General features: G+C 38.5%; 2 protein-coding genes, 3 non-coding genes and 1 pseudogene across 5 annotated transcripts in view; 3 read left to right on the top strand and 3 right to left on the bottom strand.

The window, feature by feature from the left end:
* The first annotated feature begins 4361 nt into the window (after positions 1–4361).
* LOC122429567 (placental prolactin-related protein 3-like) lies at positions 4362–16912 on the top strand. Its single transcript, XM_043449996.1, has 5 exons — positions 4362–4416; positions 11414–11595; positions 13913–14020; positions 15931–16110; positions 16721–16912. Exons 1-5 carry the CDS (start codon positions 4362–4364, stop codon positions 16910–16912), a joined length of 717 nt encoding a protein of 238 aa, XP_043305931.1.
* Positions 9313–9421, bottom strand: LOC122430176. The gene has a single exon (XR_006266256.1). It is a non-coding gene; the product is annotated as a U6 spliceosomal RNA (small nuclear RNA).
* Positions 16913–38526: 21614 nt separating the features above from the next.
* On the top strand, positions 38527–50794 carry LOC122429729 (annotated as a pseudogene).
* LOC122430181 lies at positions 43482–43592 on the bottom strand. The gene has a single exon (XR_006266261.1). It is a non-coding gene; the product is annotated as a U6 spliceosomal RNA (small nuclear RNA).
* A 14191-nt stretch (positions 50795–64985) lies between the features above and the next one.
* The window catches only part of LOC122429670 (placental prolactin-related protein 3-like), a 12186-nt gene continuing 5082 nt past the window's right edge, over positions 64986–72089 (top strand). Inside the window, exons 1-2 of the mRNA XM_043450206.1 lie at positions 64986–65040; positions 72015–72089. The exon at positions 72015–72089 is cut by the window's right edge and continues 107 nt beyond it. Coding sequence (XP_043306141.1) covers positions 64986–65040; positions 72015–72089 — 130 coding nt within the window. The remainder of the gene's footprint in view (positions 65041–72014) is intronic.
* Positions 69922–70030, bottom strand: LOC122430179. Its single transcript, XR_006266259.1, has one exon. It is a non-coding gene; the product is annotated as a U6 spliceosomal RNA (small nuclear RNA).

The raw sequence follows: 72089 nt of genomic DNA on the forward strand, positions 1-72089 counted from the left end.
TTTTTTTTTTTTTTTTGCATTATCTTCATTAATTCTTATGCAACTCCATGAGGTAGATACTAGTTTGAATGGCATTATGGAGAGAAGTAAAATAAGGCTTGCCTAAAGATTCATGGCTAGTGAGTGATGGAGTGAAGTATGTACAAGGGCTATAGGACTCCAAGGTTCATACTTAAAACCAATATGGTGGAAAGATACCAATAATTCTTTTTTTTAGCCGTTTTATTTTTTTGGTTGCGAGGCTGTGGGGCTATTCATCCACTGATAATTACTTAATTGTTAATCCTTTTGCTTACGTGATATTTAAGCATCAAAAAAGTCTCCATTTTTCCTTTCTCAGTAGATACTGCAGAGTTTTTTTTTTTCCTATGTAGATGAAACATATATGAATCAAATGTCATGAATAGTGACTAGCAAGCAGAGTATTGTTTGAGACAGAATTGGCAAATAAAACTGTAAGATGTTTAAAGTATATAACATGAGAATTCAACATATGCATATATTATTTTTTAAATTTATTTTTAATTGAAATATAATTTCTTTAAAATGTGTTGTACAATGATGTGAGTCAGCCATAAGTGTACATATACCCCCTTCCCCTTGAGTCCCCCACCTGCACCCCGTCCCGCTTCTCCAGGTGGTCACACAGACGGGGTGAGCTTCCTGTGTCATACAGACACTGCCCACTAGCCTATCTATTATTATTTTTCATTTGGTAATGTACTGTGTTTCAATGTTACTCTCAATTCAACTTGTATCACCTCCCTTGTTGTTTCAACAAACATGTTCTCTGTCTGTGCCTCTGTTCCTGCCCTGAAAATAGGTTAACCAGTGCCATTTTTCTAGATTCCATATATACATTAACAAACAATATTTGGTTTTCTCTTTGTGACTTACTTCATTCTACATAACAGGCTGTAGGTTCATCCACCTCAGCTCAAGTGACCCAAATTCGCTTCTTTTTAAGGTTAACTAAAATTCCCTTGTATAGATGTACCACAACTTCTTTATCCGCTCCTATGTCAGTGCACATCTAGATTGCTTCCATGCCCTGGCTACTGTAAACACTGTTGCAATGAATTTTGGGGTACACATGTCTTTTTGAATTATGGTTTTCTCAGGGTATATGCCCAATAGTAGAATTTCTAGGACATATGGTAGTTTTGTTAGGATTTCCCTGATGGCTCAGCACCTAAGGAATCTGCCTGCAATGCAGGAGACACAGGCGATGGTTCAATTCCTGGGTCGGGAAGCTTCTCTGGAGGAGGAAATGGCGACCCACTCCAGTACACTTGCCATTTCCACCTACCCCTCTGCCATAGTGCTGACCCTCACTTACATATGTATTAGAAAAGAGATTCCCTTTCTATTAACTTAAGTAACATACCTATCATCTGACATGTTTACCTTTTATTTTTTGAAGAGAACACACGTAAGTTCTACTCTCTTAGACATCACCAATTAAACAACACAATTTTATCAGTTATAGTCATCATGCTACACATTAGATCCTCAGACCTTATAATTTTCATATGTTAAAATGTATAACCTTTTACAATCCGTTCCTATTTCCTCCACTCTCCAAGCCCTGGCAATCACTTTCCTATGCTGTTTTTCTGTTCTACTTTTTATTTTTATTTTTTTAGATTTCTTATAATTAAGATCATATAGTATCTGTCTTTCTCTAACTTATTTCACTTAGCATAAGGCCCTCCAATTTTATCGATGCTGCCACAAATGGAAGAATTTATTTTTTAATGGCTAAATAAAATTCATATATAATATCACATCGCATTGTTTTAATCTCTTCACATGCTGACAGATACTTAGATTGTTCCTATAATAGGCTGTTTCTAGGCTACTGTGATGGAGAAGGAAATGGCAACCCACTCCAGTACTCTTACCTGGAAAATCCCATGGATGGAGGAGCCTGGTAGGCTGCAGTCCATGGGGTCGTTAAAAGTTGGACACAACTTTACTTTCGCTTTTCACTTTCATGCATCAGATAAGGAAATGGCAACCCACTCTAGTGTTCTTGCCTGGAGAATTCCAGGGAAGGGGGAGCCTGGTGGGCTGCCGTCTATGGGATCGCACAGAGTCAAACACGACTGAAGAGACTTAGCAGCAACAGCAGCAGGAGGCTACTGTCAATACTGATGCAGTGAATATGAGAGTACACATTTCTCTTTGAGATAATTCTTTCATTTCCTTTGAATATATATTCAGAAATGAATATATATCCAGAAGTGTGAAATTTCCTGAGAAACTTCTCGAAGGTATTCCATGGGAGTTGCACCAATATACATTCCTACCAATAATCCATTAAGACCTCCATTTTCTACACATCCTCAATCACACTGATTTCTTACATTTTGGTAAAAGCCATTTAAACAGGATTGTGGTGGTATGTGTTGTACTTTTGATTTGCACTTCCCTGATAGTGATGTTGAGCATCTTGTCATAAACTTCTTGGGCATTCTGTATGTCTTATTTGGGGGGAAAATTGTCTATTCTGTAAAAAATAGCATGCATTTTGTATATTGTATTTGAATATATAAAACTCAGGTACCTATCCATACACCTAAAAAATTACATAAATATAAATAATTCCATTTATAATTGAATCAAAAATATACTTAGCAATAAATTTAAGCAAGGTGTTGAAAGATCTATATGAAAATATTCAAGTCATTCATGAAAGAAATGTTTAAAAGACACAAAAGGAAACATGCTTCATATTTATTGACTGGTCGAAAACAGAATCAAAGATCAACAGAAGAGAACAACAAAGCCAGAAAGAAACACACACCCATATATTGTCAGTTAGCTTATGAAAAAGGAGGCAAGAATATCCAGTGGGGAAAGGACAAGCTTTTCAAAAATGGCACTGGGAAAACTGGATAGTCCTATGAAAAAATGAAACTGTGCCCCTGTTTTTTTACCATACACAGAAATCAACCAAAAAGGGAAAAAAAAGTTGAACCTAAGACCTAAGTGATTAAACCCCTAGAAGAAAATATTGAGGTAATCTTCTTGCCATCAGCCTTTGCAATGAGTTTTGGGGTTTCACACTAAAAGAAAAGCAACAACTGCAGAAACAAACATGTGGGACCACAACAAACTCCAAAAAAGGAACATCGACAAAATCAAATGGCAATTTACACATTGCCAGAAGATATTTCCAAATCATATATTTCATAAGGGCTTAATATCCAAAAATGCATGAAACATACACCAAGGCAAAACACCAAAGGGCAAAAAACACCAAATAATCCAAATTTCTAATGGAGCATAAGAAAAGTAAGAGTGTCAATAAATCTGAAGATTAGACTGTAGATGAGAGACACAGCAAGGTTTTCCTTCTAGAATAACAAAAGCCTGTGCCTTCCTGGCATTACTTTCCTCATCTCCACTCAATTGTTTGAACATTACAGTTCACAGTGTACATTATTCAGTCAATAGAAATAACCCCACAGTGAACTATAATATATACTAAGAACAGCCACACTGGAGGAAAAAAACAAACAAAAAATACCCCAAAACTAATATTTGCACACTTACTACTGAGGCATATCAAAAGGAAGGTAATTTCCAGAGTTTACCACTCCATTGTTTTCTATATTTCATTTCAAATTTGTGCCAACTAGTAGGGGAAATGAGTTAAGAGACCTCACTAATACATCGATAGAAAATCAGTTTCAAATGGGAGCATTAATGGATTATAATTTGGGGGTAATATGCTACTAGTGTTGAACCTGTAGTCCTTTTGATTCTCTACCTCATCGGGCTAATAATTTATTATAAATATTAAAAGCAACATAGGCACACCTACTACCAAAGTGATAGTGAATAGAGAAAGACATAGAATATCTAGGCAAAAAGTGAAAGAATGGGATATCAGCAATGGTAGTAAAGGGCAGTATAGCCTTGAGAGGAAGGAGGGTTCTCAAAGTTTCTTGAAATACCAAGAGCGAGCCAGATGTGAGGAATTTACTTAATTTATAAACCAGAAAATCTACCAGAAGAAATTTAAGTTCATAAAAAAATTGCAATTCTAAAAACCACAATTTAGACAGATAATAGGGTAGGGTATGGTATATAGACATTCAAAATTCTCCATTGCTTAGTGCATCAGGCACTCAAGGACCACCCTCACTGAAGTCTTCTCTATTGCTCAACCTACAGGTACCACCATGGAGAAAGAGATAGCTCTACCCCACAGGCAGTTGAACCCTACTTTTATGGCCTTGTGGCTTTCCTTAAGAAGCATTTGATGCAGCAGATTTCCTCCATCCCATCCCATCCGGCTGACTTCCCAAGGTCAACAGGAGTCCTCACCCTGGGATCATTCTGCAATCCCCATGGCCTCAGCTCCCAGCTTCCGTGGACACCAGTGGACTTACAACCCTGCCCGAGGTATGAAAGGCTGCAGCATGTCTTGTCTATGTGGTTCTCACTCCGTTCAGACGGTCACAGGTTAGTTGGTTCACTCCCCAACAGCTTCAAATGACTCCCCCATTCCAGTGGACGGCCATGGATGCGGGGATCTCTCCCCTGCGCTTCAGCTCCCTCAGCCCCAGGTGCAGGTTGGTCCCACGTGCTCTCCTCCTTCTTTCCCCTTCGTCCTCATCCCTTCTTTCCTTTGTGCTACCGAGTTCTGTGTGGATCCGGATATTCCTTCTCAGTATTCAGGGCATCCTGCCAGTATTCAACTGGTCTTCAGTGATAATTGCTGCGTCTAGACTTTCTTGATGCATCGTGGAGAGAGGTGTACCCCACTTCCACCTACCCCTCCATCATCTTGTCCACCCCCATTTGTGCATGTATTAGAAACGAGTTTCCCTTTCTATTAAGTAATATTGCCATCATCGCACCTGTTTAACTTTTGCTTCTTGAGGAGAACACAGGTAAGATCCATTCTCTTCAACTGAGTCAGTCATTCAGTCGTGTCCGAATCTTTGTGACCCCATGGACTGCGGCATGCCAGGCATCCCTGTCCATCCCTGACATCCAGAGCTTACTGAAAGTCATGTGCGTTAAGGCACTATGCCACTCGATGATGTCCACTCTCACAGAGATTATTGTTTTTTGAGATTCCTTATAATTGAGATCGTGTTGCATTTTTCTTAGTCTGACTTAGTTTATCTAGTATAATGCCTTCCAATTTCATCCATGTTGCCATAAATGGAAGGATTTCTTTCTTTTTCTAATGGCTAAATAATATTTACCTATATGTGTCACATCACATTTTTTTAATCCACTCACCTGTTGAAAGATAATTAGCTTGTTCCCATACCAAATACTGTGAATAATGCTGCAATGAACATGGGAATACAGATCTCTCTTTGAGACAATAATTTCATTTCCTTTGACTCTATATCCAGAAGTGGGATAATGGATCACATAATAGTTCTCTTTTAAATTTCTGGAGGAACCTCCACAGTATTTTTCCATGGGAGTTGCACCGGTATGCATCCCTACCAACAGTGCATAAGCACTCCTTTTTCTTCACATCCTAAACAGGATTTGCCAATTCTTACATTTTTGGTACTAGCCATTCAAACAGGTAAGAGGTGATATCTCTTGTGCTTTTGATCTGCATTTCCTTTGATTATTAGCAAAGCTGAACATCTTGTCATATATCTCTTGACCATCTATATGTCTTATTTGTGGGAAAATGTCTATTCTTTAAAGATGTAGCATACATTGTGTTTACTATATTCCAATATACAAAACTCTGTTGCCTACATATATATCAATAACGAACTATCAGAAATTGAATAAAGAAAACAAGCCCATTTACTACTGCATCAATAAAAGATAAAACACTTAGAAATAAACTTAAGCAAGGTGTTGAAAGATTTTATACAAAACCTTTAAGACATTGATAAGAGAAATTTTAAAAGAGTTAAAGATATGTAAATTTAGGTTGTCTATTCAATGTGTTTCTTGAGGTAGGATTTGTATTACTATAAACTTCCCTTTTAGAACTGCTCTTGTTGCATCCTATAGGTTTTAAATCATCATGTTTTCATTTTTCTTTGTTTCTAAGAATGTTTTGATTTCCCTTATTATTTCAGTAACCTGTTTATTATTTAGAAATGTGTTGTTGAATCTCCATCTGTTTGTTTTCTTTAAAGTTTCTTTTTACTGTAATCTATGTTTAGTCTCATAGTGTTGTTGTCAGAGAAAATGCTTGATATAATTTTAATTTCCTTAAATTTACTGAGGTTTGATATGTGACCCAAGATGAGGAAAATATTCCATGTGCACTTGAGAAGAAAGTGTATTCTGTATTTGGATGGAATGTGCTGAAGATATCAATTAGGTCTGTTTGCTTTAATATTTCCTTTTAAACTTATGTTTTCTTATTAATTTTCTGTTTTGCTGATTTGCTCATTGGTATAGGTGCAGTGTTAACATGCCCTGCTATTACTGTGTTACTGTCAATTTCCCCTTTTGTGTCAGTTAGTGTTTACCTCATGTATTGAGGTGCTCCTATGTTGGCTACATAAATATTTAAAATTGTTTTGTGCTTTTCTTGGACTGACCCTTGATCATTTGGTAGTGTCCTTCTTTATCTCTTATAATAGTTTTATTTAAGGTCTATTTTTTCTGATATGAGAATTGCCAATCCAGTTTTCTTTTGATTTCCATTTGCATGGAATATCTTTGTCCATCCTCTCACTTCCAGTCTGTTTGATCTCTAGGACTGAAGTGGGTCTCTTGTAGACTGCATATATATGGGTCTTATTTTTGTATCCGTTCATCCAGTCTGTGTCTTTTGGTAAGAATGGGAGATGATAATAGCAAATAAAACAACTGATAAAGGATCGCTTTCCAAAATACAAGCAGCTCAAACATGTCAGTCATCAAAAGCAATGGCAAGAGCTGGAAAAATAAAATAGTGAGACAACATCAAACTCAAATCCTTCTGCACAGTAAAAGAAGCCATAAATGAAATTAAATGGCGACGTATGGAATGAGGAAAAATATATTTGCACATCACATATTTGGTAAGTGCTTCATATCAAGTTTATATAAGAGATTCATGCAACTCAGTAGGAAAAAAAAATCAAACAACTCAAATATTTAAATGAGCAAAGGAAGAGTAAGTGTTTTGAAAAATATGAAGATCAGACTGTAGATGAGAGACACTTTAAGTTTTACCTTCCAAAACAGAAGCCTGTGTCTTCCTGGCATTCCTTTTTTTATTTCCAATCACCTGTTTGGTGATTGAAGTTCACAGTATATATCCTTCACTCAATAGCAATCACACTACATTGAGCTATGTGTGCTCAGAATAGCCCTGCTAACAATAAAAACCTAATCATTACATACTTAATCTTGAGGCATCTAAAATCCAAGGTGATTTTCAGAATTTTCCACTCCATTGTTTTCTACATTCTATTTCAAAATTGAAATGCCTAGAAGGAGTGATTAGGGGACCTCAATAATACATGGGTAGAAAGTCATTTAAAACTGGGAGCATTACTGGATTATAACTTGGGAGACTATATTATTACTAGTACTGTTGTAATTTTATTCCGCTTAAATCCCTGGTATACTAGGTTGATATTTATTTAAAATAGTAATACAGCTATGATGGAGAATAGGGTGGAGATTCCTTAAAACACTGGAAATAGAACTGCCATATGACTGAGCAATCCCAATGCTGGGCATACACACCAAGGAAACCAGAATTGAAAGAGACATATGTACCCCAATATTCATTGCAACACTGTTTATAATAGCCAGGACATGGAAACAACCTAGATGCCCATCAGAAGACGAATGGATGAGAAAAATGTGGTACATATATACAATGGAATATTACTCAGCCAGTAAAAAGAATGCCTTTGAATCAGTTCTAATGAGGTGGATGAAACTGGAGCCTATTATACAGAGTGAAGTAAGCCAGAAAGGAAAACACCAATACAGCATACTAACATATATATATGGACTTTTTAGAAAGATGTTAAGGATAACCCTGTATGTGAGACAGCAAAAGACACACAGATGTATAGAAGTCTTTTGGATTCTGTGGGAAAGGGTGAGGGCGGGCTGACTTGGGAGAATGACATTGAAACATGTATATTATCACATGTGACACGAATCACCAGTCCAGGTTCGATGAATGATCCAGGGTGCTCAGTGCTGGTGCAATGGGATGACCCAGAAGGATGGGATGGGGAGGGAGATGGGAAGGGGGTTCAGGATGGGGAACACATGTACACCCATTGCGAATTCCTGTCAATATATTGCAAAACCAATACAATATTATAAAGTAATTAGCCTCCAATTAAAATTAACAGAATAAAATAAAATAGTAATATCAACATAGAGACACATAGCACTCAAGTTACAGTAGATTGAGAAAGACAAAGCTTATGAAGCAAGAACTGAAATCACTGAAAATTAGCAATGGTATCAAATGAAGGGACAGTATTGCCTAGAAAGAAAGCATAGTTTTTTGGAGACAACACGAACAAGCCAGATGGGAGCCAACCAGCTTAAGCTATATATCAGAAATTTCACCATAAGAAAATAAAGTTAATAAAAAATATGCTGATGCTGAATGCCAAAATGCAGACAGTAAGCGAATAGGGTAGAGTATATGTAGATACTGAGAACTACTTAGAGAGGTAGACATGGAAGCAAATACACTAATGAGCATCAGAAAAATGAAAGCACACAAGGGTCTGAAAGTAAATCATAAAGAGACTTGGTAGTCTGATCAAAAGAATAAGAGAATCAAATTAGACGCCAAAATAGAAAGACTTGTGCACATGATAGAAACAGAGAAAGCTCAGGAGAGAAAGTTTCGGACCTAGTGGACCAGCGAACAGAAGCCTCCAGCATCAGGAACAGAAACTCTGGGCAGGACTCATGACTGTGCGCTCTGGGAATGGCCTCAGTTTCAGAGTTGGGGCGCTATACCGCCTAAAGGCGAACACAGACAAGGACTATAGCTTGCTGTGACACTGAGTCACAGACGATAGTGTTTGTTAGCTTACTTTTCTCATTCAACTATAAAGTTAATGAATCACTAACCAATGATAATTGACACCATCAGTTTCCAGTCATATCTTCTTTAGTCATACAATGAATATCTGAACCTGTTATATGATCCCCAATAACAGTTTTAATAATTAAATTTATTGATCTTTAATTGAAGGGTAATTGCTTTACAATACTCTACTACTTTTGGCCAAACATCAACATGAATCAGCCATAGGGATACCTATGTCCACTCGTTCTTGAATCTCTTTCCCACCTTCCTTCCCATTGTACCCCTCAAAGTTGTTAGAGAAAAAATATGAAGTCTTCACAAATTTGTGTGTCTTCCTTGGGCAGGGACCATGCTAATCTTCTCAGTATTATTCCAGTTTTTTAACATATGTGCTACCAAAGGAAACACACAAATAACACTTCAACAGAAAAAAAAAATCATATATTTTGTCATCTACCAACAAATGATCAATTACATTAGGAATTAGGGTATTCTTTTATATTTACTGCCTCTTATAAAATTGAATTTTATAAGGTCCAAAGTTCCATGTAGGAATTAAACATATATTTATTCGTAACACATGTATACATGCATAGAAATATATGCAGACAAATACTTCTATATTATAGAAGCTATTATTCTCCTTGCCTGTCACAAAAGTCTCTATAGTTGGTGAGAGAGATAATCCTAAATTTCTCCAACTTATATGTCTTCTTTTTAAGAACCAGTTCTTTGATTTTTACCACCTAATTTTAAATAACCATTTTATTCTTAGGTACCATGCCCCTTTAAACTAACTAAGAGCAGAGAAAACCTAGTAAATGCTGATATCTTATCCTTCATTAAATTATCACTCTTCTGGTAAATTGGAGAAAGATTCATTTTCAGATCTCATTCAGGAGGAAAATGTCTGTTTTATCAATTCTCTTGTCCAGACACAATTCTTGCTCACTCCGTCTTAAATTCTGCTTACTGACAAAGGACAGACAGGAAAGGTAATATTAAAATCATGCTTGCAAGTGTCTATGATTTTACGCTTTTGTTGGCCAAAGGTAGGGCAAGGAATAATTTCTGAAATATTACAGTGAATCATTGAAGCATGAAGTTCTAGTTCTCCTATCAAAGAGGAGATGTTTGGAGATGGTTTGAAAACTCAGCCCCATGGTTGTCAGGATGTGCTCCCGAGACAGATGGGTTTTCTCCCTGAAACCTCACAGTCAGGAAAGGCCAGGCGTGTCCGCAGAGCCAGTGACAGGGTCCTGGGTGCTGAGAGGCAAGATTCTTGGATGACCATCTGGAGATTTACCTGCCATTGTCTCGAAGAAACAAACGTAATGAGAAGATTAAGGATGCATAAAAGTAGAAGAGCTGTCACGTTGCCTAAAAGAAAGTCTAGCCAGGAGAACCAGGCCCCCACACTGATAATTGTCAAAGACTTTAACAGTGAGTGTTTTGTAGACAGAGCATAACTAGTGGATGAAACCAATGTTCTAGGGTCACTTTTGTTCGGCAGTAAAAGACAAGATATTTTTCGCTTTAAGCAGAGAGTCATCACAGCTCCTGATGTGGTCCTGGGTACACACACGCAGACCGAGAGCCCACAGGCATGTGTGATGTGACATCAGGAAGTGAACAGATGACTGCATTGGTGCCCAGTCACCTCCATCTACTAATAATGTGACCTGGGGAAAATTATTTGCCCTCTCCAAGGCATTGCATCTTCTTTAACATAATTTGATGAACACAGTGAAGATGAACGCTATCTCACAGAGTTACTGTGAAACACAAATTTTAAGATGTTTTAAAGCTTTTGGGAAAATATCAAAGACATGCATGTGGTTAGGAAGATGAGTTAGCAGATCCAAGGTACAGTATCCTTTTTCTCTTAGTATTCTCTCTGTACTCAATAGTAGCGATCAGTCAGTCATGTATTTACTCTTACACCAGCGTGATGGTAAACCACACAGATCAACTGCACACTTCTTGTCATTTCAGTGTCTAAAATTCAAGCACTAGTCAATGTAGAGTGAAAAAATAACACACTCCTGGAGGGCCTTGCTGCTCAGAGTCTGCAGAGTCCCAACAATAAAGTGTCTTAAAATAATGGCCTAAAGACTCCTGCTCAGAATTAAGTTCCAAATGTTTGCAGAGCACAGAAGTACTTCAGGGAGCAATACAAAAATGCAGGGAGTAACCTACTTCTCCAACTATCTATCTGTGCAAATGTCATCATCCATCTAAATTCACACAGAAGGCGCTCCTTCTTCCCCACCCCAGCTACTACAGCACCAATTCCTGCTCAGAGCAACAGCGAAAGAGAAGGCTTCCCTCCACAGGATGGATTTGATAACCTCAGGTGACTAGATCATCTCAGAATGGCTCATGTTTTTATTTTAGCAGTGTCCTGCTTGCTCCTGCTGCTGGTCATGTCAAATGTGCTCCTGTGCCAAGGCAACGTATGCCCGTCCTGCGGTCCTGACGTGTTTGGTGTCCCCTTGAAGTTCCTTAGAAAAACCTTTAGTCGTGCCTCCATCCTGTCCCACGACATGCATAACCTTTCCACAATAATGTTCAATGAGTTTGTAAGTACTGTGGTGGTGGTGGCTTAGTTGCCAAGTCATGTCCGACACTTGCGACCCCATGGATTGTTGACTACCAGGCTCCCAGAAGGACCTTTGCGTAAGTGACTGGGCCATACTGTCCTTTCAACAAGAGGGCTGCATCAGCCAAACTTCAAATAAAACATTCTCTACGTTAAAGACGCAGTCAGCTCATAAGATGTGGAAATCGAAGAAAGGACCAGTTTTGTGAAATCTCAAAGTTTCCAAAGTAGTGCAACAACTGTGTCAATTTCCTTTCATTCATTTTCTTTCTTTAAATTTCCAAAGTAAATGATTTTGTATTTGTCAGCTAGGAATGCCATAAAAGAATACAATAGACTCAGTGGAATAAACACCAGAAATTTATTTCCTCACAGTTCTGGGGGCTAGAAGTCCCAGATCAGGGCACCAGCAAGGTGAGGTTCTGGTAAGAACTCTTTCTTCCCAGGATGGCTTCTCCGTGAGTCCTCACACCGGGTGGGGGTGGGGAAGAGAGACAGAGGAAAGGACACACAGACACAGAGACAGAAGAGAAAATTCTCTGGTGTTTCGCTTCATGGAGACACTAAACCTATTGGATGAGTGTTGCACCCTAAGAGCTCATTTAACCTTAATGGGCTTTGCTGGTGGCTCAGATGGTAAAGAATCTGCCCACAATGGGAGAGACCTGGGTTCTATCCCTGGGTCTGTAAGATTCCCTGGAGGAGGGAACGGCAAGCCACTCCAGTATTCTTGCCTGAGAAATCCATGGACAGAGGAGTCTGGTGGGCTATAGACCATGGCGTGCCAAAAAGTCAGAACCCTTTTCAAAACACAGTACTTTGGCAGTTCGGGCTCTAACACATGAATTTGAAGAACACACATTCAGTCCATAATACTACCTGACAGAAAGCACTTTTATTTTGAATTGGGGAAAAGGAAGCATGGTGATTTTCTGGTCCTTCAGGGTGTCTCTGGGCTTTCTTCTCCAGGCTCAGAGTAAATAGCCAATAAATGAGAACTGCTCTGCAGTGAACTGGGTGGATGGAAAATGTTAAACAAAGCTGAATCCTGGTCACAAAAACGAATACTGGTAGCTTTTTTAATGCTACAAATTATTGTTTTAAGATATGTAGTGAATAGGTTTTGAGCTACAATAGAAGGGGAGTTTACAATTGGAAACAACTATTCTCTTTCTGATGAAGGTATATGAAAGTTGTATGTTAATTCTTTTATATGAATCAAGGAGCACAGAATAGAGCAGACAGCTAATAAAAGGCAGTGCTAAAGGTTTCTATCAAATTCAAGTAGTTTTTTGTAAACGCTAGTTATTGTTTCATCCTCCATTTTTTTTTCCAAAGTATTTCCATTTTTATTTTTATATTTTTTAATTTTTTAATTTTTTCCATTTATTTTTATTAGTTGGAGGCTAATTACTTTACAATATTGTAGTGGTCTTCCACCATTTTTGACTGTCCATTTTTGTCCAAATCTTCCCAGTAATGTATTCAAATGTTCATAAATTGTGCTAAAGATTAGTTTTTCTCTATCAAAGTGTTAGTTAGATTTTTCTACTCTTATTATTCTCAGTCCATTGCTTAGTATTTCCTATAACTTTATGCCTTGTTTTTCTGACGTATCATTTTGTCACCATAAACAACATTGTATTCTGAACCTGGGATGAACACTAAGCTTTTTAGTGAGTGGGTTCAGAGATAAGTCAGAGTCATTACTGTTATTATTCCTTATAAGGTAATATATTGGCTCTGACCACAGTACACAAGAGATTAAATGGTTAAATATAGGTGCATGCATGCATTCTAAGTCACATCAGTTGTGTCCAACTCTTTGCAACCCTACTGACTGTAGCCCAACAGGCTCCTCTGTCCATATTATTCGCCAGGCAAGAGTCCAGGAGTGTGCTGCTGTACCCTCTCGCAAGGGATGCCTCTCACCAGGTATCAAACCTAAGGCTTCTTTTATCTCCTGAGTTGGCAGATATGCTCTTTACCACTACCATCACCTCGGAGGCACCAAGTATTGGTACAAAAGTACTATATTTGTTTCAAATACTAAAAAATAAAAAAAAAATAGTGGTAAAATAGAGAAGGGAAAAGTTTGAACTTAGAAAAGTTAGATGTAAAATCATTTTTATAGAGAGAATATATAGAAAAAGTAGGAAAAGAGTGACTTTCAAATTTTGTGATGCCTTCTCCCCCCAGTTAAAAAATTTCATGGCTATCAAACATGTTAATGTTCTGGTGATAGGTTCATCTATTGAATGCCCAACTACCCTAACTAGTTGCCTGATCACTTTCAGGATGAAAAGTATTCCCAGAGTAAACCTGAGTATATCAATGCCACCAATGACTGTCACACCAATGCCCTCCATGCTCCTGAAGAAAGAGAAAAAGCCCGACAGATGACCGTGAGTCTTTCACCTGGGTTTTTCACCAGATCAAATGAGACAGTATGTAGCTTACCAGGCTTCAGATTATTAGAGGTAATGGTAACTGTACATGCAGAAAATGGTGGAGGAACTGTAAGCAGTTGAAGAGAAATTATATTATGCACTTGATGAAGAATGAGCGAAATCAAGGGATGACTAAAGATCTGTAGTAGCAAAATAAATAACAGATCTATAAATTGTCCATGCAGACAAGTTTAGCTCAAGCAATGCATTAGACACAGGATGGAAGCTGTTATACTGTACAAAAACATGAAATAAATGGGAACTTCCATTGTAAAATATAAGATTGCAAAATTTATGAATATATCAGAAACACACCCCAGTTTTGAGTACTCACTGTTACTGGTGACTCCTACGTGGGAGTCCTATACTGCACCACTCAAGCCAGTGTGAATGCCTTTCAAGGCTCTCCTGATTCTGCTTCTACTTCTCTGACACCTCCTTCATTCATCATTCTCAATGACTCCTCTGTCACCTTTTATTTTTAATTTGTAAGTTTCCCCCACAATGGCCTATGTAACATTGCTTTGCTTCTCATGGCCGCAACAACTGCTCCTGTTCTGAGGAAACACAGTTTACATATCAAGCGTCAATGATTAATGGCAACTCCAAATTTTCACTGTTATAATCTCTCCTTTCTGATTTCCTGCATTTTCCTTCGCCCTAACATTATTTAAAGTATTTTCACCTGCATCCCCTCTTAAAATACTATCTTTTCTCTCTACAACTTTCTTAATGATACCAGAATTCTTTTCCTCTGTTAAGCTCATTAATAATTAGGATGATCAAGTAAAGGAAAAGATCAAAAAGGAGGAAGAGTAGGGATTTTTCAGTAAGCTTGAATTTAAAGTTTATTGAGAGTTACTACATGGCCATACATTTTACTAAGCACTTTATGTGCATTGCTATATTTAATCCTACTCAGTTCTCTGTTCTTTACCACTAAAACAGTTCATGGCTGTAAAGAAATCAAGCATATTAACTAGAGATCTTCACCCCCAGGATTTTCATGATCAGTTCTACTACTAGTAGTGAACTAGGGGCGAAAACCCTCCATTGTCAATCCTACTGATGGTTACTAAAGACAACACTGTGCCATTTTCTGCCCGGACACATGTCAACAAGACAGACTCTTCAGATACCATCATGGGGGCTGGTGTTGGGTTCAACTACGGAAAGAAAGCCTGTTTAGGAATGCCATGTCTTCTTCATTGTCTCTTTGTTGTAATATCATAAAAAAATTACCAATCTAAAATCAATACAAATGATGCATCTGATTCATTAATAGGAAAGAATCACTGGTGACAATGATGTGGGCACAGGCAGAATGCCTCTTTGCTGGGTCAGGTACTGCAGGCACATACTGACTTGTCATAAAATACTTATATTTCTCTCACGCAAATGTGCAAACATAAAAGAACTCACTGAGTCTTCCCAGTGCACCAGTAAAACTAATAAAAATAAATGGGAAAAAATATAATAAATAAATAAATAAAAATAATGAAAATGGAAGGTAATGCCAAGAAGCTTCTTAGCAATGGCCCACAGTCTACCAAAAAAAAACAAAAAAACAACTTCACTGAGTGAGTGGTAGAAATTCAGAGGAAAAAAGAAAATTCATGTTATAAATTAGAACTCATCAGAAGAGTTAATTCCTAAAATAACCCAGATTTTCAATAAATCAGCGAAGTGTGAACTAATAGCTTACATTTTATAATTTTGCAACTTTTACTACCTTCAAAAATCTCTGCATACACACAGGAATAACCAAAAGTCTTCTAGGTAAGCTGCTCTGAACAAAGATCACATGTTACCAAAATCACTGAATTATGATCATTTTCATGAGACTGTTTCTTATGTTTGCTTAGAATGAAGACCTTACTAAGTGGATACTCATGTTACAGTACCTCTGGAGAGATGCTCTGTATGATCTAGTCCATGACCTGCAGTTTGGGAAAAATCTCTCGGATACTATCCTTTCAAATGCCAGAGAGAATTTTAAAAAATTACACAAACTTCAAACAATCATAGAGAGGCGATTCAGCCAGGTGAGCATACTGCAGAGGGCTTTCTTGCTTTGTTGATGACTCCGTAATGCATAAGATTTGAAATATCTCATTTTGTAGGAAAAAGATTCATGGCTTCTATATGCTAGACTGCTACTACATAAAGCGGAGCCTAGTCATTCATAGTGATAGATTCTACTGTAAAGGAATCAGAATTTCACTGCAATTTTGTCATGTGCAGCCTTCCCTGTATTGCACCCAATTCCACCAAAAGCTTGCCTCTTCCTGGGCACAGGTGGATGAAATATTTTCAACAGTAAGAGAAGTAGAGAACAGAATTTCCAAGCTCAGCATTTTCCTCAAAGTATCCCAGGACATCTGCTATTGAAGTCCACTTGTCTTCTTTCTCTGTTCTCCTCAAATCAAAGGATGAGAGTGGGAAGGAAGAAAAGAGAAAGTTAAAGCTAAACTTGAGTTATGTTTCTACTTTTTAGATTCCTGAATGTTTTCTCATAGGCTGGCTCCAAAATCCATATCTAGAGAGTTTTATATTCGTATGTGTTCCCTAAATCTTAATTTGATATTTAAAAAGGACAAAGATAAGCAAATACTAAGAAAACACATAAGAAGTCATTTTCTTTTGGGTATTCAGATTGTTGTTCCAGTCAGGTTGATGTTGGCCAAGGATCTCATATACTGGCAAGAACTCTCATCCCTAGTGTCCAGCAATGAAGATATACGTCATTTTGCATTTTATAACCTGTTCAAGTGCCTGAGCAGGGATTCACGTAAAGTTGACATGTACACCAAGATCCTGGCATGCCGAATCAGCCACGAGTGCTAAATCCATCCATCGGATCCAGCTCTCAGATGGTCCTAATGATCTATCCTGTAGCAAGCTTCTTTGAAATTTACAGCTTTTTCATGCATGCTCTGTGAAATGGGTCTCCTCTTGAAAAAAATAAATACAGACTCTGTAGAGATGCCAAAATCTAACAGGGTAATTTGTTAACATTTCTAATTTTCATTTAATTGAAAATCAAAAGAAAATCCGCCCCTACAATTGAGAGAATGAAGCTCCTATTAAAATTAGTCCAAATAGCAGAAGCTGGCATGAAAAAGAAGACCATTAAGAGATTATGTAAGAATCACAGAAAATTTTTCTGGGTCAAGTTATTAGAATTGAAGAATTAGACAATTGTTCATGGTTCTGGTCATGCTACCAAGAAGACTGAATCTTCAGGATCCTTTATGAAAGCCAGCCGCGGACTGTCAGCCCACTGTCACAGAGTTACCGCAGACAGGATCAGTGCTTCGCACATTTGTACAAATAGCATGAGGTTTACTGAACTGTCTAAATATTGTTAGGATGCTTTCTTAGTCCTTCTGGGTTTGCTATAACAAAATATCACAGTCTTATAACAATGGAAATGGATTTCCACAGCGTGGTCATGCAGGGTCTTTTCTGGTCACACACTTCTTATTGTATCCTCAAATGGGGGGAAGGGCTCGGGAGCTCTGTGTGTCTCTTATATATAAAAGAACTCATCTCATTGAGGAGGCTCAATCCTCATAACTCCATCACCTCACAAAGGCACCACCATGGTTATGGATGCCATAACCATGGGAATCAGGATTTCATCATATGAAATCTCTGGGGGACACAAAGGTTAAGACCATAGCAGATAGAAACGTGAACTGGCTCCATCCTCCTCCAGTGGCTGACTTCACCCACACCCCACTGCATCCTCATTTTCTGCATCACCTTGCAACCATTCCATACATTCTATCACTCCGGGTTTCACAAGGCCAGGTTAGTCAAGTGTCAACTCCATCTCATATTCAGCCTATTCAATGTTTCCCTCTCCCCTGCTGAGGCCCAGGGGACTTTCCAGGAAGCATTGATATGTCCATTTCTGCAAGGTTTCTTCTCTCTCCCTCTCTGGATCTTCATTCCTTGGGCCATATTGGAAGAGGGTAGATGGTAACGAGGTGGGAAAGTTCTGACATCACTGACTTACATGGTGCTCTTGTAGCCTTCTCTTGGTCCAGACGGACTGATCTGAAATTCCCCCTGACTGACAACTGTTTCTCTTGTGGGGTGTCCTTGTGATTATCCAGGACTTTCACAAGTTGGGGATCCCCAATGCCATAGATTCCTTTTTTCAGGGGAAATGTTCTGGTCCCCACAGCTCACCACCCGCAGTCATCAGCACAGCCTCTCTGTCTCCCTCACTCTGCAAGCACCATCTGGAGAAGATTCAGTAGCCCACAGTCAGCTGCCTACTAGCTGACCCACAGGAAACCCATGTATCATACACACTCTGAACAATTGAATGGCAGAATTACACATGTGCATGTGTCACCACCTGGGGCCCCTGGACAGCTGTCCAACTGGTCACATAGACACCAAGGCGATCAGAAAGCTGTATTCAAAAACACATTTATCTGAGAAGTGAGATACCATTCTCTTTTCCTTTTAGAGTAACAATCCTAGGCAGTAATTATTTGGCCTTACAAACATGCCCTAGTAGGTCCCAGAATTATAAAATCCTCCCAATAGACTGAGTCTCTACTGAGACTAGAGCAGTGTGACTGGATTAGGGTTGCTCAGCTTGTTCAACAGCCTCCAGACAACTGGGATGAGGGCCAATCTCTTGACTGGCTCTCCTAAGAAGTCAGTGATGTTGCTGGGCTGGTTTTGCAGCATCTTTAGGGCTTTAGCCGTAATTCCTAGTAAACAAAAAATGGGAAATCAAAAGCTAGAAGGGAAGGGGAATGAGTAAGAGAGAAGGAAGAGAAAGACAGAAGGAAGGAAAAGCAGCAAAAGGAAAGTGAGTCAAGGACTTGGGTAGTGAAGGATGAAAAGATGTTAGAACTCTTTATTTTTAAGGACTCAAATATATATATATATATATATATATTTATTTATATATTTAATATATATTCATACATTTAATATATATATTCACACACACACACACACACACACATATATATATATATAGTAAGAGCAAATATGTCATATTCCCTTTTATTTCCATTTTCTCTTTTTCCTCTTTTTTCTTAAATTGTCCTTATATTAGGAGTATTCTTTTGTTGTTACTAAAGGCCATAGTTCTAGAGGTGAACAAAGCCTGGCAATGCTTCAGGGCAGACTCCAGCCAAATTATCTTCTTTTAGGCAAAGACACCTTTCACCCACATACAGGAACACTGTCCAGCAAAATCAATCTCTTCCCTCATAGCCAGGGTTGTTCTTGCCTGAGTTCTGTCCCTCTGTCTACCTGGGATGACCTAAACCATTCAGAACGTGACAAAATACTCTACCCCAAATCAATCTATCAAACCCTCTTTTCCTCCTTCATGCATGTAAAGTGTCAGCTTTCTTGTGCTTTCACTTTCTTCTTCCAAAAGTTAAAAGATCATAAAAAAAATCGTGTAAGCACTTTCTTAGTTATTTACTGCCCAAAACATCTAATTCTTTTCTATTACTGGCTTAAGTTTCTTTCCTTCAATGTCTAGATATTTCCAGCAGAGAGGATGGTACTTATTTGAGGGAACATTTGGCAATAAGGGGGACAATGTAATTGGAGGAAACATACACTCACCAGTAGACCACACACATCTTCATGTATTTGTCTCTTATAAAAATTATTTCAAGCATGAATTTAGGACTTTACATCCAGAATAGAGGTGCTGACATTGAGAATGCGCTCCTTATTTGACAGTGACATATAAAGTGAGTATTGTAGATTTCAGACAATATTGAACAGAGCCATAGATATTCTATAGATTCAGTCAGGCATAGTCAAGGAGGGGATATTTGGACAAGATTTAGCAATCACTCCCTTGCCATCCAGAAAGCGTTGATTTTCCTCTCTTTTACAGATTTCCATGTAAGATTACGTTTGGAGAAATGGCTGTGATATATGGAATAGTAGCAGTGGTTACTGAAGGGAAACAAACAAATGAAGAATCTTTGAAGTTCACTGACCTTATAGATTAGTAAGTCACATGTCATGGATACAGTGAGGACTTCAACTGAGGTTTGAAAAAGTCTCTATTTTCCAGAAGCAGGCCCTCCACTTGTGGAGGAGAGGGTGATATAAACACACAAATTACTATGTTGCATGGTAGAGTGAAGAAGAATAAGATGATGCCAACATGTTGCTACAGTAGATTGAGGTAAAGCTAGGAGCCATCTGAGTGTGTCATAGGAGTGATGCAAATGGGTTGGGTTTATGATCGAATTTTGAAAGGTTGAGGGGATATTGATGTGCCAAAATAAGAAAACAGTATATCTGTCAATTCATTTAGGATCACCTTATGAAGTAAGGATCTCCAACATCCGAGATCAAGACAACTGAGATATTAATATGTATAGCATTATAAGGTATCAGTGAATAATCAAGTCTGACGAAAACACAAGAAATGTTCACTTTTTACCATTTATGTTGTGTCTCTCCTGATTATGCTCCCAGATATACTGTATATTGTAGGGTTATAAAGGAGAAATACTTGTATGGATTTTTATGCATTTGGGAGAATCATATATGCCAGTTTGAAGAGTTTGTCTTTATTCTACAAAGCAACGGGAAACCAAGAACATTTAGTCCAGGAGAGCAGTATGTCCAGAATTAGAAAAGAGAAACTTTAATGTGCATTGAGGAGTTGTGGCTGTTGGTGCTGGTAGAGAATAAGAAAGAGAGCAGAAAGAGCTGGGAATATTATGACACTAAAAATCAAAGAGAGAGTCTTGTGCTCGGGCCTGGTGCACTGGGAAGACCCAGAGGGATCCGGTAGAGGGGGAGGTGGGAGGGGGGATCGGGATGGAGAATACATGTAAATCCATGGCTGATTCATGTCAATGTATACAAAAACCACTACAATATTGTAAAGTAATTAGCCTCCAACTAATAAAAATAAATGGAAAAAAAAATCAAAGAGGGCTCTGCCAAGTGAAAAGACATAAAGAATGTGAGAGATACAGGAAATGAAATAGACCTTGACCACATGCAAGGAATGAGGCAGACATAAGAGTCAGAACAGTCATCCAACAATATGGGACTAGTTGAGTCAATCAATGAAACATCAGAGAGAAGGGAGGAGATAAATTAACGTTTTATCAAAAATCAACTGAGCTCTATTTTCCTGTATTTCATCAACTTAGTACCAGAAATCAATAAAAAACGTTAAGGTTCTGCAGCAAATGATAGAAATAAGTACTGTACTGAGCCTCTGCTAGACCATCTGGAATACCAGAAGCAAAGCACGACTACCCAGTGATAACAAGCAGTAAGTCTCTAGTCACTTTCAACACTTAGATTGTAAAGCATAGAGGATGAATGGAAATAAAATGGAAACAACCCATACCTTTACAGAGCCAGCCTAAACAAAACCTGAAACCTAACCAAAATAGAGGTAATGGTCTCCTTAATCATGTGTCCACTTTCTCCAAGAGTTCCTCATTCCTTTTGCCTGAATCCTCCCTTGTTTACTAACCCTTCATTGCCTTACTCTCAGCAGACGGTCAGCTAATCACTAATCAAATAAATAATTAAACAGTGTTCACTCCTGAAATGTATTTATATTGATGGACTCTTCAAACTGAAAAGGTTTCTAATCCCGTGAAAGTAAAACTCTAATACTGGAAGGACTCCTTCCAGCTTCTTTCCAAAATGCCCAGTGGGCAGCAACTGTGAGTGTAGCTACTTAGATATCTTCTGTCATTAATTATAACCTGTTTGGATAGTGAGGACAGGAGATGGATGAAGCACTGAAAGATGTCAAGAAAGAATTGCATGGACAAGTGGAAAAGACAGCAGAAGCCTTAAACTTTGATCTATGCCTGCACACCATACCACATGTGATGGGAGCCAGGTGGGTTTAATCAGGGGTGGATTATTCAAGAAAGCTCTGTATGAGTTGGCACTGAGAAGTTTGATTCAACTCAACTGTTTCAACATGATTCTTTGATTCTAAGATTCAAAGCCTCTTGTCTCATTTAACTGCACTAAGTCAAAACTGGAATATACTTATTGCCTGTTTGAACACTGCTAAGAGATCTTAGAAGTTCTCATCACAAGAAGAAAATTATAACTATTTCTAGTGACAGATGTTCACCAGACTTATTGCGGTGATCATTTTGCAATATGTATCAAATAATTACACTGTATACTTGAAACCAAAATAACATTATATGTCAATATTATCTATGTATAATGATACCCAAAACTAAAATAGCATTATTTGTCAATGTGACCTATGTATAATGATCACATAATCATTATGTTATATACATAACACATACACATACCTTCAGTTAAGTTCAGTCACTCAGTCATATCCAACTCTTTGAGACCTCATGGACTGTAGCACATCAGGCTCCCCTGTCCTCCAGCATCTCCTGGAGCTTGCTCAAACTCATGTGCATTGAGTTGGTGATACCAAGCAACCGTCTCATCCTCTGCCATTTCCTTCTCCTCCCGCCATCCATCTTCACAGTATCAGGGTCTTTTCCAAGGAGTCAGTGCTTTGCATCAGGTGGAAAAATTATCGGAGCTTCATCTTCAGTATCAGTCCTTTCAATGAATATTCAGGGTTGATTTCCTTTAGTATTGATCGGTTTGATCTCCTTGCAGTCCAGGGGACTCTCAGGAGTCTTTTCCAACACCGCAGTTCAAAAGCATCAATTCCTCTGTGCTCAGTTTCATTATTTTCCAGCTCTCACATCCATCCTGACTACTGGAAAAACCATAGCTTTGACTAGATGGAAGTGTATTTATATATATATAAGCATATATGTACACACACCTATGTAAGGAAAAGTTTTGAAAAGGAATATAATTCTATTTTGGATAAAGAAATCAAATCAACTAGTATAAATATTTTTTTCAAATGTGCACTTTAGCTATCATGTTGGGTCTAAAACCTTAGCTTCATGTGTAGTTTATGTTTATGCTGATAAAAGAAACAGAAACATGTCTTAACCTTGCAACATAAACTGCAGAACAGCTTATTTACAATAGCTAATCAAAACTCCAAAATTTTGAAACCTATAGGCCTGCCAGTACTCTGCTATTGGTCATTTAACCAGCTGATCATTGACTTAATTCCTCCTTGACTCAGAAACTCTTACAGGTGCTTAGTTTACATCAATAAGCGAAGCAGGCAGACATTTACCCTCATGGAACAGATATTCCAGCTGGGGGAAGACAGATAATCTGCCATAAACATGAATCCAAGTACATTATATGGTACAGGTGACCTGTACTGTGGGAAAAGAAATAGTAAAGCAGAGGATGGGGTTTAGGGAATGAATGTGAAGAAAGTGAGGTGATTTAAAGAAAAACAACGTAGACCACCCTGAGGGGAGCAAACACCCTTTCTTGCATTCAAGATTCCAGTTTTCCCCTATCCAGTCAGGTCTTATGGTTTTCTTCCCAACTTCAAAATGTTTCTGTCTCTGAGGCTCTATGTGAACTCATGCAAACATGGATGTTCTGAATATTCTGCCTCACTTCAGTAGAACTGGTTTCATAAAAACATTTTTGGTAAACTGTCCCAAATTAAGTAACATTATATGCAGCAAATTTTGATAATTTTCTGTTTCCTGAAGAAGTAATCTCCAAATTATTTTCCATTTTAAAACACACGTCAGTGACCTAATTATATTATGTAAAAATATTATATATGCATTTCCATTCTAATACATTATGATATTAAAAAAATATACACAAAATATAACCTAAATGACAGTGAGATAAAAATAAATAGAAATGGAAATGCTAGCATTTTCTTCCCCAGGGGATGCAGACACACAATTTTATGGCCACCGAACTAATGGATTCTGAATGTACACACATAATTATACCATTTGTTTAAGTATAATAATAAAGGAATTTCTTTTATATATAGCTTCAATCAAAGTCCTCAGAATACCCCAAGGGGCCAAGAATAAAATTATATGTGAGTTACTCTCTTTATATGCATATATAAAATTTTGAACTCAATTAAGTAACCATCTTTAGTTCGTTTGTTAATCTGTCATATTATCTACTGGTATTAATCTAAATTCTACACTAGATTTCTTTTTTTCAGGGTTTAAATCTCAAATCATAATAAAAGCAGAGCAATGGCCTTGAAAAAAATGACCTAGTGAAAAAGTTGGCTTAAAGCTCAACATTCAGAAAACTAAAATCATGGCATCAGGTCTTATTAGCTCATGGCAAATAGATGGGGAAACAGTGGAAACAGTGGCTGATTTTATTTTTCTGGTCTCCAAAATCACTGCAGATGGTGATTGCAGCCAATAATTAAAAGGCACTTACTCTTTGGAAGAAAAGTTATGACCAACCTAGACAGCATTGACAGACATTGCTTTGTCAAAAATGTTCATCTAGTCAAGGCTATGGTTTTTCCTGTGGTTATGTAATGTGAGAGTTGGACTATAAAGAAAGTTGAGCGCCAAAGAATTGATGCTTTTGAACTCTGGTGTTGGAGCAGATTCTTGAGAGTCCCTTGGACTGCAAGGAGATCCAACCAGTCCATCCTAAAGGAGATCAGTCCTGGGTGTACATTGGAAGGACTGGTGTTGAAGCTGAAACTCCAATACTTTGGTCACGTGATGCAAAGAGCTGAGTCATTTGAAAAGACCCTGATGCTGGGAAAGATTGAGGGCAGGAGGAGTAGGGGATAACAGACAATGAGATGGTTGGATGGCATCACTGACTCATTGGACATGGGGTTTGGTGCCCTCCGAGAGTTAGTGATGGACAGGGAGGCCTGGCGTGCTGCAGTTCATGGGGTCCAAAGAGTCGGACACGACTGAGCGACTGAACCAAACTGAACTGAAATAGCCTAAAGAATAAGTAAAATGTTGTATGGATATCATTATATATATATGTATGCATTTGTAAAGAAAATTAATGAAAAAATACAGAAGACTTACAGTTTGCTGAAACAGAAAGTGTACTCACTCAGAACTAAATATACATATAATCTCAAAAAAATACTTTCTCAGATTCTGATGGCTTCTAAAGAAAGGGACTCCATGACTTTCATCTCCAGTCTACAGTAGACTCCTTTCCATTTCCCTCCTCAACTTTCCTCCATGAAATCTCTTCCCCAGGTTATAAAACACACTTTGGGCTTCTGGTTCAGACATGATGACTTGATCTCTTTGTGCCCACTCCTCTGTTTATTCTGGAAATAAGAAGAGACCACTAAAAGGACCTTTTATAGTTGGCAAGAAGAAGCAAAACTAATTTAGGGCCTGAAGAAATTAAAAGGAAAATTAAAAGGATAAAAACATATGTGAATATTAGATAAAGTACACTTTAGAGCAAAGAAAATATCTAAGGACAAAGGAATACAAGGGCATTACATAAGGGAAAAAGAGTCAATCCAGCAGGAACACATAATAGTCCCAAATAAGTATACATCAAACAAGATAATCTCAAAATACTTGAAGCAAAATTAGATACATCATATGAATACTCCTATACACGTTACTCACATTAAAACTGTGACATAAAACTTTTGAAAAAGAAATCATCAATCCAATATATTTGACCAAAGAATTCTAACAAATATTTTAATAATTAAGATCAATTTGACATAATCTCTTCAAGAAAATGAAAATGTAGGAAGCCATTCCCAAGTAATTAGATGGGGCCAGTAATGCTCTATATCAAACTCACACAAAGGCTGTAGAAAAAAGAAATTTCAGACTAACGTCTCTCACAAATTTGGAATTAAAAGTTTTCACTCTCACACATACAAATCAACCAAATGAATTCAACAATGGATAAAACATCTCTTGAAAGTTTCTGGTGCCTTCCTAAGTCTGGTCACATTACCTATCTCTTCAAAGGGTTTAAGTGAATCAAGTATACAGACAGTTCAGTTCAGTTCAATCAGACGTGTCTGACTCTTTGCGACCCCATGAATCACAGCATGCCAGGCCTCCGTGTCCATCACAAATTCCCAGAGTTTACTCAAACTCATGTCCATCGAGCCAGTGATGCCGTATTGCCATCTCATCCTCTGTCGTCCCCTTCTCCTCCTGCCGCCAATTCCTTCCAGCATCACAGTTAGTGTCCCAGTAAGAATATTATCATTCCAGAAATACAGTGAGAAATACTCGAGCCTAGGTCAAATCAGAAACTGACTTCTCCCATTAAAGTTAATCTTACCCACTCATTTTAAATGTCTAGCAAAAATAACTGCAACTAGATTCATAAGATAAAGAAAACATATCTACTACATAGAAATGGTGGGTATGTTTGATAGTCTTTATTTGCCCCTCAGGAACCCTGTTGATCATTTTCTAATTCATTATGAACCTTTGGAGACTGAGAAGACCAGACTTTATCCCTCTAGCTCTCCTGGCCTCTGACTTACTTGAGTTTTGCCAGTGGTGGAGAATAGAAATTGTTGAGTCAGTAGAGAAAGAAATTAGTGGATTGATTCTTTCCTCTGACACCTTTCTTGCTGGGAAGTGGCCAAATCTCTTCACTGAATCTCAGAGCTCTGGTCAGAGGCCCTCGCTTTTAGCTGCAGCTATATACAAGACTCTTTAGAGACTGCAATATCCATTCTATTCTTTGCCCCGTGGCCCTAAAAGTGCTCATGCACCCCGTTCTTGCATGTCTCAAAGAGTTTTGCTTTTCCTTTTAAGCTATCCATAGCTCTGCTACAGCTTCCAAAACCTTAAAGTCCATTGTGTGTTAGTGACTCAGGCATGTCTATGTTGTGATCCCCATGGACTGTAGCCTACAAGGATTCTCTGTCCAAAGGATTCTTCAGACAAGAATAGTGGAGTGTGTATCCATTCCCTACTGAATGGATCTTCCCTACCCAGGGGAGCAACCCAGGGCTCCCGCATTGCAGGCAGAGTGTCTATCATCTGCACCACCAGGGAAACCAGTTTTCTTTATTTTCCTTATCTGTGTGAATCATCTTGATTTCTGACAATGATAGGGGTGGCTATGGAGCTGCTAGATAAAGATGGTCCCTCAAAGATCTAATGCTAAACTGCTTACAACAGGAGGGGGACATCTTTCTTCCTGACTCCAAAATCATAAATACAAGAACATGTCACAGGTCGTGTAAAAATAAGTGCTGAGAAATAAATAATTTAAGAATGAATTTGGTAAAAGTGCACAAACTTTAAGCTGTAAGATGATGAATAAGATCTGAGGATCTAATGTGTAACATGGTGACTATGGTTTGTAATGTGTTATTGACATTTGTGGGGTTGCCCAGGTGATGTTAGTGGTAAAGAACCCTCCTGCGAGTGCAGGATGCCTAAGAGACGTGGGGTGAATCCCTGGGTCAGAAAGATCCCCTGGAGGAGGGCATGGCAACCCACTCTAGTATTCTTTCCTGGAGAATCCCCAAGGACAGAGGACCCTGGCAGGCTATAGTCCATGGGGTCACAAAGAGTTGGACATGACTGAAGTCACTTAACACACATGTAAGAGAGGAAAACTTGAAAGTTCTCACCAAAAAGATCTTTAAAGGTAAATATGTGAGGTGATATTAATAGATATGTTAATTAAATCAATGAGGGAACCCATTAATCATGTATACTTATTTAAATTGCTGTTTATACTTTAAATATCTTGCCATTTTATTTGGAAATTATATTTTAAAAAATGAAAAAAGAAGAATTTCAATGATTTTTATATAATATTTTAGGTATTTCAACCATTACTCTTGGTATGTAAAAGCATTTTTTTTATTCCAGATAATAAAAAGTGGGATTCACTGGCTATTTAGAAAAGGAAGAAACCTTGGAAGTTATCTAGACAGTCCTCTCATATTAAGGATATATAAGTAAATCCAAGAATAATTAAGTCACTTACCTAAACTTATAAAACTCAATGCAAACCTAGCAATATAAACCAGGTTTCTTAGGGTTAGGGGAATCTTTACCGAATTACCCAGCAAATGGAAATATCTCCTATGTTCTGCAAAACTTGATTGTTATCTCTTTCACAGAAGTGATCATTACCCACCTTGTATTCATTGTCCAGTTAGCATAAGATTTACCAAGTAAGTTAAATTCCTTGAAGGTTCAATCCTGGCATGTCTGTTCTTCTCACTCTATATTCTCATGGCTAAAGCTCTTTATCAATGCCATTTCCTCTCCGTGGAAGACCCTCGCTCTTTCACCTCATTATTTCCATGACATCTTTCAGATCTTAGTGAAAACCACTTCCACAAAGCAGCCTTTAGTAATTCTGAGACAGCTCAGGTCTCCTTGTTATGTGGACGTAAGGGATTCCGTGCTTTTCCCTCTTGACACATGTCCCAATTATGGTGCAACATTTAACTTTGAAATTTACCTCATTTCTGTTTTTCTATTAAAATTCAAGTCCTAATTTAGAAAGTCCACATGTGCGCTCTTCACTACTGTCCATTCTTTGCATCCAACAAGCCTTTGTTAGGTGTTTTTTTAATGAAACAATTTTATTCATGCAGAGTTAAATCCTAATGAATTTTTGATGCTACACTCACAGCATACAGTGAACTAATACCATTGAGGTCTTTTCTTCCCACCCAAACCCTCATACCCTGATTATTTGGATATAAATACTGAGCTAGAATTGTTGGGGCTTCCCTTGTGGCTCAGCTAGTAAAATATCTGTTTGCAATTTGGGAGGTCTGGGTTTGATCCCTGGATTGGGAAGATTTCTGGAGAAGGGAAAGGCTACCCACTCCAGTAGTCTGGCCTGGAGAATTTCATGAACTGTATAGTCTATGGGGTCACAAGTAGGACAGGACTGAGTGACTTTTTTTCACAGAATGTAGATGCATTTGCTTTTATTTGTTACCCTAGTAGATGCAGAGCACTGGATGTTCGGTATTTTATTCAACATACACTAGCCCTCACAGCTTCCTGTCCTAAGATAATGTGATAATTGAGTCGCTGACTAAAAGGCTGAATAGGACAGAACTAACGACAGTCCTCTGAACCTTCCACTTGAGTCTACTTTTTACTATAGGATTCTTAATGTCACTAGAGGAGTTCAGTTTCTTAGCTGTACTCTCTGATCACGACAGATAAAAATACTTTATGGAAAGCCTACAAATAAAATATTCTTATATTGTACACAAACACCTAATCCTTCTTCAAAGGTACAAAAGAAATTCACCTCCTTGATGAATTGTTACCTACTTTTCCTAGATGAAAGTACCATCTTTCTCCTTATGGCTTCCTAATTTCATTCTCACAATTTTTATCTCTCTGACCACACTCTGACTTATATTATAGTTTATTATCTGAACAACACCAATCCCCACTCCTTTAATTCAGTTCCCCTGGGGCTACATGGGTACACCAACTGCCCTGAAGTTACCTTTTATTGAGTATCGAACATAGCAGAAACTGGACAGCCATTTGTTCTTTGTGAGGTAAATATTATAATTAAAAACTAATAGCCCCCTCTGGTATTTTGGATAAACTGACAATTGGACAAAATCTTAACTGTTATTCTGATTATTAAAAACAAATAGCCATCCTCTGGTATTTTGGATAAACTGACAACTGGAAAAAAATCTTAACTGCTATTCCAGATAAAAGTTCCCTTTGTGTTAATGTCCTTCTTTCAGAGAGAACTTGCATTCCAGATAGCTTTCAGGTAAATAGAAATGGGACTTATATGTTAGTTTGAAAAAAAAAAAAACAGTGTTGCAGGAAACAAAAGTAGACAAATCACTCATCTTCTGTGTACTTCAAGACCCATTTTATTAGGAGCTAGTAGCTCAGACAGTAAAGAGTCCACCTGCAGTACAGGAGACCTGGGCTCCATTCATGGTCAGGAAGATCCCTGGAAGAGGGCATGTCAACCACTCTAGTATTCTTGCTTAGAGATCCCCATGGACAGAGGAGCCTGGAGGGTTACAGTCCAAGGGATCATCAGTCCATGGTTTCATAAAGAGTTGGGCACAACGGAGCAACTACACACAGCAAACTTCTCAGGTTGACATACTGACATTTAGAAACTATTTTTCTCACTAGTGTGCTTAACTACAACTCCTGGTTGTCAATGGAAGATCAAAGATAAAAGTAATATTCCTTAACAGTTAAGTAATTATTTCTATCAATGATTGTTCTTAAAGCTAAGCTAGAGAAATACATGGTGAGAGAGAGCAGATCAACCAATCCACAATTTTCTTATCGGAAAAAACAGCAAACCTCAGTTTGGAATAATGTTTTATACAGAGATTTGCATAATCTTTGGAAAGGTAAAGGATTTTCTACTCTAATTTTCCTTTTCCAGTTGAGAAAACCAAGCCCTAGAGAAATGAAGCTAGGTTTTCCAAGTCAAAGAGCAGTTATTTTAGGATTCTGATGAGAGCCCGGTGACAGGCCTTAGGGTCCAATTGCTTCACCATTAGGCTGAGAGGCTGGAGATTTGGGTACCAGTAATGGTGCTGTCTTCAGACTGAATTGCTTTTAGTTTGAGAAACTTCTTTCTCTGCTCTTAAGACCCTCAACTGATTGAATAAAATCCACAATCTATAGGTTTAAATATTAATTACCTCTAGGAAAATATGTTCCCAGATGAACATGTCAAAGAACTACAAATTGAAAGAAACGTACAATTCTATGGAATATGTTACCATGTGCCACTTTATTTGAAATTGAATATCTATGCTACCTGTTCCACATTCATGAACTTGGAAGGTAAAACAAGATTGACAATTTTTTTTTTTCCCACTTAAACATGTCCAGTGTTTTAGTGCATGCAGGCTGCTGTTACAAAATGCCAGAGTCTGGGTGGTTTATAAACCACGTTATTTGTCACTGTTCTGGAGGCTAGAAGTCCAAGATCAGGGTGCCAGCATGGTAAAGTGAGTGAGGGCCTCTTCCAGGACATATTCTTAAATAGAAGGGATGAGCAAGTATTTCAAGCCTCTTTCACAAGAGCCCTAATCCCATTCATGTGGGCTCTGCCCTGATGGCCTCACCATTTTCCAATGGTCCCACCTCCTAAAATCATCACTTTGGGGATTAGGTTTTCAACATATGAATTTTGGAAGAACACACGCATTTAGACCATGGCACCCAATGAGGAGACTGACTTGTCTGAGGTAACCCAATGCCTCATGCGTGCTGAATGCTCTGTGGTGCTGATAGGGAGCCAAGGACTAAGGAAGTTTAATGAACATCAGCAGCCCCAGGTGGAGGGTCTGAGATGGCAAACTCCTTGATGGACTTCACAACAATATATGAGTATCTCCAGTGTCTTCCTTGGTTATCAGACATCGAGGAATCCCCCCCTCCTGTACATGTTCCTATTTGAAATATAAGTTAATTATTGAGTTCTTAGACAAAGTACCATTTGACCAAGATGATAATATGACAACTATGCATATGAAGCAAAGCGCCTTTGACAGATGCAAATTTCAGAGTGGAAAGTCCTCAAGGCTTTATTCACTTCAGATAGCAATTACAAGTTTGGGGATATCCCAAGACCGTTCTTGCATTCCATAATCAGCTAGGACTCCAACAGCTCCCTGAAAGCTGTTATAGATGTGGTTATGGTTTATTCCAGATCTTTGATATATTTTTAATTCATTACTTATTTTTACTGAAGTAAAATTGGTTTACAATGCTATAATGTCAGTTTTTGTTGAACAGTGAATAACTTGTATATACATACATATGTGTGTGTGTGTGTGTGTGTGTGTGTGTGTGTGTGTATCCACTCTTATTTAGATTCTTTTCTCATGGAGCAACAGACAGGTACCAGAAAGGAAAAGGAGTACGTCAAGCTTGTATAATTTCACCCTGCTTATTTAACTTATATACAGTGTACATCATGAGAAATGCTGGGCTGAATAAAACACAAGCTGGAATCAAGATTGCTGGGGAAATATCAGATATACAGATGATACCACCCTTATAGCAGAAAGTGAAGAAGTAAAGAGCCTCTTGATGAGAGTGAAAGAGGAGGGCAAAAAATTTGGCTTAAAGCTCAACATTCAGAAAAGAAAGGTCATGGCATCCCATCCCATCACTTCATGGCAAGTAGATGGAAAAACTGGACAGTGGCTGATTATATTGTTTGGGCTCCAAAATCACTGCAGATGTTGATTGCAGCCATGAAATTAAAGATGCTTACTCCTTGGAAAGAAAGTTATGACTAATCTAGACAGCATATTAAGAAGCAGAGACATTACTTTGTGAACAAAGATCCATCTAGGCAAGGATATGTTTTTTCCAGTAGTCATATGTGGAAGTGACAGTTCGACTATAAAGAAAGCTGAGTGCCGAAGAATTAATGCTTTTGACTGTGGTGTTGGGACAGACTCTTGAGAGTCCCTTGGACTACAAGGAGATCCAAACAGTCCATCCTAAAGGAGATCAGTCCTGGCTGTTCATTGGAAGGACTGATGTTGAAGCTGAAACTCCAATGTGTGGGCCACCTGATGCAAAGAGCTGACTCATTTGAAAAGACCCTGATGTTGGGAAAGATTGAAGGCAGGAGAAGAAGGGGATGACAGGGTGAAAGGGTTAGGTGGCATCACCGACTCAAGGGACATGAGTTTGGGTAGACTCCAGGAGTTGGTGATGGACAGGGAGGCCTGGCGTGCTGCGGTTCATGGAGTCACAAACAGTGGACATGACTGAGCGACTGAACTGAAGTGAACTCAAGTAGGTCATCACAGAGAGTTGAGTAGAGTTTCCTGTTCTATACAGTAGGTCCTTATTAGTTATCTATCTTATATATATTAGTGTGTACATGTCAATCCCAATGTCACAATTCATCCCTCCCTTCTTGCCCCTGGAACCATAAGATTATTTTCTACATTGTGACTCTCTTCCTGTTTGTAAATAAGTTCATTTGTACAACTTTTTAATATTCCACATATGAGTGATATCATATGCATTTGTCTTTCTCTGTCTGACTTACTTTACTTGGTATGACAATATCCAGGTCCATCCATATTGCTTCTGATAGCATTATTTTGTTCCTTCTTATGGCTGAGTAACATTACATTGTATATCTGCACTACATCTTCTCTGCCCATTTCTTTGTTGATGGACATTTACATTGCTTCCATGTTCTGGCTATTGTAAACAGTGCTGCAATGAACACTGATATGTTTAGTCGTTTAGTTGTGCCCAACTCTTTGCGACCCCATGGATTGTAGCCTGCCCGGCACCTCTGTCCATGGGGGTTGTCCCCGTGTACAATGATAGGCAAGAAGCTTGGAGTGGGTTGCCATGCCCTCCTCCAGGGGATCTTCCCCACCCAGAGATCGAACTCAGGTCTCGCGCACTGCAGGCAGATTCTTTACCATCTGAGCCACCAGGGAAGCCCTGATGAAGCAAGGAACACTGAGGTGCATGTATCTTTACACAGTGTGATTTTCTCTTGGTTTATATCCAGGGGATTGCAGCTTTTTAAAAGATACAGATAAAAAACTGCCCAGGAAAAGGCATATAGGTTAAAGGAAATGTGAAACATGGAACTTGGTTTCGTCTTCCCAGAGTGTTAGGGGAAACTTTGTGTTCCCAGCACCGATGTGCCAGCAGTGAGCACTTGCAGACAGGGGAGCTCACTCCAGGGATTGTGTCCAGAGTTTTTACTGGGGCTCCATCGCCAAGGCATGATTGACGGTCCATACAGCTGATCTCAGCCTCAAACCTCTCTAGAGGTGCAGCTGATACTGCATGACCAAAACCCCCATCCTGAATCACATCATTCTCGTGGCCCAAAGTTTTTACTCTAAATCACAGTGTTGACATCCCTATCAGGCTGGCCCAAGAGCCACACAAAAGCAAAAGCATTTTTCTCAGTGTCAAACTTTGACACCTTTAGACACACTTTCTGAGAAGAAATAGCGTAAGGGTTTAGAGAGGAGCTCCCGGGAAACAAGGGCAAAGTCCAGACTTCCCTTTGGATGAGGCTGAGCCCTTCACTACACAGCCCGGTGGCTGGTTTTGCTTGACAAGGCTCCCTCATTGTAACTTCAGAATAAGAACATGTGAAGTGACAAACACTGGTCAAGCATTTATCTTCTTCTGGTCTTTCTCTGAAATTTTTTTGTTTGTTTGCTTGTTTTTTGCATTATCTTCATTAATTCTAATGCAACTCCATGAGGTGGATACTAGTTTGAGTGGCATTTTGCAGAGAAGTAAAATAAGGTTTGCCTAAAGATTCAGATCTAGTGAGTAGTGGCGTGGGAGTTTGTACAAGATTACAGGACTCCAAGGTTCATACTTAAAGCCACTATGTTGCAAAGATACCAACAATTCTTTTTTTTTTAACAGTTTTATTTTTTTCGTTGAGTTGCTGAAGGGCTATTTTTTTAGCATTTTTATTTTTTTGGTTGCTAGGCTGAGAGGCTAATGATCCACTAATAACTACTTAATTATTAATCCTTTTGCTTAAGTGATATTTAAGCATCAAAAAAGTCTCCATTTTGCTGTTCTCAGTAGATACTGCAAAGTTGTTTTTTTTCCCTATGTAGACACCAACATGTATAAATCAAATGTCATGAATAGTGAGTAGTGAGCAGAGTAGTGTTTGAGAAAGAATAGGGAAATAAAACTGTAAGATATTTAAAGTATATAACATGAGAATTTGGTATGTGTATATATTATTTTACAAACTTACTTTTAATTTCTTTAAAATGTGTTGTACAACGATGTGAGTCAGCCATAAGTGTACATATACCCCCTCCCTATTGAGTCCCCCACTCGCACCCCGTCCCGCTTCTCCAGGTGGTCACACAGACGGGGTGAGCTTCCTGTCTCATACAGACACTGCCCGCCAGCTGTCTGTTAACATTTTACAGATGGTAATGTACTGTGTTTCAGTGCGACTCTCGCAACTCAACTTGCCCTCTCCTCCCCTTTGTGTCCACAAACATGTTCTCTGTCTGTGCCTCTCTTCCTGCCCTGAAAATAGGTTAACCAGTGCCATTTTTCTAGATTCCATATATATATATTAACATACAATATTTGGTTTTCCCTTTGTGACTTATTTCACTCTACATAACAGGCTGTCCTTTCATCCACCGCAGCCCAAGTGAACCAAATTCGCTTCTTTTTAAGGTTAATTAAAATTCCCACATACAGATGTACCACAACTTCTTTATCCATCCCTCTCTCAGTGCAAATCTAGATTGCTTCCATGCCCTGGCTACTGTAAACACTGTTGCAATGAATTTTGGGGTACATGTGTCTTTTTGAATTATGGTTTTCTCAGGGTATATGCCCAATAGTAGAATTTCTAGGTCATACGTTGTTTTGTTAGGGCTTCCCTGATGGCTCAGCAGCTTAAGAATCTGCCTGTGATGCAGGAGACACAGTCAATGGTTCAATCCTTGGGTCGGAAAATTTCTCTGGAGGAGGAAATGGCAACCCACTCCAGTACACTTGCCATTTCCACCTACCCCTCTGCCATAGTGCTGACCCTCATTTACATATGTATTGGAAAAGAGTTTCCCTTTCTATTAACTTAAGTAACATACCTATCATCTGACATGTTTACCTTTTATTTTTTGAAGAGAACACAGGTAAGTTCCACTCTCTCAGACAGCACCAATTATACAACACAATTTTATCAGTTATAGTCATCATGCTACACATTAGATCCTCAGACCTTATAATTTTCATATGTTAAAATGTATAACCTTTTACAAACCTGTTCCTATTTCCTCCACTCTCCAAGCCCTGGCAATTACTTTCGTACGCCGTTTGTGAGTTCCTCATTTTTTTTTTCCCGATTCCTTACTATTGAGATCATACAGTATCTGTCTTTCTCTACCATGTTTCACTTAGCATAAGGCCCTCCAGTTTCATCCATGTTGCCACAAATGGAAGAATTTGTTTCTTTCTTAATGCCTAAATAAAATTCATATATATATATATATATATCACATCGCATTGTTTTAATCTCTTCACCTGCTGACAGATACTTAGATTGTTTCTATATAGGCTGTTTCTAGGCTACTTTGATGGAGAAGGAAATGGCAACCCTCTCCAGTACTCTTGCCTGGAAAATCCCATGGATGGAGGAGTCTGGTAGGCTGCAGTCCATGAGGTTGCTAAGAGTCTGACACGACTTCACTTTCACTTTTCACTTTCATGCATTGGAGAAGGAAATGGCAACCCACTCTGATGTTCTTGCCTCAAGAATCCCAGGGTAGGGGGAGCCTGGTGGGCTGCCGTCTACGCGGTCACAAAGATTTGAATGACTGAAGTGACTTTACAGAAGCAGCAGAAGGCTACTGTCAATATTGATGCAGTGAATATGGGAGTACACATTTCTCTTTGAGATAATTATTTCATTTCCTTTGAATATATATTCAGAAATGAATATATATCCAGAAGTGTGAAATTTCATGAGAAACTTCCAGAAGGTATTCCATGGGAGTTGCACCAATATACATTCCAACCAACAATCCATTAAGACCTCCATTTTCTACACATCTTCAATCACACTGATTTCTTACTTTTTGGTAAAAGCCATTTAAACAGGAGTGAGGTGGTATGTGTTGTACTTTTGATTTGCACTTCCCTGATAGTGATATTGAGCATCTTGTCATATACTTCTTGGGCATTCTGTATTGTCTTATTTGGGGGGAAAATTGTCTACTCTGTAAAAAATATCATGCATTGTGTATACTGTATTTGAATATATAAAACTCAGTTACCTATGCATACACCAAAAGAAATGACAGAAATACAAATAATTCCAATTATAATTGCATCAAAAAAATAGAATTCTTATAAATTTAAGGAATGTGTTGAAAGATCAATGTATGAAAATATTCAAGACATTCATGAGAGAAATGCTTAAAAGACACAAAAGGAAACATGTTTCATATTTTTTGACTGGCACAAAAACAGACACATAGATCAACAGAGCAGAACAACAAAGCCAGAAAGAAACACACACCCATATATTGTCAGTTAGCTTATGAAAAAGGAGCCAAGAATATCCAGTGGGGAAAGGACAAGCTTTTCAAAAATGGCACTGAGAAAACTGGATAGTGCTATGAAAAAATGAAACTGTACCCCTATTTTTTACCATACACAGAAATCAACAAAAAAGGGATTAAGAAGTTGAACATAAGACTTTAGGTGATTAAATCCCTAGAAGAAAACATTGAGGTAATCTTCTTGCCATCAGTCTTTGCAATGAGTTTTGGGGTTTCACATTAAAGCAAAGGCAACAACTACAAAAACAAACAAGTGGGACCACAACAAGCTCCAAACAAAGGAACATCAACAAAATCAAATGGCAATTTACAGATTGAAGGGAGATATTTCCAAATCATATATTTCATAAGGGCTTAATAGCCAAAAATACATGAGACATACAACTCAAGGGCAAAAACTCCAAATAATCCAAATTTTTAATGGAGCATAAGAAAAGTAAGAGTTTCAATAAATCTGAAGATTAGACTGTAGATGACAAACACAGCAAAGTTTTCCTGCTAGAAACACAAAAACCTGTGCCTTCCTGGCATTACTTTCTTCATCTCCACTCACTTGTTTGAGAATTATAGTTCACAGTGTACATTCTTCAGTCAACAGAAATCACCCCACAATGAGCTATAATATATACCAAGAACAGCCTCACAGGGGGAAAAAAAAACAATTAATATTTGCATACGTACTAATGAGGCATATCAAAAGGAAGGTAATTTCCAGAGTTGACCACTCCATTGTTTTCTATATTTCATTTCAAAATTGAGCCAACTAGTAAGGAAAATGAATCTAGAGACCTCACTAATATATCAATAGTAAATCAGTTTCAAATGGGAGCATTAATGGATTATAATTTGGGAGTATTTATTACTAGTGTTGAAAATGTAGTCCTTTTGATTTTCTATTGCATCAGGTTAATAATTTATCTTAAATATTAATAGCAACATAGGGACACATAGTACTAAAGTAATAGTGAATATAGAAAGACATAGAATATATTAGCCAAGAAGTGAAAGTATGGGAAGTCAGCAATGGTAGTAAAGTAAAGGGCAGTATTGCCTTGAGAAGAAAGGAAAGTTCTCAAAGTTTCTTCAAACACCACGAACGAGCCAGATGTGAGGAATTAGCTTTATTTGTAAACCAGAAACTCTACCAAGGAAATTTCAGTTCATAAAAATATTACAATGCTAAAACCCATAATTTAGACAGAGAATAGGGTAGGGTAGGGGATATAGACATTCAAAACTCTTCATTGTTTAGTGCATCAGGCACTCAAGGACCACCCTCACTGAAGTCTTTATTGCTCAACCTACAGGTACCATCATGGAGAAAGAGATAGCTCTACTCCACGGACAGTTGAACCCTACATTTATGGCCTCATGGCTTTCCTTAAGAAGCATTTGATGCAGCAGATTTCCTCCATCCCATCCCATCTGGCTGACTCCCCAAGGGCAACAGGAGTCCTCACCCTGGGATCATTCCACAATCCCCATGGCCTCAGCTCCCAGCTTCCGTGGACACCAGTGGACTTACAACCCTGTGTGAGGTATGAAAAGTAGCAGCTTGGCTTGTGTATGTGATACTCACTCTGTTCAGACGGTCACAGGTTAGTTAGTTCACTCCCCAACAGCTTCAAATGACTTTCCCATTCCAGTGGATAGCCATGGACATGGGGATCTCTCCCCTGCACTTCAGCTCCCTCAGCCCCAGGTGCAGGTTGGTCCCACGTGCTCTCCTCCTTCTTTCCCGTTCCTTCTTGTCCTTTCCTTCCTTTGTGCTACAGAGTTCTGTATGGATCCAAATATTCCTTCTCAGTAGTCAGGGATTCCTGCCAGTGGTCACCTGGTCTTCTGTGAGAACTGCTGTGTCTTTAGACCTTCTTGATGCATCGATGGAGAGAGGTGTACCCCACTTCCAACTACCCCTCCATCATCTTGTCTACCCCCATTGGTGGATGTGTTAGAAACGAGTTTCCCTTTCTATTAAGTAACATTGCCATCACCACTCATGTTTAACGTTAGCTTTTTGATGAGATTACAGGTAAGTTCCACTCTCCTCAGTTGAGTCAGTCATTCAGTCGTGTCCAAATCTTTGAGACCCCAAGTACTGCGGCACACTAGGCTTCCCTTTCCATCCCCTACCCCCAGGGCTTACTTAAACTCATGTCTGTTGCATCGGTATGCCACTTGATGATGTCCACTATGTCAGAGATTTTTTTTTTTTGAGATTCCTTACAATTGAGATTGTATTTTATTTTTCTTTCTCTGGCTTAGTTTACTTAGTGTAATGCCCTCCAGTTTCATCCATGTTGCCATAAATGAAGCAATTTCTTTATTTTTCTAATGGCTAAATAATATTTACCTATATGTGTCACATCACATTGTTTCATCCACTCACCTATTGAAAGATACTCAGCTTGTTCCTATATCAAGGCTACTGTGAATAATGCTGCAATGAACATGGGGATACAGATCTCTCTTTGAGAAAATAATTTCATTTCCTTTGACTGTATATCCAGAAGTGGGATAATGGATCACATAACAGTTCTCTTTTAAATTTCTTGAGGAACCTCCATAGTATTTTTCCATGGGAGTTGGACCAGTATACATCCCTACCAACAGTGCATAAGCACTCCTTTTTCTCCACAACCTCCACAAGATGTGTCATTTCTTACATTTTTGGTACTAGCCATTCAAACAGGTATGAGGTGATATCTCCTTTGCATTTGATTTGCATTTCCTTTGATTATTAGTGATGCTGAGCAACTTGTCATATACCTCTTGACCATCTATATGTCTTATTTGTGGGAAAATATCTATTCTTTAAAGATGTAGAATACATTATGTTTACTATATTCCAATATATGAAACTCTATTGCCTACCTATATATCAAGAATGAACTATCAGAAAGTTGAATAAAATAAAAAGCCCATTTACTATTGCATCACTAAAAGATAAAACGCAGACTTAAGCAAGGTGATGAAAGATTTTATACAAAACCTTCACGACATTGATAAGAGAAATTTAAAAAGAGCTAAAGATGTAAAATTAGCTTGTCTATTCAATGTGTTTCTTGAGGTAGGATTTGTATTACTATGACCTTCCCTCTTAGAAATGTTTTTGTTACATCCTATAGGATTTAGATCATCATGATTTCATTGTTCTCTGTGTCTAGGAATGTTTTGATTTCCCTTATTTCTTCAGTAACTTGTTTATTATTTAGTAATGTGTGGTTGAATCTCCATGTGTTTGTGTTCTTTAAAGTTTTTTCCCCCCTATAATCTATATCTAGTCTCATAGTGTTGAGGTCAGAGAAAATGCTTGATATAATTTCAATTTCCTTAAATTTACTGAGGTTTGATTTGTGACCCACAATGAAGAAAATGTTCCATGTGCACTTGAGAAGAAAGTGTATTTTGCATTTGGATGGAATGTGCTGAAGATACCAATTAGGTCTGTTTGCTCTAATATTTCCCTGTAAGCTTATGTTTCCTTATTAATATTCTGTTTTGTTGATCTTCCCATTGGTACAGGTGCAGTGTTAACATGCCCTACTATTATTGTGTTACTGTTAATTTCCCCTTTTCTGTCAGTTAGTGTTTACCTCATGTATTGAGGTGATCCTATGTTGGCTACATAAATATTTTAAATTGTTTTGTCTTTTTCTTGGACTGACCCTTGATCATTTGGTAGTGTCTTTCTTTATCTCTAATAGTTTTTATTTTAAGGTCTATTTTTTCTGACATGCGAATTGCCAATCCGGCTTTCATTTGATTTCCATTTGCATGCAATACTTTTTTCCATCCTCTGACTTTCAGTCTGTGTGTGTCTGTAGGACAAAAGTGGGTCTCTTGTAGACAGAATATATATGGGTCTTGTTTCTGTAACCATTCATCCAGTCTGTATCTTTTGGTAAGAATGGGAGAAGATAATAGCAAATAAAACAACTGATAAAAGATCGCTTTTCAAAATACAAGCAGCTCAAACAAGTCAGTCATCAAAAGCAAAGGCAAGAGCTGCAAAAATAGACTAATGAGACCACATCAAACTCAAAACCTTCTGCATAGTAAAAGAAGCCATCAATAAAATTAAATGGCAACTTTTGGAACAACAAAAAAAAAATTGCAAATCACCTATTTGGTAAGGGTTTCAAGAGACTCATGCAACTCAGTGGGAAAAAATCAAACAACTCAAATTATTAACTGAGCAAAGGAAGAGTGAGTGATTTGAAAAATCTGAAGATTAGACTGTAGATGAGAGACACTATAAGTTTTTCATTCCAGAACAAAAGCCTCTGTCTTCCTGGCATTGCTTTCTTTATTCCAATCACCTGTTTCATGATTGCAGTTCACAGTATGCATCCTTCACTCAATAGCAATTACCCTACACTGAGCTGTGTGCTAAGAATAGCCCTACTAACTATAAAAAAAAAACTAATAATTACCTACTTAATATTGAGGCATCTAAAATCCAAGGTGATTTTCAGAATTTTCCACTCCATTATTTTCTACATTCCACTTCAAAATTGAAACACGTAGTAAGCGGTGAGTAGGGGACCTCAATAATACATGAGTAGAAAGTCATTAAAACTGGGAGCATTACTGGATTACAATATGGGGGACTGTATTATTACTAATACTATTGTAATTTTAGTCCCTTTAATTCTCTGGTATAGTAGGTTGATATTTATTTAAAATCATAACACAGCCACTATGGAGAACAGGGTGGAGAACCTTAAAAAACTGGAAATATAACTGCCAGGTGACCAAGCTATCCCACTACTGGGCATACATACCGAGGAAACCAGAATTGAAAGAGACACGTTGTACCCCAATGTTCATTGCAACACTGTTTATAATAGGCAGGACATGGAAGCAACCTAGATGCCCATCAGCAGACAAATGGATGAGAAAGCTGTGGTATATATACACAATGGAATATTACTCAGTCATTAAAGAGAATAGATTTGAATCAGTTCTAACGAGGTGGATGAAACTGGAGCCTATTATACAGAGTGAAGTAAGCCAGAAAGAAAAACACCAGTACAGTATACTAACGCATATATATGGATTTTAGAAAGATGGGAACAATTGCCTGTATGGGAGACAGAAAAAGACACAAAGATATATAGAAAAGACTTTTGGATTCTGTGGGAGAGGTGAGGGTGGGATGACTTGTGGGAATGGAACTGAAACATGTATACTATCATATGTGACCCGAATCGCTAGTCCAGATTCGATGCATGATCCAGGGTGCTCGGGGCTCGTGCACTGGGATGACCCAGAAGGATGGGATGGGGAAGGAGGTGGGAAGGTGGTTCAGGATGGGGAACACATGTACACCCATGGCAGATTCCTGTCACTGTATGGCAAAACCAATACAATATTGTAAAGTAATTAACCTTCTATTAAAATTAGCAAAATAAAATAAAATTGTGATACCAACATAGAGACACATAGCACTCAAGTTACAGTAGATTGAGAAAGACAAATCTTATGTGGCAGGAAGTGAAATCACAGAAAATTAGCAATGGTATCAAAAAAAGGGGCAGTATTGCTTGTAAAGAAAGCAGAGTTCTCTAATTTTTTGGAGACAACACGAACAAGCCAGATGGGAGCCAACCAGCTTAAGCTGTATATCAGAAACATCACCAGAAGGAAAGTGAAGTTCATAAAAATATGCTGGTGCTGAATGCCAAAATCGAGACAGTTAGCCAATAGGGTATTTATATGTAAAGACTGAAAACTACTCAAGAGAGGTAGACATGGAAGCAAACACACTAATGAGCATCAGAAAAATCAAAGCACAAAAGGGTCTAAAAAGTAAACCGTAAAGAGACTTGGTAGTCTGATCAAAAGAATAAGAGAATCAAAGTAGACACCAAAATAGAAAGACTTGTGCACATGATAGAACCAGAGAAAGCTCAGGAGAGAAAGATTCGGACCAAGTGGACCAGCGCACAGAATCCTCCAGCATCAGGAACAAAAACCCTGGGCAGGACTCATGAATGTGAGGTTCTTGGATCAGCCTCAGTTTCAAAGTTTGGGCACTATACAGCCTAAAAGTGAACGCAGACAAGGATTATAGCTTGCTGTGACACTGAATCACAGACAATAGTGTTTGTTAGCTTACTTTTCTCATTTAACTATAAAGTTAATGAATCACTAACTAATGATAATTAACTCCTTCAGTTTCCAGTCAGATCCTCTTTAGTCATACAATGGATATCTGAACCTGTTATATGATACCCAGTAAGTTTTATTAGTTGAATTTATTGATTTTTTTAAAAAATTTATTGATATTTAATTGAAGGCCAATGCCTTTACAATACTGGACTACTTTCAGCCAAACATCAACATGGGTCAGCCATAGGTTTACCTATGTCCCGTCAACCTTGATCCTCCTTCCCACCTTTCTTCACATCGCACCCCTGGAAGTTGTTACAGAAAAATGTGGAAAGCTTCACACATTTGTCTGTCATCCTTGGACAGGGGCCATGATAATCTTCTCAGTATTATTCCAATTTTTTAATATATGTGCTACCAAAGCAAACACACAAATAACACTTTAACAGAAAAAAAATCGTATAGTTAATCATCTACTAACAAATGATCAATTACTTTAGGAATTATATATTCTGCTATATTTACTGCCTCTTATATAATTGAATTTTATAAGGTCCAAAGTTCCATGTAGCAATAAGCATAGATTTATTCATAAAACATGTATACTTGCACAGAAATACATGCACACAAGTACGTCTATGTTATACAAGCTATTATTCTCCTTGTCTGTCATAATAAGCTCTTTAGTTGATGAGAGACATGGTCCAAAATTTATGCAACTTATATGGCTTCTTTATGAGGACCACTTTTTGATTTTCGCCACCTAATTTTAAATAACCATTTTATTCTTAAGTACCATGCCCCTTTAAACTAACTAAGAGCAGAGAAAACCTAGTAAATGCTGATATCTTATCATTAATTAAATTACCACTCTTCTGGTAAATTGGAAAAAGAATCATGTTGAGATCTCATTCAGGGTGATAAAATCTCTATTTTATCAGTTCTCTTGTCCAAACTCAATTCTTGCTTACTTCAGACTTAAATTCTGCTTATAAAGGACAGACAGGATAAGTAATTTTAAAATCATGCTTGCAAGAGTCTATGATTTTATGCTTCTGTTGGCCAAAGGTAGGGCCAGGAATAATTTCTGAAATATTACAACACATCATGGAAGCATGAAGTTCTAGTTCTCTTATCAAAGAGGAGATGTTTGGAGGTGAGGTTCGAAAACTGAGCCCCATGGTTGTCAGGATGTGCTCCCGACCAGACAGATGGATTTTCTCCCTGAAACGTCACAGTCAGGAAAGGCCAGGCGTGTCCGCAGAGCCAGTGACGGGGGCCTGGGTGCTGAGCAGGTAATGTCCTTGGATGACCATCTGGAGATTTACCTGCCATTGTCTCAAAGAAACAAACGTAATGTGAAGATTAAGGATGCATAAAAGTAGAAGAGCTGTCACGTTGCCTAGAAGAAAGTCTAGCCAGGAGAACCAGGCCCCCACACTGATAATTGTCAAAGACATTAACAGTGAGTGTTTTATAGACAGAGCATAACCAGTGGATGAAACCAATGTTCTAGGGTGACTGCTGTTTTGCAGTCAAAGACAAAATATTTTTCTCTTTAACCAGAGTCAACACAGTTCCTGATGTGGTCCTTGTAACATAAGGCAGACTGAGAGCCCACAGGCATGTGTGATGTGACATCAGGAAGTGAACAGATGACTGTATTGGTGCCCAGTCACCTCCATCTGCTAATAATGGGACCTGGGGAATATTATGTGCCCTTTCGAAGGCATTGCATCTTCATTAACATAACTTGATGATCATAGGGAAGATGAACGCTATATCACAGGGTTTCTGTTAAACACAAATTTTAAGATGTTTTAAAGCTTTTCGGAAAGTATAAAAGACATGCATGGGGTTACGAAGGTGAGTTAGCAGATCCAAGGTACAGTACCTTTTTCTCTTAGTATTCTCTCTGTACTCAATAGTAGCGATCAGTCAGTCATGTGTTTACTCTTACCCCAGCATGATGGTAAACCACACAGATCAACTGTATACTTCTTGTCATTTCAGTGTCTAAAATTCAAGCACTAGTCAATGTAGAGTAAATAAATTACAAACTCCTAGAGGGCCTGGCTGCTCATAGTCTGCAGTCCCAACATTAAACTGTCTTAAAATAATGGCCTAAATACTCTGGCTCAGAATTAAGTTCCAAATGTTTGCAGAGCACATAAGTACTTCTGGGAACAATTCAAAAGTGCAGGGAGTAACCTACTTCTCCAACTATCTGTCTGTGCAAATGTCATCATCCATCTAAATTCACACAGAAGGCGCTCCTTCTTCCCCACCCCAGCTCCTACAGCTCCAACTCCTGCTCAGAGCAACAGGGAAAGAGAAGGCTTCCCTCCACAGGATGGATTTGATAACCTCAGGTGACTAGATCATCTCAGAATAGCTCATGTTTTTATTTAGCAGGGTCCTGCCTACTCCTCCTGCTGGTCATGCCAAATCTGCTCCTGTGCCAAGGCAATATATGCCTGTCCTGTGGTCATGACATGTTTGGCGTCCCCCTGAATTTCCTTAGAAAAACATTTAGCTGTGTCTCCAGGCTGTCCCACGACATGCATAACCTTTCCACAATAATGTTCAGTGAGTTTGTAAGTACTGTGGTGGTGTTGGTTTAGTTGCTAAGTCGTGTCCGAATCTTGTGACCCCATGGACTGTAGACGGCCAGGCTCCCAGAAGAAACCTTCGATCAAATGACTGGGCCATACTGTCCTTTCAACAAGAGGGCTGCATCAGCCAAACTTCAAATAACACACTCTCTAGATAAAGAAGCTGTCAGCTCATAAGATATGGAAATCGAAGAAAGGACCAGTTTTGTGAAATCTGAAAGATTCCTAAGAAGTGCAATAACTTTTTCGATTTCCTTTCATTCATTTACTTTATTTAAATTACCAAAATAAATGATTTTGTATTTGTTAGATAGGAATGCATCAAAGAATACAATAGACTCAGTGGAATAAACACCAGAAATTTATTTCCTCACAGTTCTGGGGGCTAGAAGTACCAGATCAGGGCACCAGCAAGTTGAGGTTCTGGTAAGAACTGTTTCTTCCCAGAATGACTTCTCCATGCATCCTCACACAGGGTGGGGAGTGAGGTAGACAGACAGAAGAAAGGACACACAGACACAGAGACAGAAGAGAAAACTCTCTAGTGTTTCGTTTTGTGGAGACACTGAATCTATTGGATGAGTGTTGCACCCTAAGAGCTCATTTAACTTTAAGGGGTTTGCTGGTGGCTCAAATGGTAAACAATCTGCCTGCAGTGGGAGGGACCTGGGTTCTATCCCACGGTCTGTAAGATTCCCTGGAGAAAGGAACTGCAAGCCACTCCAGTATTCTTGCCTGAGAAATCCCATGGACAGGGGATTCTGGTGGGCTATAGACCATGGCGTGCCAAAAAGTCAGAACCCTTTTCAAAACATTGTACCTTGGCTGTTTGGGCTCTAACTCATGAATTTGAAGAACACACATTCAGTCCATAATACTACCTGACAGAAAGCACTTTTAGGTGGAAGTGCGGAAAAGGAAGCATGGTGATTTTCTGGTCCTTCAGTGTCTCTCTGGGCTTTCTTCTCCAGGCTCAGAGTAAATAGCCAATAAATGAGAACTGCTCTGCAGTGAACTGGGTGGATGGAAAATGTTAAACAAAGCTGAATCCTGGTCACAAAAACGAAATATGGTAGTGTTTTTAATGCTACAAATTATTGTTTTAAGATTTGCAGTGAATAGGTTTTGAGCTACAATAGAAGGGGAGTTTACAATTGGAAACAATTATTCTCTTTCTGATGAAGGTATTTGGAAGTTGTATGTTAATTCTTTTAGGTCATTCAAGGAGCATACAGTAGAGCAGACAGCTAATAAAAGAGGGTGCTACAGGTTTCTATTAAATTCACGTAGTTTTTTGTACTCACTAGTTTTTGTTTCATCCTCCATTTTTGACTGTCCATTTTTTCCCAACTCTTCCAAGTAATGTCTTCAAATGTTCATAACTCCGGCTAAAGATTAGTTTTTCTCTATCAAAGTGTTAGTTAGATTTCTCTACTCTTATTATTCTTAGTCCATTTGTTAGTATTTCCTATAACTTTATGCTATGTTTTTCTGATGTATCATTTTGTCACCATAAACAACATTGTATTCTGCACCTGGGATGAATACTAAGCTTTTTGGTGAGCGGGTTCAGAGATAATCAGAGTCATTACTGCGTTACTCCTTATAAGGGAATATATTGGCTCTAACCCACAGTAAACAAGAGATTAAATGGTTAAATATAGGTGCATGCATGCATTCTAAGTCACATCAGTTGTGTCCAACTCTTTGTAACCCTACTGACTGTAGCCCAGCAGGCTCCTCTGTCCGTAGGATTCTCCAGGCGAGAGTATAGGAGTGTGGGGCTGCACACTCTTTCAAGGGATGCTCCTCACCTAGGGATCTAACCTGATGCTTCTTATATCTCCTGAATTGGCAGGAATGTTCTTTACCATTACCGTCACCTGGGAAGCACCAAGTATTGGTACAAAAGTACTATATTTGTTTCAAATAGTAAAAAAAAAAAAAAAAGATAATGATACAGTAGAGAAGGGAAAATTTGAACTTAGAAAAATTAGGTGTAAAATCACTTTTACAGAGAGAATATATGGAAAAGGAGGAAAAGAATGACTTTCAAATTTTGTGATGCCTCCCCGTTAAAAAATTACACGTTTATCAAACATGTTAATGTTCTGGTAATGGGTTCATCTACTGAATGCCCAACAACCCTAACTAATTGCCTGATCACTTTCAGGATGAAAAGTATTCCCAGAATAAAACTGAGTATATCATTCCCACCAATGACTGCCATACCGATTCCCTCCATGCTCCAGAAGAAAGAGAAAAGGCCCAACAGATAAACGTGAGTCTTTCACCTGGGTTTTACACTGGATCAAATGAGACTGTATGTAGCTTACCAGGCTTCAGATTATTAGAGGTAATGGTAACAGTTATGTGCAGAAAACCGTGGAGGAACTGTAAGTAGTTGAAGAGAAATTATGTTAATCAGTTGATGAAGAATGAATGAAATCAAGGGATGTCTAAAGATCTGTAGTAGCAAAATAAATAACAGATCTATACATTGTCAATGCGGACAAGTTTAGCTCAAGCAATGCATTAGACACAGGATTGCAGCTATTATTCTGTACAAAAACAGGAAATGAATGGGAACTTCCATGTGTAAAATATAAGATTGCAAAATTCAGGAATATGTAAGAAACACACCCCAGTTTTGAGTACTCATTGTTACTAGTGATTCGTACTTGGGAGTCCTATACCGCACCACTCGAGCCAGCATGTCTGCCTTTCAAGGCTCTCCTGATTCTGCTTCTGCTTCTCTGACACTTCTTTCATTCGTCATTCTCAATGACTCTTCTGTCACTTTATATTTTCAATTTGTAAGTTTTCCCCACAATGGCCTATAAAACATTGCTTTGCTTCTCATGCCTGCAACGATTGCCTCTGTTCGGAGGACAACACAGTTTACATATCAAGCCTCAATGATTAATGGCAGCTCCAAATTTTCACCATTATAATCTCTCCTTTCCAATTTCCTGCATTATCCTTTGCCTTACCATTATTTAAAATATTTTGACATGCATCCCCCCTTAAAATTCTATCTTGTCTCTCTACAGCTTTCTTAAAGACATCAGCATTCTTTTCCTCTGTTAAGCCTATTAATAATGAGGATGATCAAGTAAAGGAAAAGTTCAAAAAGGAGGAGGACGAGGGATTTTTCAATAAGCTTGAATTTAAAGTTTATTGAGAGTTACTACATGGCCATATTTTACTAAGCACTTTATGTGCATTACTATATTTCATCCTACTCAGTTCTCTGTTCTTTACCACTAAAACAGTTCAAGGCTATAATGAAATCAAGCATATTAACTACAGATCTTCAGCCCCCTGGGATTTACATGCTCAATTCTACTAATAGTAGTGAACCTGGGGGGAAAGCCCTCCATTGTGAATCCCACTGATGCTGTTACTAAAGACAATGCTGTGCCATTATCTGCCCGGACACATGTCAACAAGACAGACTCTTCTGATACGAGCATGGGGGCTGGTGTTGGGATCAACTGATGAAAGAAAGCCTGTTTACGAATGTCATGTCAATGAAGACATTGTCTCTTTGCTGTAATATCATAAAACAAATTACCAATTGAAAATCAATACAAATGGCTCATCTGATTCATTAATATGAAGGAATCACTGGGTGACAATGATGTGGGCACAGGTAGAATGCCTCTTTCCTGGCACATACTGACTTGTCATAAAACACTTAGATTTCTCTCACACAAATATACAAACATAAAAGAACTAACTCAGTCGTGGTAGAATTTCACAGGAAAAAAGAATATTCTTCATGCTATAAATTAGAACTCATCAGAAGAATTAATCCCTAAAGTAACCCAGATTTTTAATAATTCAGCGAAGTGTGAATCAATGCTTACATTTTATCGATTTGCAACTTTTACTACCTTCAAAAATCTCTGCATACACATAAGAATAAACAGAAGTCTTGTAGGTCAGCTGCTCTGAGCAAAGATCACCTGTTACCAAAACCACTGAATTATCATTCTTTTATGAGACTTTTTCTTCTGTTTGCTTAGAATGACGACCTTACTAAGTGGATACTCAGGTTACAGTACCTCTGGAATGGTCCTCTCTATGATCTAGCCCATGACCTGCGGTTTGAGAAAGACCTCTCAGATACTAATCTATCAAGTGCCAGAAAGAATTTAAAAAAATTATACAAACTTCAAACAATCTTAAAGATGCGATTCAGCCAGGTGAGCATCCTGCAGAGGGCTTTCTTGTTTTGTTGATGACTCTGTAATGCATAAGGAGATTTGAAATATCTCAAATTTGTAAGAAAAAGATTCATGACTTCTACATGCTAGACTGCTACTACATAAAGCAAGAGCCTAGTCATTCATAGTGATGGATTCTACTGTAAAGGAATCAGAATTTCACTGCAATATTTGTCATGTGCCACCTTCCCTGCATTGCACACAATTCAACCAAAAGCTTGCCCCTTCCTGGGCACAGGTAGTTGAAATATTTTCAACAGTAAGAGAAATAGAGAACAGAATGTCCAAGCTCAGCATTTTCCTCAAAGTATCCCAGGACATCTGCTCTTCAAGTTCCACTTGTCTTCTTTCTCTGTTCTTCTCAAATCAAAGGATCAGAATGGGAAGGAAGAAAAGAAAAAGTTAAAATTAATCTTCAGTTACTTTTCTACTTTTTAGATTCCTATTTGTTTTCTCATAGGTTGGCTCCAAAATCCATATCTAGAGAGTTTTATATTCATATGGGTTCCCCAAATCTTAATTTACATTTACAAGGGACAAAGATAAGCAAATAATATTAAAATGCATAAAAAGTCATTTTCTTTTGGGTATTCAGATTGTTGATCCAGTCAGATCACGGTTGATCGAGGATCCCATTTACTGGCCGGGATACCAGTCCCTGGTGTCCAGCGATGAAGATGTGTGTCATTCTGCATTTTATAAACTTTTCAAGTGCCTGAGCAGGGATTCACGTAAAGTTGACATGTACACCAAGATCCTGGCATGCAGAATCAGCGATGAGTGCTAAATCCACATCCATCCCATCCAGCTCTGAGATGGTGCTAATGATCTATCCCATAGCAAGCTTCTTTGAAATTTACAGCTTTTTCATGCATACTCTGAGAAATGGGTCTTCTCTTAAAAAATAAACACAGACTCTGTAGAGATGTCTAAATCTAAGAGGGTAATTTGTTAACATTTCTTATTTTCATTTAATTGAAAATCAAAAGAAAATCCACCCATATAATTGAGAGAATGAAGCTCCTGTTAAAATTAGTCACAAATACCAGAAGCTGGCATTACAAAGAAGACATTAAGAGATTACATAAGAATCACAATAAAATATTCTGGGTCACGTTATGAGAATCAAAGTATTAGACAATTTTCATGGTTCTGGTCATGCTACCAAGAAGACTGAATCCTCGGGATTCTTTATGAAAGCCAGCCGCAAACTGTCAGCCAACTGTCACAGCGTTACACTGGACAAGATCAGTGCTTCGCACCTTTGTACAAGTAGCATGAGGTTTACTGAACTGTCTGAAGATGGTTAGGATGCTGTCTTAGTCCTTCTGGGTTGCTATAACAAAATATCACAGTCTTATAACAATGGAAATGGATTTCCACAGTGTGGTCATGCAAGGTCCTTTCTGGTCACTCACTTCTTATTGTATCCTCAAATGGGGGGTAGGGCTCGGGAGCTCTGTGTGACTCTTATATAAAAGCACTCATCTCATGGAGGAGGCTCCATCCTTATCACGCTATCACCTCACAAAGGCAATACCTATGGATGCTATAATCATGGGAATCTGGATATCATCATATGAAACCGAGTCTGAGACCATAGCAGATACAAATGTGAACAGGCTCCATCCTCCTCCACTGGCTGTCTTCACCCACACTCCACTGCATCCTCATTTTCTGCATCACCTTGCAACCATTCCATACATTCTATCACTCTGGATTTCACAAGGCCAGGTCAGTCAAGTGTCAACTCCATCTCATATTCAGCCTATTCAATGTTTCCCTCTCCCCTGCTGAGGCCCAGGGGACCTACCAGGAAGCATCAATGTGTCCATTTCTGCAAGGTTCCTTCTCTCTCCCTCTCTGGATCTTCATTCCTTGGGCCATGGTGGAACAGGGTAGATGATAATGAGATGGGAAAGTTCTAACATCACTGACTTACATGGTGCTGTTGTAGCCTTCTCTTGGTCCAGACAGACTGATCTGAAATTCCCCCTGACTGACAAGTGTTTCTCTTGTGGGGGATCCTTGTGATTATCCCAGACTTTCACAAGTTGGGGATCCCCAATGCCATAGTTTCCCTTTTAATCAGGGGAAATGTTCTGGTACCCACAGCTCACCACCTGTAGTCATCACCAGAGCCTCTCTGTCTCCCTCACTCTGCAAGCACCATTTGGAGAAGATTAAGTAGTCCACAGTCAGATGCCTACTAGCTGACCCACAGGAAACCCATGTATCATGAACACTCTGAACCATTGAATGGCAGATATACTGGTTTGCATCTGTCCCCTGCCTGTGGTCTCTTGACAATTGTCCAACTGGTCTCATAGACAACGAAGAGATCAGAACGCTGAATTCAAAAACACATTTATCTGAGTAGAGAGATACCATTCTCTCTTCCTTTTAGAGTAACTATCCTAGTCAGTAATTATTTGGCCTTACAAACATGCTCTAGTAGGTCCCTGAATTATAAAATCCTCCAAATAGACTGAGTCTCTACTGAGACTGGAGCAGTGTGACTGGATTAAGGTTGCTCAGCTTGTTCAACAGCCTCCAGACAACCTGGGATGAGGGCCAATCTCTTGACTGGCTCTCCTAAGAAGTCAGTGATGTTGCTGGGCTGGTTGTGCAGCATCTTTAGGGATTTACCAGTAATTCCTAGTAAACAAAATATGGGAAATCAAAAGATAGATGGGAAAGGGGGATGAATAAGAGAGAAGGAAGAGAAAGACAGAAGGAAGGAAAAGCAGCAAAAGGAAAGTGAGTCAAGGACTTGGGTAGTGAAGGATGAAAAGGTGTTAGAACACTGCATTTTTAAGAACCCATATATATATATACACATGTATATATTGATATCATAAGATCAAATATCTCATGTTCCCTTTTATTTCATTTTTTCCACTCTCCCCTATTTCTTTAAATTGTCCTTTATATTAGGAGTATTCTTCTGTTATTACTAGAGGCCATAGTTCTAGAGATGAACAAAGCCTGGCAACTCTTCAGGGCAGAATCTAGCCAAATTATCTTCTTTCAGGCAAAGACACCTTGCACCCACATACAGGAACACTGTCCACCAAAACGAACCTCTTCCCTCATACCCAGGATTATTGTTTACTGAATCCTGCCCATGCCTCTACCTGGGATGGCCCAAACCTTTCAGAACATGACAGAATACTCTGCCCCAATGCAATCTTTGAATACCTCCTTTGGCTCCTTCATGCATGTAAAGTGTCAGCTTTCCTGTATTTTAACTTCTTCCAAAAGTTAAAAGACCATGAAAAAAACCCTGTAAGCACTTTCTAAGTCATTTACAGCCCCAAATATCTAATTCTATTGTGTTACTTGCTTACCTTTCTTTCCTTCAATGTCTAGATATTTCCAGCAGAGAGGATAGTATTTATTTGAGGGAAAATTTGGCAATAAGGGGGACAATGCAATTGGAAGAAACATACACTCACCAATAGACCACACACATCTTACATATTTGTCTCTTATAAAATTTTTTTCATCATAAATTTAAGACTTTACATCAAGAACAGAGGTGGTGACACTGAGAAGTCTTTCCTTGCTTAACTGCGACATATAAAGTGAGTATTGTAGATTTCAGACAATATTGAACAGAGCCATAGATATTCTATAGAGTCAGTCAGGAATAGACAAGGAGGGGATATTTGGACAGGATTGAACAATCACTCCCTTGCCATCCAGAAAGCTTTGATTTTCCCCTCTTTTACAGATTTCCATGTAAGATTACATTTGAAGAAATGGTCCTGCTATATCAGGAATAGTAGCGGTGGTTACCGAAGGGAAACAAACAAATGAAGAATCTTTGAAGTTCACTGACCTTATAGATTAGTAAGTCACATGTCATGGATACAGTGAGGACTTAAACTGAGGTTTGAAAAAGTCTCTATTTTCCAGAAGCAGGCCCTCCACTTGTGGAGAAGGAGAGGGTGATATGAATACACAAATTACTATATTGCATGGTAGGGTGAAGAAGAATAAGACGTGAAGCCAACACGGTGCTACAGTAGATTGAAGTAAAGCTAGGAACAATCTGAGTGTGTCATAGGAGTGATGCAAATGGGATGGCTTTATGATGGAGCCTTTGAAAGGTTGATGGGATATTGATGTGAAAAAGGGGAAAACAGTATATCTGTCCATTCATTTAGGATATCTTATGAAGGAAGGATCTCTGACATGCTAGATCAAGGCAACTGAGATATTAATACATACAGCATTATAAGGTATCAGTGAATAATCAAGTCTGACAAAAACACAAGTAATGTTCACTTTTTACCATTCGTGTTGTATCTCTCCTGATTATGCTCCCATGATATACTGTATATATTATTGTAGGGTTAGAAGGGAGAAATACTTGTATGGATTTTTATGCATTTGGGAGAATAAAATATGCCAATTTGGAGAGTTTGTCTTCATTCTACAAAACAACAAGAAACCAAGAACATTTAGTCCAAGAGAGCTGAATGTCCAGAATTGGAAAAGAGAAACTTTAAAATGTGGATTGAGGAGTTGTGGCTGTTGGTGCTGGTAGAAAATAAGAAAGAGAGCAGAAAGAGCTGGGAATATCATGACACTAAAATTCAAAGAGGACTCTGCCAAGTGAAAAGACACAAAGGATGTGAGAGATACAGGAAATGAAATATACCTTGACCAATCCTTCATGTCTGTTCTTCTCACTCTATATTCTCACTTATGGCTAAAGCTCTGTAAATGGCATTTCTTTTCCCTGGAAGACCCTCATTCTTTTGCCTCATTAGCTTCCCAACATCTTTCAGATCTCAGTAAAAACCACTTCCACAAAGCAGGCTTTCGTGATTTTGACACAGCTCAGGCCTCCTTGTTATGTGGACATATGGCATTCTGTGTTTTTCCCTCTTGACATGTTTCCCAATTATGGTACAGCATTTAACTTTGAAATTTACCTCATTTCTGTTTTTCTATTAAAATTTAAGTCCTAATTTACAAAGTCCACATGTGTGCTCTTCACTACTGTCCATTCTTTTCATCCAACAGACCTTCTTTAGGGGTTTGTTCAATGAAAGACTTTTATTCATGCAGATTAAAATTCCAATGAATTTTGATGCTGCTCTCACAGCATACAGTGAACTAAAACCAATGAGGTCTTTTCTTCCCACCCAAACCCTCATACCCTGATTATTTGGACATAATTACAGAGCTAGAACTGTGGAGGCTTCCCTTGTGGCTTACCTGATAAAATATCTGTCTGCAATGTGGGAGGTCTGGGTTTGACCCTGTGTTGGGAAAATTCCCTGGAGAAGGGAAAGGCTACACACTCCAGTATTCTGGCCTGAAGAATTCCATGACCTGTATAATCCATGGGGGTCACAAGGCGGACATGACTGGGTAACTTTCTTTCACAAAACTGTGGATGCATTTGCTTTTAATTGTTACCCTATTAGATGGAAATCACTGGATGTTCGGTCTTTTATGCCACATACACTAGCCCTCATAGTTTCCTGTCCTAAGATAATGTGATAATCGAGTCACTGACTAAAAGGCTGAATAGGACAGAACTAGAGACAGTGCTCTGAACCTGCACTTGAGTCTACTTTTTACCATAGGATTCTTAACTTCACTAGAGGAGTTCAGTTTCTTAGCTGTACTCTCTGATCATGACAGATTAAAAATACTTTAAGGACAGCCTACAAATCAAATATTCTTACATTGTACACAGACACCTAATACTTCTTCAAAGGTACAAAAGAAATTCACCTGCTTGATGAATTGTTACCTACTTTTCCTAGATGAAAGTACCATCTTCCTCCTTATGGCTTCCTAATTTCATTCTCACCATTTTTATCTGCCTCTCCACTTTCTGGCTTATATTATAGTTAATTATCTGAACAACACCAACCCCAAATCCTTTAATTCAGTTCCACTTGGGCTACATGGGTACACCAGCTACCCTGACATTATTTTTATTGAGTATCGAACACGGCAGAAACTGGCCAGCCATTTGTTCTTTCTAAGGTTAAAATCATAATTAAAAACAAATAGTCAGCCTCTGCTATTTTGGATAAACTGACAACTGGACAAAATCTTAACTGTTACTCTGATAATTAAAAACAAATATCCAGCCTCTAGTATTTTGGATAAACTGACAACTGGACAAATCTTAATTGCTATTCCAGATAAAAGTTCCCTTTGTGTTAATGTCTTTCTTTTAGAGAGAGAACTTGCATTCTAGATAGCGTTCAGGTAAATAGAAACAGGACGTATATGTTAGCTGGGAAAATAACCCACTGTTGCAGGAAACAAAGTAGATAAATCACTCATCTTCTGTATACTTAAAGATCCATTTTATTAAGAGTTGGCAGCTCAGACAGTAAAGAGTCCGCCTGCAGTACAGGAGACCTGGGCTCCATCCATGGTCAGGAAGATCCCTGGAAGAAGGCATGTCAAACCACTCCAGTATTGTTACTTAGAGAATCACCATGGACAGAGGAGCCAGGCTGGCTGCAGTCCAAGAGGTCATCAGTCCATGGTGTGTAAAGTGTTGGACACGATGGAGCAACTACACACAGCAAACTTCTCAAGTTGACATACGGACATTTAGAAACAGTTTCTCTCACTAGTGTGCTTAACTACAACTCCTGGTTGTCAATGGAAGATCAAAGATAAAAATAATATTTCCTAACAGTCAAGTAATTATTTCTATCAATGATTTGTTCTTAAAGGTAAGCTAGAGAAATACATTGTGAAATAGAGCAGATAATGAGAAGGATAAGAGATCCAAACAGGGAAGCTGCTCAACCAATCTATAATTTTCTTTTCGGAATAAAGAACAAACCTCAGTTTGGAATCATGTTTTATACAGAGATTTGCATGATCTTTGTAAAGGTAAAGGATTTTCTGGTCTAATTTTCCTTTTCCAGTTGAGAAAACCAAGCCATAAAGAAATGAAGCTACGTTTTCCAAGTCAAAGTGCAGTTATGCTAGGTTTCTGATGAGAGCCGGTGACAGGCCTTAGGGTTCAGATACTTCATCTTTAGGCTGACAGACTGGAGACTGGGTTACCCAGTAAAGGTGCCATCTTTAGGCTGAATTGCTTGTATATTGAGAAACTTCTTTCTTTGCTCTTAAGGCCCTCAACTGATCGCATACAATCCACAATCTATAGGTTTAAATGTTAATTACCTCTAAGAAAGTATGCTCCCAGGTGAGCATGTCAAAAACTACAATTTGAAAGAAATGTACAATTCTATGGAATATGTTACCATGTGCCACTTTATTTAGAACTGAATATCTATGCTACCTGTTCCACATTCATGACCTCGGAAGGGAAAACAAGATTGACATTTTTTTTTTTTCCCCACTTAAACATGTCCAGTGTTTTAATGCATGCAGGCTGCTCATATAAAATGCCAGAGTCTGGGTGGTTTATAAACCACGTTATTTGTCACTGTTTTGGAGGCTAGAAGTCCAAGATCAGGGTGCCAGCATGGTTGAGTGAGTGAGGCCTTGTCCAGGACATATCCCTAAATAGAAGGGATGAGCAAGTATTTCAGGCCTCTTTCACAAGAGCCCTAAACCCATTCATGTGGGCTCTGCCCTCATGGCCTAATCATTTTCCAGTGCTCCCATCTCCTGAAATCATCACTTTGGGGATTAGGTTTTCAACATATGAATTTTGGAAGAACACACGCATTTAGACCATGGCACACAATGAGGAGACTGACTTGTCTGAGGTAAACCAGTGCCTCATGCATACTGAATGCTCTGTGGTGTTGATAGGAAGCCAAGGACTAAGGAAGTTGATAAGGAGCAGCAGCACCAGGTGGAGGGTCTGAGATGGCAAACTCCTTGATGGACTTCACAACAATATATGAGTGTCTCCAGTGTTTTCCTTGGTTATCAGTCATTGAGGAATCCCCCACTCCTATACATGTTCTTATTTGAAATATGAGTTAATTACTGAGTTCTTAGACAAAGTACCATTTGACCAACATGATAATATATGCATATTAATAAAAAGGCCTTTGACAGATACAAATTTCAGAGTGGAAAGTCCATAAGACTTTATTCACTTCAGATAGCAATTATAAGTTTGGGGATCTCCCAAGATCATTCTGGCGTTCCATAATCAGCTAGGACTCTAAGAGCTCCCTGAAAGCTGTTATACATGTGGTTATGGTTTATTCCAGTTCTTTGATTTATTTTTAATTTATTATTTATTTTTACTGAAGTAAAATTGGTTTACAATGCTATAAATGTCAGTTTTTGTTGAACAGTGAATAACTTGTATATATATACGTATATCCACTCTTATTTATATTCATTTCTCATGGAGCAACCGACAGGTTCCAGAAAGGAAAAGGAGTATGTCGAGGTTGTATACAGTCACCTTGCTTATCATATTTATATACAGAGTACATCATGAGAACCGCTGGCCTGGATGAAGAACAAGGTGGAATCAAGATTGCTGGGGAAATATCAATAACTTCAGATATACAGATGATACCACCCTTTTGGCAGAAAGTGAAGAACTAAAGAGGGTTAGCGTTAACTAACCCTAACTAAAGAACCTCTCAATGAAAGTTGAAAGAGGAGAGCAAAAAATTTGGCTTAAAACTCAACATTCAGAAAAATAATATCATGGCATCCAGTCCCATCACTTCATGGCAAGTAAATGAGGAATCTGGACAGTGGCCGATTTTACTGTTTTGGGCTCCAAAATCACTGCAGATGGTGATTTCAGCCATGAAATTAAAAGATGCTTACTCCTTGGAAGGAAAGTTATGACCAACCTAGACAGCATATTAAGAAGCAGAGACATTACTTTGTCAACAAATATCCGTCTAGTCAAGGCTATGTTTTTTCCAGTAGTCATATGTGGATGTGGGACTATAAAGAAAGCTGAGTGCCAAAGAATTAATGCTTTTGAACTGTGGTGTTGGGACAGACTCTTGAGAGTCCCTTAGACTGCAAGAGATCCAACCAGTCCATCCTAAAGGAGATCAGTCCTGGCTGTTCATTGGAAGGACTGATGTTGAAGCTGAAACTCCAGTATTTTGGCCACCCGATGCAAAGAGCTGACTCATTTGAAAACACCCTGATGTTGGGAAAGATTGAAGGCAGGAGAAGAAGGGGATGACAGAGGGTGAAATGGTTAGATGGCATCACCGACTCAATGGACATGAGTTTGGGTAGACTCCAGGAGTTGGTGATGGACAGGGAAGCCTGGTGTGCTGCGGTTTATGGGGTCTCAAAGAGTCAGACACGACTGAACGACTGAATAAAACTGAAGTCATTAGGTCATTACAGAGAGTTGGGTAGAGTTTCCTGTTCTATACAGTAGGTCCTTATTAGTTATCTATCTTATATATATTAGTGTGTACACGTCAATCCCAATGTCACAATTCATCCCTCGCTTCTTCCCCCTGGAACCATAAGATTATTTTCTACATTGTGACTCTCTTCCTGTTTGTAAATAAGTTCATTTGTACAACTTTTTACTATTCCACATATAAGTGATATCATATGCATTTGTCTTTCTCTGTCTGACTTACTTCACTTAGTATGACAATATCCAAGTTCATTCATATTGCTTCTGTTAGCCTTATTTTGTTCCTTCCTATGGCTGAGTAACATTACATTGTATATCTGCACTACATCTTCTTTGCCCATTTCTCTGTTGATGGACATTTAGGTTGCTTCCATGTTCTGGCTATTGTAAACGGTGCTGCAATGAACACTGATATGTTTAGTCGTTTAGTTGTGCCCAACTCTTTGCAAGCCCATGGTTTGTAGCCTGCCAGGCACATCTGTCCATGGGGGTTTTCCCTGTGGACAATAATAGGCAAGAAGATTGGAGTGGGTTGCCATCCTCTCCTCCAGGGGATCTTCCCCACCCAGGAATCGAACCCAGGTCTCCCGTACTGCAGGCCGATTCTTTACCGTCTGAGCCACCAGGGAAGCCCTGATGAAGCAAGGAACACTGAGGTGCCTGTCTTTACAAGTATGATTTTCTCTTGGTATATATCCAGGGGATTGCAGCTTTTTAAAAGATACAGATAAAAAACTGCCCAGGAAAAGGCATATAGGTTAAAGGAAATGTGAAACATGGAACTTGGTTTCCTCTTCTCAGGGTGTCATGGGCAGCTCTGTGCTCCCAGCACGGATGTGCCAGCAGTGAGCACTTGCAGACACGGGAGCTCACTCCAGGGATTGTGTCCAGAGTTTTTACTGGGGCTCCATCGCCAAGGAATAACTGAGGGTCCTTACAGCTGATCTCAGGCTCAAACCTCTCTAGAGGTGCAGCTGATACTGCATGACCAAAACCCCCATCCTGAATCACATCATTCTCGTGGCCCAAAGTTTTTACTCTAAATCACAGTGTTGACATCCCTATGAGGCTGGCCCAAGACCCTGTCAAAAACAAAAGCACTTTTCTCAGTGTCAACCTTTGACACATTTAGTCACACTTTCTCAGAGGAAACAGCCTAGTGGTTTAGAGAGGAGCTCCCAGGAAACAAGGGCAAAGTACACCCTTCCCTTTGGATGAGGCGGAGCCCTTCATTACAGAGCCAGGTGACTGGTTTTGCTTGACAAGGCTCCCTCGTTGTAACTTCACAATATGAAAAGGTGAAGTGACAAACATTGGTCAAGCATTTATCTTCTTCTTGTCTTTCACTGAATTTTGTTTGTTTGTTTTTTGCATGATCTTCATTAATACCAATGCAAAACCGTGAGGCGGACACTAGTTTGAATGGCATTATGGAGAGAAGTAAAATAAGGCTTGCCTAAAGATTCAGAGCTAGTAAGTGGTGGAATGGGAGAATGTACAAGGGCTAAAGGACTCGAAGGTTCATACCTAAAGCCACTATGTTGCAGAGATACCAACAATTTTTTTTAACAATTTTATTTTTTGATTGCGTTGCTAGGGGCTATTTTTTTTAGCATTTTTTTTTTTTTTTTGGTTGCGAGGCTGAGGGACTAATCATCCACTAATAACTACTTAATTATTAATCCTTTTGCTTAAGTGATATTTAGCATCAGAAAGGTCTCCATTTTGCCTTTCTCCGTAAATACTGCAAAGTTTTTTTTTTTTCATATGTAGACAACAACATGTATAAATCAAATGTCATGAATAGTGAGTAGTAAGCAGAGTAGTGTTTGATGCAGAATTGGAAAAATATACTGTAAGATATTTAAAATATATAAGATATATATGTGTATATAACACATATTATTATTTAATATGTGTATATATTATTTTTTAAACTTAGTTTGTTTAAAATGTGTTGTACAGCCATGTGAGTCAGCCATAAGTGTACATATACCCCCTCCCTATTGAGTCCCCCACTTGCACCCCGTCCCACTTCTCCAGGTGGTCACGCAGCACGGGGTGAGCTTTCTGTCTCATACAGCCACTGCCCACCAGCTGTCTGTTAACATTTTACACATGGTAATGTACTGTGTTTCAATGCGACTCTCCCAATTCAACTGCCCTCTCCTCCCCTTTGTGTCCACAAACATGTTCTCTGTCTGTGCCTCTGTTCCTGCCCTGAAAATAGGTTAACCAGCGCCATTTTTCTGGATTCCATATATACATTAACATACAATATTTGGTTTTCTCTTTGTGACTTACTTCACTATATATAATAGGCTGTCCTTTCATCCACCACAGTTCAAGGGAACCAAATTCGCTTCTTTTTAAGGTTAATTAAAATTCCCTCATATAGATGTACCACAACTTCTTTATCCATTCCTCTCTCAATGCAAATCTAGATTGCTTCCATGCCCTGGCTACTGTAAACACTGTTGCAATGAATTTTGGGGTACATGTGTCTTTTTGAATTATGGTTTTCTCAGGATGTATGCCCAATAGTAGAATTTCTAGGTCTTATGGTAGTTTTGTTAGGACTTCCCTGATGGCTCAGCAGCCAAAGAATCTGCCTGTGATGCAGGCGACACAGGCGATGGTTCAATCCCTGGGTCAGGAAGCTTCTCTGGAGGAGGAAATGGTAACCCACTCCAGTATACTTGCCATTTCCACCTACCCCTCTGCCATAGTGCTGACCCTCATTTACATATGTATTAGAAAAGACTTTCCCTTTCTATTAACTTAAGTACCATAGCTATCATCTGACATGTTTACCTTTTATTTTTTGAAGAGAACACAGGTAAGTTCCACTCTCTTAGACATCACCAATTATATAACACAATTTTATCAGTTATAGTCATCATGCTACACATTAGATCCTCAGACCTTATAATTTTCATATGTTAAAATGTATAACCTTTTACAAACCCATTCCTATTTCCTCCACATTCCAAGCCCTGGCAATCACTTTCCTATGCCATTTCTGAGTTCCACCTTTTTATTTGTTTCTTTTTTAATGCCTAAATAATATTCACATATATATATATCACATCGCATTGTTTTAATCTCTTCACCTGCTGACAGATACTTAGATTGTTCCTATAATAGGTTGTTTCTGGGCTACTGTGATGGAGGAGGAAATGGCAACCCACTCCAGTACTCTTGCCTGGAAAATCCCATGGACAGAGGAACCTGGTAGGCTGCAGTCCATGGGGTTGCTAAGAGTCCGACAGGACTTCACTTTCACTTTCACTTTTCACTTTCATGCATTGGAGAAGGCAAAGGCAATCCATGTAGTGTTCTTGCCTGGGGAATCCCAGGGAAGGGGGAGCCTGTTGAGCTGCTGTCTATGGGGTCGCAAAGAGTCGGACACGACTGAAGTGACTTTGCAGAAGCAGCAGAAGGCTACTGTCAATACTGATGCAGTGAATATGGGAGTACAGATTTCTCTTTGAGATAATTATTTCATTTCCCTTGAATATATATTTAGAAATGAATATGTATTGAGAAGTGTGAAATTTCATGAGAAACTTCCTGAAGATATTCCATGGGAGTTGCATCAATACATTTTCCAACCAATAATTCAATAAGACCTCCATTTTCTACACATCCAAAATCACACTTATTTCTTACTTTTTGGTAAAAGCCATTTAAACAGGAGTGAGGTGGTATGTGTTGTACTTTTGATTTGCACTTCCCTGATAGTGATGTTGAACATCTTGTCATATAATTCTTGGGCATTCTGTATGTCTTATTTGGGGGGAAAATTGTCTACTCTGTAAAAAAATAATATGCATTTGGTATACTTTATTTGAATATATAAAACTCAGTTACCTATGCATACACCAAAAGAAATGACAGATATAAAATAATTCCAATTATAATTACATAAAAAAATAAAATTCTTAGAAATAAATTTAAGGAATGTGTTGAAAGATCTATGTATGAAAATATTCAAGACATTCATGAAAGAAATGTTTAAAAGACACAAAAGGAAACATATTTCATATTTATTGACTGTCACAAAAACATACACATAGATCAACAGAAGAGAACAACAAAGCCAGAAAGAAATGCACCCATATATTGTCAGTTAGCTTATGATAAAGGAGCCAAGAATATCCAGTGCGGAAAGGACAAACTTTTCAAAAATGGCACTGGGAAAACTGGATAGTGCTATGAAAAATCAAAACTGTACCCCTGTCTTTTAGCATACACAGAAATCAACTAAAAAGGGATTAAAATGTTGAACATAAGACTTTAAGCGATTAAACCCCTAGAAGAAAACATTGAGGTAATCTTCTTGCCATTGGTCTTTGCAGTGAGTTTTTGGGTTTCACACTAAAAGCAAAGGCAACAACTGCAAAAACAAACAAGTGGGACCACATCAAACTCCAAAAAAGGATCATCAACAAAACCAAATGGCAATTTACAAATTGACAGAATATATTTCCAAATCATATATTTCATAAGGGGTTAATAGTCAAAAAAAAAATGAGACATACAACTCAAGGGCAAAAAAACCCCAATAATCCAAATTTTTAATGGAGCATAAGAAAAGTAAGAGTTTCAATAAATCTGAAGATTAGGCTGTAATGAGAGACACAGCAAGGTTTTGCTGCTAGAACCACATAAACCTGTGCCTTCCTGGCATTACTTTCTTCATCTCCACTCACGTGTTTGACATTACAGTTCAGAGTGTACATTCTTCAGTCAATAGAAATCACCCCACAGTGAACTATAATATATACCAAGTACAGCCTCACAGGGGGAAAAAAAAACAACTAATATTTGCATACTTACTAATGAGGCATATCAAACGGAAGGAAATTTCCAGAGCTGACCACTCCATTGTTTTCTATATTTCATTTCACAATTGAGCCACCTACTAAGGAAAATGAGGGAAGAGACCTCACTAATATATCGATAGAAAATCAGTTTCAAATGGGAGCATTAATGGATTATAATTTGGAGGTAATTTATTACTAGTGTTGAAACTGTAGTCCTTTTGATTTTCTACTGCATCGGGATACTAATTTCTTATAAATATTAATAGCAACATAGGGACATATAGTACTAAAGTAATAGTGAATAGAGAAAGACATAGGATACATTAGCCAAGAAGTGAAAGTATGGGAAGTCAGCAATGGCAGTAAAGTAAAGGGCAGTATTGCCTTGAGAGGAAGGAAGGTTCTCAAAGTTTCTCCAAACACCAAGAACGAGCCAGATGTGAGGAATTAGCTTTATTTGTAAACCAGAAACTCTACCAAGGAAATTTAAGTTCATAAAAATATTACAATGCTAAAACCCACAATTTAGACAGAGAATAGGGTAGGGTAGGGTATATAGACATTCAAAACTATTCGGTGCTTAGTGCATCAGGCACTCAAGGACCACCCTCACTGAAGTCTTTCTCTATTGCTCAACCTAAAGGTACCAGCATGGAGAAAGAGATAGCTCTATTTCACGGGCAGTTGAACCCTACATTTATGGCCTCGTGGCTTTCCTTAAGAAGCATTTGATGCAGCAGATTTCCTCCATACCATCCCATCTGGCTGACTCCCACAGGCAACAGGAGTCCTCACCCTGGGATCATTCCACAATCCCCATGGCCTCAGCTCCCAGCTTCCGTGGACACCAGTGGACTTACAACCCTGTCCGAGGTATGAAAGGCTGCAGCATGGCTTGTCTACGTGGTTCTCACTCTGTTCAGACGGTCACAGGTTAATTAGTTCACTCCCTAACAGCTTCAAATGACTCCTCCATTCCAGTGGACGGCCATGAATGCGGGGATCTCTCTCCTGCGCATCAGCTCCCTCACCCCCAGATGCAGGCTGGTCCCACTTGCTCTCCTCCTTCTTTCCCCTCCTCCTTGTCCCTTCTTTCCTTTGTCCTACTGAGTTCTGTGTGGATCCGGATATTCCTTCTCAGTAGTCAGGGATTCCTGCCAGTATTCACCTGGTCTTCTGTGAGAACTGCTGTGTCTTTAGACCTTCTTGATGCATCGGTGGAGAGAGGTGTACCTCACTTCCATCTACCCCTCCATCATCTTGTCCACCACCGTTTGTGGATGTATTAGAAACAAGCTTCCCTTTCTATTAAGTAACATTGCCATCACCACACATGTTTAACTTTTGTTTTTTGGTGAGATTACAGGTAAGTTCCACTCTCTTCTGTTGAGTCAGTCATTCAGTTTTGTCCAAATCTTTGTGACCCCATGGACTGCGGCAAGCCAGGCTTCCCTTTCCATCCCCAACTCCCAGAGGTTACTCAAACTCATGTCCGTTGAGTCAGCATGCCACTTGATGATGTCCACTCTCTCAGAGATTTTTTTTTTTTTTGAGATTCCTTACAATTGAGATCATATGGAATTTTTCTTTCTCTGGCTTAGTTTACTTAGTGTAATGGCCTCCAGTTTCATCCATGTTGCCATAAATGGAACGATTTCTTTATTTTTCCAATGGCTAAGTAATATTAACCTATACGTGTCACATCACATTGTTTTAATCCATTCACCTATTGAAATGGTGATACTCAAGTTGTTACTATATCAAGGTTACTGTGAATAATGCTGCAATGAACATGGGGATACAGATCTCTCTTTGAGAAAATGACTTCATTTCCTTTGACTGTATATCCAGAAGTGGGATAATGGATCACATAACAGTTCTCTTTTAAATTTCTTGAGGAATCTCCATAGTATTTTTCCATGGGAATTGGACCAGTATACATCCCTACCAACAGTGCATAAGCACTCCTTTTTCTCCACAACCTCCACAAGATGTGTCATTTCTTACATTTTTGGTACTAGCCATTCAAACAGGTATGAGGTGATATCTCCTTTGCATTTGATCTGCATTTCCTTTGATTATTAGCAATGCTAAGCATCTTGTCGTATACCTCTTGACCATCTATATGTCTTATATGTGGGAAAATGTATATTATGTTATACGAAACTCTATTGCCTACCTATATATCAAGAATGAACTATCAGAAACTTGAATAAAGCAAACAAGCCCATTTACTATTGCATCACAAAAAGATAAAACAGAAATTGACTAAAGCAAGGTGATGAAAGATTTGATACAAAACCTTTAAAACATTGATAAGAGAAATTTAAAAAGAGCTAAAGATATGTAAAGTTAGCTTGTCTGTTCAATTTGTTTTTTGAGGTAGGATTTGTATTACTATGACCTTCGCTCTTAGAACTGGTTTTGTTGCATCCTATAGGTTTAAATCATCATGTTTTCATCGTGCTTTGTTTCTAGGAATGTTTTGATTTCCCTTATTTCTTCAGTAACTTGTTTATTATTTAGAAATGTGTGGTTGAATCTCCATGTGTTTGTATTCTTTAAAGTTATTTTTTTCCCTATAATCTATATCTAGTCTCATAGTGTTGAGGTCAGAGAAAATGCTTGATATAATTTCAATTTCCTTAAATTTACTGAGGTTTGATTTGTGACCCACAATGAGGAAAATGTTCCATGTGCACTTGAGAAGAAAGTGTATTTTGCATTTGGATGGAATGTGCTGAAGATACCAATTAGGTCTGTTTGCTCTAATATTTCCTTGTAGGCTTATGTTTCCTTATTAATATTCTGTTTTGTTGATCTGCCCATTGGTACGGGTGCGGTGTTAACATGCCCTACTATTATTGTGTTACTGTTAATTTCCCCTTTTCTGTCAGTTAGTGTTTGTCTTATGTATTGAGTTGCTCCTATGTTGGCTACATAAATTTTTAAAATTGTTCTGTCTTTTTCTTGGACTGACCCTTGATCATTTGGTAGTGTCTTTCTTTATCTCTAATAGTTTTTATTTTAAGGTCTATTTTTTCTGACATGCGAATTGCCAATCCGGCTTTCATTTGATTTCCATTTGCATGCAATATCTTTTTCCATCCTCTGACTTTCAGTTTGTGTGTGTCTGTAGGACTGAAGTGGGCCTCTTGTAGACAGCATATATATGGGTCTTATTTCTGTAACCATTCATCCAGTCTGTGTCTTTTGGTAAGAATAGGAGAAGATAATAGCAAATAAAACAACTGATAAAGGATCGCTTTCCAAAATACAAGCAGCTCAAACAAGTCAGTCATCAAAAACAAAGACAAGTGCTGCAAAAATAAACTAGTGAGACCACATCAAACTCAAAACCTTCTGCATAGTAAAAGAAGCCATCAATAAAATTAAATGGCAACCTTTGGAATGAAAAAAAAAATTGCAAATCACATATTTGGTAAGGGCTTCATATATAGTTTATATAAGAGACTCATGCAACTCAGCGGGAAAAAAAAATCAAACAACTCAAATTATTAACTGAGCAAAGGAAGAGTGAGTGATTTGAAAAATCTGAAGATCAGACTGTAGATGAGACACACTGTAAGCTTTTCCTTCCAGAACAAAAGCCTCTGTCTTCCTGGCACTGCTTTCTTTATTTTCAATCACCTGTTTGGTGATTTCAGTTCACAGTATACATCCTTCACTCAATAGCAATTACCGTACACTGAGCTGTGCGCTATGAATTGTTCTAAAAACCATAAAAAAACATAAAAAACTAATAATTACATACTTAATCTTGAGGCATCTAAAATCCAAGGTGATTTTCAGAGCTTTCCACTCCATTGTTTTCTACATTCTATTTCAAAATTGAAACACCTAGTAAATTGTGAGTAGGGGACCTCAATAATACATGGGTAGAAAGTCATTTAAAACAGTGAGAATTACTGGATTATAATTTGGGGGACTTTATTGTTACTAATACTATTGTAATTTTATTACCTTTAATTCTCTGGTATATTAGATTGATATTTAGTCAATGTAGTAATACAGACACTATGGAGAACAGGGTGGAGATTCCTTAAAAAACTGGAAACATAACTGCCAGATGACCGAGCTATCCCACTACTGGGCATACACACCGAGGAAACCAGAACTGAAAGAGACATGTGTACCCCAATGTTCACTGCAACACTGTTTATAATAGGCAGGACATGGAAGCGACCTAGATGCCCATCAGCAGATGAATGGATGAGAAAGCTGTGGTACATATACACAATGGAATATTACTCAGCCATTAAACAAGAATAGATTTGAATCAGTTCTAATGAGGTGGATGAAACTGGACCCTATTATATAGAGTGAAGTAAGCCAGAAAGAGAAACAGCAATACAGTATACTAACGCATATATATTGATTTTAGAAAGATGGGAACAATAGCCCTGTATGTGAGACACATAAAGACACAAAGACATAAAGAACAGTCTTTTGGATTCTGTGGGAGAGGCAAGGGTGGGATGACTTGTGAGAATGGCATTGAAACATGTATACTATCATATGTGACCCAAATCGCTAGTCCAGATTCAATGCATGATCCAGGGTACTCGGGGCTCGTGCACTGGGATGACCCAGAAGCATGGGATGGGGAAGGAGGTGGGAAGGTGGTTCAGGATGGGGAACACTTGTACAGCCATGGCAGATTCCTGTCAATGTATGGCAAAACCAATACAATATTGTAAAGTATTTAGCCTCCAATTAAAATTAGCAAAATAAAATAAAATTGTGATACCAACATAGAGACACATAGCACTCAAGTTACAGTAGATTGAGAAAGACAAAGCTTATGAGGCAGGAAGTGAAATCACAGAAAATTAGCAACGGTATAAAAAAAAAAGGGGGCAGTATTGCCTAGAAAGAAAGAAGAGATCTCTAATTTTTTAGAGATAACATGAACAAGCCAGATGGGAGCCAACCAGCTTAAGCTGTATACCAGAAACTTCACCAGAAGGAAAATGCACTTCATAAAAGTATGCTGATGCTAAACACCAAAATCCAGACAGTAAGGAAATACGGTAGGGTATACGTAGATACTGACAACTACTCAGAAATATAGACATGGAAGCAAATACACTAATGAGCATCAGAAAAATCAAAGCACAAAAGGGTCTGAAAGTAAATCGTAAAAGAGACTTGGTAGTCTGATCAAAAGAATAAGAGAATCAAATTAGACAACCAAAATAGAAAGACTTGTGCACATGATAGAACCAGAGAATGCTCAGGAGAGAAAGTTTCGCACCTAGTGGACCAGCGAACAGAAGCCTCCAGCATCAGGAACAGAAACCCTGGGCAGGACACATGAATGTGCGCTTCTGGGAACAGCCTCAGTTTCAAAGTTTGGGCACTATACCGCCTAAAGGCGAACACAGACAAGGATTATAGCTTGCTATGACAGTGAGTCACAGACAATAGTGTTTGTTAGTTTACTTTTCTCATTCAACTAAAAAGTTAATGAATCACTAAGCAATGGTAATTGACACCTTCAGTTTCCAGTCAGATCCTCTTTAGTCATACAATGGATATCTGAACCTGTTATATGGTCCCCAGTAACAGTTTTAATAGTTAAATTTATTGATTTTTAATTGAAGGGCAATTCCTTTACAATACTGGATTGCCAAACATCAACATGGGTCAGCCATAGGTTTACCTATGTCCCGTCAACCTTGAACCTCCTCCCCACCTTTCTTCACATCGCACCCCTGGAAGTTGTTACAGAAAAATATGGAAGGCTTCACACATTTGTGTGTCATTGTTGGGCAGGGGCTATGCTAATCTTCTCAGTATTATTCCAATTTTTTAATATATGTGTTACCAAAGCAAACACACAAATAACACTTTAAAAGAAAAAAAAAATCATATAGTTAGTCATCAACCAACAAATGATCAATTATTTTAGGAATTAGGGTATTCTGCTCTATTTACTGCCTGTTATAAAACTGAATTTTATAAGGTCCAAAGTTCCATGTAGGAATTAAGCATATATTTATTCATAACACATGTATACATGCACAGAAATATATGCACACAAATACGTCTATGTTATACAAGCTATTATTCTCCTTGCCTGTCACAATAAGCTCTTTAGTTGATGAGAGAGAGAGTCCCAAATTTCTCCAACTTATATATCTTCTTTTTGAGAACCACTTCTTTGGTTTTCACCACCTAACTTTAAATAACCATTTTATTCTTAGGTACCATGCCCCTTTAAACTAACTAAGAGCAGAGAAAACCTAGTAAATGCTGATATCTTATCATTAATTAAATTACCACTCTTCTGGTAAATTGGAAAAAGAATCATGTTGAGATCTACTCAGGAGGATGAAATCTCTATTTTATCATTTCTCTTGTCCAAACTGATTCTTGCTCACTTCAGTCTTAAATTCTGCTTACTTACAGAGGACACACAGGAAAAGTAATTTTAAAGTCATGCTTGCAAGAGTCAATGATTTTATGCTTTTGTTGGCCAAAGGTAGGGCCAGGAATAATTTCTGAAATATTTCAATACATCATGGAAGCCTGAAGGTCTAGTTCTCCTATCAAAGTGGAGATGTTTGGAGATGGTTCGAAAACTCAGCCCCATGGTTGTCAGGATGTATCCCGACCAGACAGATGGATTTTCTCCCTGAAACATCACAGTCAGTAAAGGCCAGGCGTGTCCGCAGAGCCAGTGATGGGGGCCTGGGTGCTGAGAGGTAAGATTCTTGGATGACCATCTGGAGATTTACCTGCCATTTTCTCAAAGAAACAAATGTAATAAGAAGATTAAGGATGCATAAAAGTAGAAGAGCTGTCACGTTGCCTAGAAGCAAGTGTAACCAGGAGAACCAGGCCCCCACACTGATAATTGTCAAAGACTTTAACAGTGAGTGTTTTGTAGACAGAGCAGAACAAGTGGATGAAACCAGTGTTCTAGGGTCACTGCTGTTTTGCAGTCAAAGACAAAATATTTTTCTCTGCAAGCAGAGTCATCACAGCTCCTGATGTGGTCCTGGTTACACACATGCAGACCGAGAGCCCACAGGCATGTGTGATGTGACGTCAGGAAGTGGATAGATGACTGTATTGGTGCCCAGTCACCTCCAACTGCTAATAAAGGGACCAGGGAAAATTATTTCTCCTTTCCAAGACATTGCATCTTCATTAACATAACTTGATGTTCACAGTGAAGATGAAGGCTATCTCACAGGGTTATTGTAAAACACAGATTTTAACATGTTTTAAAGCTTTTGGGAAAATATCAAAGACATGCATGGGGTTAGGAAGGTGAGTTAGCAGATCCAAAGTACAGTACCTTTTTCTCTTAATATTCTCTCTGTACTCAATAGTAGCGATCAAACAGTCATGTGTTTACTCTTACCCCAGCGTGATGTAAACCACACAGATCAACTGTACACTTCTTGTCATTTCAGTGTCTAAAATTCAAGCACTAGTCAATGTAGAGTGAAAAAATAACACACTCCTAGAGGGCCTCGCTGCTCAGAGTCTTCAGAGTCCCAAAATTAAACTGTCTTAAAAGAAGGGCCTAAATACTCTGACTCAGATTTAAGTTCCAAATGTTTGCAGAGCACATAAGTACTTCTGGGAGCAATACAAAAATGCAGGGAGTAACCTTCTTCTACAACTATCTGTGCAAATATCATCATCCATCTAAATTTACACAGAAGGCGCTCCTTCTTCCCCACCCCAGCTACTACAGCACCAACTCCTGCTCAGAGCAACAGGGAAAGAGAAGGCTTCCCTCCACAGGATGGATTTGATAACCTCAGGTGACTAGATCATCAGAATGGCTCATGTTTTTATTTTAGCAGGGTCTTGCCTGCTCCTGCTGCTGGTCATGTCACATCTGCTCCTGTGCCAAGGCAACGTATGCCCGTCCTGCGGTC

Source organism: Cervus canadensis, chromosome 28, assembly GCF_019320065.1.
Source record: "Cervus canadensis isolate Bull #8, Minnesota chromosome 28, ASM1932006v1, whole genome shotgun sequence".
Lineage (NCBI taxonomy): Eukaryota > Metazoa > Chordata > Mammalia > Artiodactyla > Cervidae > Cervus > Cervus canadensis.

Coding starts and splice junctions, on each gene's coding strand:
- LOC122429567 (XM_043449996.1), top strand. CDS start 4,362: ATGGCCTCAGCTCCCAGCTTCCGTGGACACCAGTGGACTTACAACCCT. Junction 4,417..11,413: donor GACTTACAACCCTGCCCGAG/GTATGAAAGGCT, acceptor TTATTTTAGCAG/TGTCCTGCTTGCTCCTGCTG. Junction 14,021..15,930: donor AAAAAGCCCGACAGATGACC/GTGAGTCTTTCA, acceptor ATGTTTGCTTAG/AATGAAGACCTTACTAAGTG.